Here is a 62562-nt window from a genome sequence, read left to right as displayed (position 1 = left end):
CCTTCCTTGATAACGAAATTCAAAGAATACATCTTTATTACATTAAAACATCAAAGTGTTTACTAGAATTAATTAAAAAAAATACGTTCATTAATGGAAACCTCGTATTTATTTAAGTAAATCAAAGTACATGTATGCTATTCACCGACTAATTTATTTCACAGTGCTTTCATATTGCTTACAATGTTCAACTATGGTTATTTACAATAAATCAGGCTTTTTAAATATCGGTTTCAATATAGAAGATAATATAAAATTAAGAAAAAAAAAATAAATTCATCACTCTGCCCTATGGAAGTGTTATGGTATTTTCAAAAGTTGATGATTACTATAAGTATGACATTTGAACTAAGAAAAACTCTGAAAAAAAAATTACTAATTAATATTTTTTCAAAGTTTTCAGGAACCTATCAGTTGGATTGAATGGAACAGTTTTACAAAGTTTAGGGTTATTAATATAATTTGTTTTCTGACATATATGAACTCTTACGCATAAAAAAAAACTTATGAAAAAGAAATATTTCTCATAGACTTATATCTTAATTGGCCATCTGAATGATAAATATCAGTCATTAGCATATTTGTATAAGATTTTTTCATATGATTAAAATGTATGCAATTTTTTTAAAAGAAATTTATAAAAAGCGAAACAAAATCCCATATTCCAAACAGAACTTACGATTCCTTCATATTTTAGAGATTCATTATTTCTATCTTTTCAAATCAAATTCATAAAAATATATCAATCCAATCATCATCATTTTATTGTCTGTGTTGAATACATGTACCCTTAAATCTGAAAAGAATTCTTAAAAGCCTCTAGATAGTTAACTATAGGTAACTCAACATCACCGTTACATATATAAAATTTAGTTTACTAATTCATTTAAAATATTTCTATAATAATAGTATGAGTCAAATTAAACAACAACGTTTTAACAAAGTTATTGTAATTTTGATCTTAGTCAATCGAAATTCATTAGTTTTCGCTCATGTAAATAAAGGTAAATTCTTATAGGACATTTATTAAAGTAATTGTCTTCAAATGACATTTAATGAACTATCTCTTAATTTATTTGTTTGATTGTGTATTATATTTCTGGTCGAGAAAGTGTGTATTGTTGAAAGTCCATTTCATGGACAAATGCTTACATTAAAAACAAGCCCGTGATATGTCTGATTAGAACTGTGTTTTTATAGAACATGTGCTTCAAACTTCCATTAACGATGTAATGATCGAAATTACTAAAGTCGGCACATCTATTTACTTTGCAATAATTAAAAAAAGATCCTTAACCTCATAATATCAGTAATCAATTAGGTAAATAGAGAGTCATTGATTAATTAAACTAATATTTTCATTTTACCTCTTTCAGTATTGGGTTTTTCTCGAGAGAAGGGTCATTAAAATAACCTGTTCCAATTTATATTCATTACACCACAGCTTTCTATATAATTTTCTGCGCTGAAGATGAATTGACCAAAGAAAGTAATTTAACTATAAAGACTCGTCAGCACTTTCAATCATTTCTGTTGAGAGGGTATGTTCAGGGACTTGCTGTGATACTAGATTGTACAGTTAAGTTCGAGACATATTTTTTTAAAGCCGGCTCTTTTTAGTAGGAAGTGCATGAGGCAAGATGTTCTTTGATATTGTGGAATCATATAATTAACTTTCATCGATGTACGTAGGAAATTCTCACTAGATTGTTGTGATGAAATTTTGATGGTTCGTGTAGATTTACTTTCAATTGCCGTGGAAGAATATACCAATATAACAAATAATCAATTTTAAAGAAAGATATGTTTCCTGGGAATCAAACTTGAAGTACATTTCGAAATATCGGCTACTTTTTTTAATATATCAAAGCTTTGTTTTTCTTGCGATAGTTATGACAGGAAACAATACAAGAGAAGTTCCGAGTGTCATGGAAATTTTTTTGCCACCAATCATTATGCTGGTTTCATGTTCATTCGGTAAGTAGCTTCGACACAATTTTTCGATTTTTTTTAAACATGTACTAAGTGGTAAAAAAAATAATCAAATTTACGATTTGATAGTAAAGCTCAATTACCGACCTATATTTTGTTTATTTAATTAAACCAGTACTATGTAATGAATAAAAGGTAATGCTATGATGTTTTCCCAAAACACCTAATCTTTTATACATAAAAGTTCTAGACTGTCCAATGAAAATGGAAAGTAAATATTTAATCAATCATTAAAAACACAACACCATTATTCATTTTTTTATGTCCGGAAAAGAATGTTTCTTTTTTTATTCTTTTAATTTATATTCATATTTGAATATAACATATCATTGGAAGATCTGTAGTAGTTTAGTGGCAGCTATGTTAAGGACTCCCAAATATACATCCGCGTATACAAAGCTTCGGAAAATCAGATTATTTATCGTTATTGATTAATTTTTTTCTCGTTATATTCTTTTCCTTCTAATATGAAGAAAGCAGTCGTGAACAATCAGCTGGGGATGCTTACTTCTTCATGGCACCCTAATCCCATCTTTCATGTTTGTTCTGCTAAAGAATCTGTATTTTTTTAATGGATTTCTGAGTTTGACTACTGATTTTTATCTCTATTAACTTCTTATCTATCTAAGCAAATTTGTTTGTACAGTATTTAGATTTTGTATAACACCTTAATATAGTCGTTAAGCCAATTTAACAAGGTCATACAAAATATGAAAAAAGCATCCTCCATGGCATGGCACTGGATCCAACATCTGATGTTTTGGAGGTCTGTGTTTGCTCTGCTCCTTTATCGTATGGTTGAATGGACTTTTGATCTTGAATGCTGTTCGTTATCTCCATATATTAAATTTATGAATTAGAATAAAAGTGATCGATTTAAAAAAGTCTTTTCATGTCATTTTTATAAGATTTATATTTTTTGCTGATAACTCGGTGAACACCCGTTATCTCAAAATATCTGAGACAGAGGTATTGTGAAATAAGTGTTAAAATACACTAGAGAACATCCCTTGTAATTTCTAATTTAATTTGTAATTTTTCGGCATTTGTTCCCGCCTCTGGTGTTTTAGAAGGTCAACAGGGGATGTTCGCTTCTCCATGGAACCTGATCCCGCCCACGATGTTTTCGGGATTCGTGTTTTTAGCTCTGAATTTGTTCTTGGTTCGGATTTGTATTACTTAACTGGGATTCGAGCGTTTTTGAGAACACTGATGAAGTCAGTTGACACAGGAATACAGATTCGATTTGAAATATATTGGACAACTTACATTAAATAATTTTTGAAAATAAATACATTATATAAATATAGCCCTTTGATGAGGTCAATCCATAGATATATCGACTTCACAGAAAAGCATATCGACCCAGCACGAAGTGCGAGGTGGATATGCTTTTCTGTGAAGTCGATATATCTATGGATTGACCAAATTAAAGGGCTACATTTGTTATAATTTATTATTTTTTACATAGATTAACAAAACAAATTATGAAAATAATTGGAAAAGTTTTCTCCCTTTAACAATTAGAGACTAGAGATCAAAATAAATTACACCGTTTAATGTAAATGCGTTTCCTTTATATTGATGGAGTGATTTAGACGATTTACTTATTCAGAATACTTCATTTATTTGATTAAGTTTTGTATCAATATTTGACACACATATCGAATATGTTTTAATTAATATGAAGTAATCCTAATCCAATGCCTTCTTTTGTCTCATCAAATACAGAACATTGAAAAAAGTTAGTAAAAGTTGAAATAAATATTTTTTTTCTAGAAACATCAAATCATACACTGTATTAGCTTTGATTGAATACAATACTATTTTGTTTCACGGAAATTATCTCCATTTAAAGAAACCTCAAGTCGATATGCATTTCAGATTCTATAAATAGTAACTCAAGTCTTTATGCCGTTATATACTAAATCATGTGATCAAGTTTGAGCCAATCAGAGAGCTGGGAATAAATGATAAAAATAATATTTTATAATATGAGAAAACTCTTTGTTCTTCAGTTGAAAATCTAATTGTTGAGTATCGTTTGACATGAGCCTTTTTTTATTTTATTAATATGCGGATTAACAGTGTAACAAATTCATTGGGAAAGGTTCTGGCCTTTCAGTAAAAATACACTTGTTTCCAGTATGTAAGATTCTAATAAACATTTTTCCTAGTCCAGTTTAACTTTAATATCTTATTTTGTAGGCGTTTGTATCTTGCTGCTTTGCCGGTTCGAAAGCTTTGTCAAACGATTGAGATCCAAACACCGTATTACCAATAAAGATTTCGAGGTTTACCACATCGAGGCATTCTCAAGTCAACAGACATTGGACCTATCACAATATAAACACATTTCAAATGTCTCATTCCTTTCGAACTTTGATTTGGAGGTGCTTAAAGCCCTTCAAAACATTTCAAACAGACCTTCCGAATTACTTAAAATAGGCCTTCCAGCTGTAGTAACCATCTGTCTAGGAACATTTGCTATGCTTTTCTATCACTCAACAACAGAGTTCTTTTGGCCAAAAGACAAGTATCCTCAGCTCCCCAACAATAACCAGTGTGTTTCCTGCTTTCTGACTCCAGCAGGCCTTGTCTATGCCATCTCTTTTGGTTTTGCCTTTTCCTCAGCTCTTGGGAAGCAAAGTGACATTCTAACCAAGGTCACGGAAGAAATCAGCTTCATTGACCAAGCAGCTACCTTAACGAGTAAGCTGAAGTTAACAAACAGTAAAATCAGAATGGCGATTTATTATGCAATCAAATGTGAAGCGATTTACATGATATTACAGATCGAGAATAGGAAGACGTCGTCGTTTGTCAACAAGCCAACTGATAACGTGAAGGGTAATTATATGTAACAAAAAATATTGGTAAATATCAATCATCATTCTTTTCCAAACGAAGAAATTTTTGCAATGCATTTCAGAGAGTTCTAAGTTAGAAAATGAAAAAAAATCTATGCACAACTCATACTTTTGTTACACTCGTTATGTTAAACAAGGATAAACTAAAATAAAAAAAAACTAGTCTACTGAACTTTTGTTCTATAATTTGATAACTTTGTATTTTTTATCAAGATAATTTTTTTTAACTTAAATTTACACTTGTTTATGTTATTTTTTTTTTAAATATAGCATTATTAACTATTACTTCGTTTATCGCTTAAAGTCATTATTTCGTCATTATTTCGTAAGTTCAATGGTCGATACCATGCCCTTGTCAGCAAATACAACTGATACAATACTGGCTGACGCTTTTTATACTAATTGTAATTCCATTATTTATACACTGAATTGACGACGGATTTTTCGTTATATCCCGATCATAAGAAAGAGCACACGGCGCGTTTGACCGGTCGGCAGGGGATGCTCACTCCTTCCTGGCACCTGATCCCACCTCTGATGTTTCGGAGGTCCGTGTTTGCTCTGCTCTTATTTTGTATCGTTTTATGGACTTTGATATTGAATGTTTGTTATCTCCATATCATCCATACATTCATAGTTTTCCATGTTGATACTTTTATATCTTTTTATTTATGACAGTTGCAATATGGGAGGTTCTCGGTCTACTTCAAAATCAAAAACATCCAAAAGAACATCATGTTGATGACGTCATGAAAAAATATCTTATAGATTATATATCCAGACTCAACAATATATGTTCGGATGACCTCAGTGTTTTACATTCAAGAACTCATTGGTTGATGTAAGTATGAAAAAAAAATTCTAAGTGTTGTAGTTCCTACTTGCTGCTTGAATTTAAGACTCTTTTTATCATGGGTATCAAAAGTATTGAAATAGCTTTAACTTATTTAGTTATTAACCACTTCTAACTTTTCAACTCTGCACTCTTTCTTGTCTGTAAATTGCCCGTAGAATTTATAATCTTTTTTTTATACATATACCGAAGCCAAATTCAATAGTTAATCAAGAGAACCCTCTGACACTGCGGCTATGAATTCAACATTCTTTAAAACGGACCTTTCCTTCGTAAAATCCATCAGTTTTTTGTCTGCAAAGTGTTAAGGGAGACAGATGAGGATTTTAAAACAAATTTATGCTATTACTCTTTATAATCAATTGAAACCACCAATGTCCTGGAATAATGATTTAACGATTTTAGAAGAGACACCTTTGCTTACCCTTGTCCAAAGTAGTCATACTTTTTTGTCTATCACTTACAAGGAAGAAAAGATATTTTTTTAATGTTTTATCAACGAATCCCGTTCTGAAGACATGGCCCTGAGGTCTTGAATTTCAGATTTTTAGAAGAAACCATTTTGATCACCATAACCGTAACAGCAATTAATTTTCTTTAAATACCTCTTCATAAAAGTGATAAATTTAAAAAGAATATATGCCTGTTCATTACATGGTCAATAAACCGTTCACGGTTGCTCAGTCGGTAGAGCCCTCGCTCCGTGATCGGGAGGTCGTGAGTTCTTATCTTGGCCGCGACTGACCCAAGTCGATAAAAAATGGGTAGCAACTGTTCCTTCGCCATGCGCTCGGCTCTTTGAAGTGAAAGTTGCAAGTCCTTCGGATGAGACCTTAAAAACCGAGGCCCCGTGTCAGCGGCAGGCGTTGGCACGATAAAGATCCCTCACTGCTCAATGGCCCTGAGTGCCGAGTAGAGATCAACAGTCAATCAATACATAGTCAATATAATCACACTCACAGTCGATTGCATGGTGTCCAGGAATTACGGAGAATATTTTTTAATATTTTGGTGGTTTTGACATACCTTCAGGCGAAAAGGGAGGAAGCTTGAAAATCACATTTTTATACCCTTATCCCTTAGCAAGATAATGCAAGATAAGTATGATGATATGTAACTTATTATCTTGCATCTTGACATAAATACATGTATCTTGTATTTAAAATAATGATCTGCATGTAGGCATTAAAAATTTGCATGTTGACATAAATAAGTAGCTTGTTAACATAACTAATCTTGCATGTTGACATAAATATCTTGCATGTCTACATAATTATCTATCTTTCCTAGTTAACATAGGTAAACTATATTTTGTTATAATTACGTTGCATCTTGCATGCATCTACCATGTCAGATCCGGGCGTCAGTATAGGATTTTATCCATATTAAAATCAGATTCTCTGGAAAAAACTTGTAATTTTCCAATATTGTCAGTAAAATTATCTTGCATGTTGACATAATTTTTTTTCCATTTTGACATAATTTTCTTGCATGTTAACATAATTTTCTTGCATGTAGGGGACAGAAAATGCCACCATAGACACGGTTAAATTAAATCCTTTCATTGACTAGGTTTCATATTAAATGTTGTTTGACACGTTTACAATTAAATTCTTTCATTGACTAGGTGGGTGTTCCTCATTACCCTGGGTTTCTTCTCTCTCTATGGCGTGTTACTGATACAGGCGTCATCTTATCGTATGGAGCTGATGATGTGCACTTTGACACTTTTCTCCATCAGCATGCTTTGTTACATTGTCTCCGATCTAGATTCTCCATTTTCTGGTTTCTTCCGTATCGACATTTCTATCATTGTTGACGTCATATACAGGTTAGAGGTCATGCACAAGATGGCGTCACTTGGATTTGAGGAGACTGTGTGTTATCCAGACAGCTCACGTTTTCAGCAGAAGAGATATAATAGTGAGGAGGAAAGGGACGATACAGTGTATATAAAGGCAGAAGAGATATAACAGTTAGGAGGACATAAACGATACCGTGTATATAAAGTGAGAAGATATAATATGTCTTTGTTTTCTTTTCTCTATAGTTTTTAATTTTTGTTCTGTTACCCTCGGCATTGTTATCGTATAACAGTGAGGAGGAAATAAAGGTACCGTGTTATTAAAGTCAGAAGAAACATAACAGTGACGAGGAATTGACCAATACCGTGTATATAAAATCAGTGTTTTATGACAAATTAGAAATTTCAAATGTATATATATATATAATATAATAATATATATAAAGTCAGTGTAAAAAGTTAAAAGAAATCAGAAATCTCATACTCATCATAGATATTACTGTTTATAAAGTCAGTATTAAATGTTAAAAGAAATCAGAAATTGCATATGCATTATTGATAATATTGTATATAAAGTAATTGTGTCAGGACAAATCAGAAATATCCTATACATTATAAATAATCACATAAACAAAAGTTTTATGCTATAGAATCTGATGAAATATTTTTGATATTGCCAAAATAAAGATATTTGTTAGAACGATGATTGACTCATGTAAAACATTGATATCGATATTAAAGTTGCAATATAAAGTACTGACAACCGATATGTTTTGTTGATTTCATCGGGATTTTATTATAACAGATCTGTAGGAAGTAGTTGTACGATAGATTTACAAATAAGTAAACTAAGCATTAACCGTTTATGTATTTACATTGTACATGTAAAATATTTTATCGCTGAAAATTATCCCTTACTAAAGCATTTGCTTGTGCTATGTATGTCTCTGATTTGTATTGAGAATGTTTAATTATGGTAATGGTGATGATTATACCATCAGTATATTAAATGATAATTTCCTGAAACAGACAATGTAATTAGTTGTGTTTAAGATTCGATGAAAGAAAATACTAAATTAAGATATTAATTTAAAACGTTTTGCTTATATAAGATAAATTACATATTTATTTATGCTCTGAAATGACGACGGATTTATCCGTTATTTCCCGATCATTACAAGGATAACACGGCAGGTGTGACCGGTCAGCGGAGGATGTTCACTCCTCCATGGCACCTTATCCCACCTCTGACATTTTTAGAGGTCAGTGTTTGCTCTACTAATATTTCATATTCTGTCCGTTATCTCTATTTGTTTTATAGGAAGATCCAGCATGATTTTGGGTAACATCGGATGCTGTGTACGTACAAACAAAAAATGATGGGGGGTAACGAAATTACTTTACTTAAAATCTAATCAGAGGCCATTTTCTTCTAGGATGTCGTTCTCCCGTCTTTTCTAAGTTGATATAAGAATTTTTCTTACTCTCATATAAGATTTCGGAGTCATCCACTCACCGCTGCTAGAGTCTCAAATGTTTTAGTGTAATACATGAATGTTACTTAGTTTAGAGATAGGATCAAAAAAGCGAAACTATTGATAATACTTTACTTTTCAAACTATTGCACATCAACTATTTGGTAAACAATTCGTCAGCTTGTACAGGGTTAACAGTGGTGTATTATTCCATATAGTGCAGTCAACTTAAACTGTATTCTAAATACATCAATTATATATCATTGATCAATGACATTAACTATACATAATAACTATACTGTTGAAGATTAGTGTCCATTGATAGAACATCCTTTGTACTCTTCCTTCTTAAGAACATTAATAAAGTCATCATTCATTACTACATTGTGTCGAACCTACAAAATACAAACTTTATCAAAAATTGATGTGTTACAACATAGGCAATATTTATGATGTACATATTACTTTACAAAGCATACATACATTTAGAATTAGATTTTCAATTGCCATGTTATAGCAATAAATGTGATCAATGTTCTGTCCAGAAACTCAGGACATTGTGTCGGCCTTACAAAATACAATTATAAACAAACTTTATTAAAAATTGGTTTTTTACAACATGGTTAATATTTATACATGTACATAGTACTGTACAAAATACACATAGTGTATTAAATTTTCAATTGTCCTGTCATAGCAATAAACCTGAAGTCAATGTTTTCTCCAGAAACTCATTCGGAAGACAAATTTAATACGATAGATTCAATTCTTTTGTCAGTACATATGTATATACCCCTACACTGTACATGCTACAAACAAAACAGTGAAAATTCTCAGAAAAAAATACCTCAATAATGGAGTTATTGAATCTTTTTTTCTAAAGAAACGATGGATAGTAAAGAGAAGCCATTGTAAGAACCAATCTTCACCGCAGAATCAAAATAATTATATATTTTTCTGAAGAAATAGGCTCTCTTTCAATCTGTGAATCGTTGATATTTATATGTATGCAAGATCCGAATGTATGAGATCAGTTGATTTGATAGGCACGAGCATGCTCTATGGAAGAACAGTATCTGTTGACAATCAAGTTGATGGAGCAAACATTTTTACCGTCTCGTTCGAAGTCATAATTTTGTAAATGGCTTTGTCAGCAATTACAATCTATCAAGTGGGATACTGACCTTTGATACAATTTACAAGGTCAATCTCTAAATTATGATAGCAGGGGATACGCACTCCTCCAAAGCATTTGATGTTTTCGAGGTCCATAGTTACCCAGTTCTTAATTTGTAGTGTTTGAATGGACAAGATGTTTGTTATCTTTAACATAAAGTTCTGGGGCCCGTTTCACTAAAAGGCGTAAGATACGACGAAACTTATGTTAGGCCTTAGGGCGTATGCCAAAATTTAGTCCGGCGTAAACTGCGTTTCACTAAGAGGCGTACGCCTGGCCGTATACACTAGTATCGGACTAAGTTAAGGCCAGACTTACGTCCTTGACAACGAGCTTATGCATATGCCCAGACAGATGATAAACAGTAGAAAGGAACATAGATAGATATATAGATAGAAAGATTTTCTTTAGATAGATAAAAAAATATATAGAAACTTTTCAATTGTGTTTGAGAGAGAGAGAGAGAGAGACGTAAAGTATTCAGGCATATTTATCCTGTTAAGTGACAAAATCACACAGCAAAACTTGCTAAAATGTTTTATTTGAAAGATATATTTGATGAAGCATATAGGATATGTTCATTCAAAATTATTAACTCAACCATGCTTCGAACACCCTTGGATATTCTCTTTTGATCATGCGTCACTTATGGTCCGAGTATAAATATTTTTTTTTTAAATTTTCTGGTTTCCTATTGCTATATTATTGAAAGAAAATCAGTGAATTTGTTTTAAAATAGAAAATATAGCGAATTTATGCAGTAATGAGCTTTTTAACCATGGATTGGACAATATTAAGCAAGCATCAAACAGCCATACAAGCAGATACTTAAAATAACGAAATTTTAATATTTCACGAAAAAAAAAAAACAAAAAAAAAAAAAAAAAAAAAAGACGAAAAAAACGAAGAGGCTCGAATAAATGTATCTATTACTTTCATATTAAAATTTGTTACAATGTAAAATGTGGAGCAAAATGACCTCGGAAATAATTGATGAATTCCATGTCTAATTTTTTTTAAACAATTTGTTTTTTTTTCAAATTATTTAAGTGACAGGGTACATAAGTGCATGCACGTTTATTTGTAAATGTTTCACAAAAATTATCAGATCCAAGGTACAAATGTATGTGTCAGACGTATGGTGGACTCAACATAAACTACCCAAGTACATTTACATGTGTATTTAGTATATTGAACGAGTCTTCATATAAATTTGAAGTTGATAAATAGTAGGTGAAATAAAATGTATTTAATCTGGAGTTATTGTTTGCTATCGATTGTATGATAAATACATTATCTTATATTTAAAAAAATTAGGGACTTTTGACGACTCTTAAACATAGTTAGAGCTTTCATCATATTTTGGTATTTACATTTTAACAATAATGATATTACTTTTGTGAATAACCTTAGTTTAACTACTTAAGCTAACACCCTTTACTCACCAAAAAATGAAATAAAAAAAGAGGAAAATATAAAGTCAATAATACACTTAGTGATATTTAAATTTCAAAATATCCCGCTCACACATATTTTGCGCGGAAGGTGGAGAATGGGGTGGATGAAATGCTAGACATTTCTTATGCAAATATACCTTTGTATTACATGTGCATCATGTATGTATATATTCTGCATTATTCATTGCCCAATTTATTAAAATATGAAACGTAAATTAAATTATTGGATAAAAATAATCGAATGAAAACTATATATCGAGTATCTAAATATGGCATTTTAACATGTAAACGGCAAGTGCAAATATTAAGAATGTGCATATAACATATATGCATGGTTAGAAAGTTTCTATTCGAGAATTGGTACTACATATCAAAATTCTCTGTTTTCTTAATTTCATATGAAATTAATGAAATTTACATGACAAATTGTACAATTTAACATTACGGTCAGCCACGATACCCTCGGCAAAAGAATTAGCAGTCGATTCCTGTTTACGCCATAAGTTACGACTACCCTTGGCTAGGCGTAGATTTTTGTCTGAACTTAAGGCGGGCGCAAAGTTACGCCCTTTAGTGAAACGGACCTTAGTCCAAATGTTAGACGTAAGTCCGGACTTACGCCGGGCGTAGAGTTAAGACAGGCGTACGCCTTTTAGTGAAACGGGCCCCAGGTTTGGCATCAAATCCTTAGGAATAGGGAGTGACTCTTTCTAAATACATCATCAATGACGTTCTCCAGTTTTTATTTAACGTACCTTCTGACAACTTTTTTTTTGGAGAACGATCAAATAACTGGTATTATTAATCAGTATTGTTAAGATGTGTACGTGGTAATACACTGTATATCTACTTCCGTATTGTCCATAAAAAGGTTCAGATATCGACGGAGATGAGAAATATATAAATGCATTATTGTTTTAACAACCTTGTTTAATCCTTTTCTCTCCAATAACCTTTGCGCACTGCTTTCTTTTTTCCGTTGTCCATTTAAAACCTCAATATTCTGTTTTTTCTTGTTATTTTAAAAGAGGTTTACATTCAGTTGTTAATTTTTATGAATCAAAAAAAAAAAGAAAAGAAAATGGAATTTTTTACGTTTCTTTCTCGGGTGTTCTTGCTAGTACTTTGTTTTTACTCCGTGGAATCTGTATTCAAACACAATGTTACGCCTGATTGTGCTGCCTCAGAGACGGAATGCTCTTTCGACTTTCACGTGGATTACATCACGAGTATGGTATCATACAACTTGTCCACTGGTGAAGGATGCCCGGTTTTTGTACGAAACGGAACCTTTTTCAAGAAATGTTCCAATGATGTCATGTCTATAGATTGCCCTTGTGTTGAGGTTCCATTGACAAACAAAGGTTAGCTTACTAGGATAGTTTTTTTGAAATAGTAAAGATTATTAGAAATACAGATAGTCTTGGTTATGTTGAATTCAATACAAGAACATTTCATTTATAGGTTTTTATCTTTGTAAAGAATTGGAAGACATTTGAGTTTTTCCTTGATTAGATTAATATTCCGGCTTCCTTTTAGATGTGCTTTACTGTTTTTAATTTTTGTGGATTTTAAGATTTATTTTGTAACTTAGTTTTTAATAGATAATATGAATATGTACACCTTTAAATCCTTTAGGATAACAATACTTCTATAACTTTCACACGACATAAACATCTTTAATATCTATATGCCTAACTCCTGTCTTGTACAAAAAAAACAAATTAAAATGTATGTTTGAAAAAGAATAGATTCGAATTTTTCTGTAACATTTCAAATCAAAATGACAGGGTTTTGCTTTTTCTGTCAAATTGTTTGTCATATATTCATATGGTTTTTTTTTATATTTGAATGATCAAATAATTATCTATGAATCACGTTATTGTTACGAATGGTTCACACTAGAAAATTAGAGAAATATAGAACAAGAGGTAAACACATTTCACGTATATACACAAAATACTGATAACGGAAAAACAAAATTATTTAAGAATTCCCACTACTTTCAAAAGAAAATCTTAACCTTACTTCTTTCATTTTATAGAAATGGAAGATGTGATCACAGCGGATGGGAACTATAAATTCATGTTTGCCATAAACAACCAATTCCCGGGGCCAACAATTGTTGTATATGAGAATCAAAAGGTAATGTATTTTTAAAAAATTGTCTATTTAAGCTAAGAACTAAAATAGAGAATAATGCACGTTGTTTTTCTATGTATTACCCCGTATCAGCCCACGACATCAATATAAGCCATTTATTTATTTAAAGTGTTTCTAGAACAATAATAACATGTACAGTCAAACAAACTATAAATTGTTTATAAAATCATATAACAGTAATATTATAGTATCGACAAGATTTTTTCATTTTAATATAAATGTAGCATGTTTATTACACACGTCTTTTTATAAGATAAATTTGTATTGAGTATGGTATACATATTAATTCTACATATCAGCTCTTTATACATATATAAACAAAAATTTAATGACTATTTATGAACAAAAAGATTTTGTAATATCTTTTATGGAATGCGACTTAGGTTAAAGTTCATATCCACAATGACCTTATGAATGAAGCAGTGACCTTTCACTGGCACGGAATGTTCCAGAAGGATACACCGTGGATGGATGGCGTCTCTATGTTAACTCAATGCCCTATATTGCCAGGACAGACCTTTACTTACGAGTGAGTAGGTTTGGTCAAAATTATTTTCAACAGCTGAACAAAATCAGTATTTTTTCCACAGTGTAAACGAAAATCATCAACGCTTCTTTTTTTCTTACTTTTTCATAACATATTTTCACAGGTCGAAGTTTTATATACTGAACTCAGCAATTAGTATGTTATCATTAAAATATATTTGCATACATTGATTCATCACATTAAAAACATAAACCTACTCGGAGAAGTCTATGAAGTCTTTCAATCTGTCAGGTTGTTCTATTTAGTGTGTTTATAAAGAAAAACGACAAAATGTCTTTTTAATCAATAAAAAAGTTTTAAGGATTTATTTTCTCTAATGAAAATATTAACCGAAAATGGAATGGTTATAGTGAAATATTTAGTATTGAAATTATGTTTTTTTTTTAATATTCTTTCATTGTCTTAATGTTTGTAAAAGTATATTTAAAAAACTACCCAGTCCTGTTCATTTAATACATCCAGTATCCAACACCAATGCAATAAACATCCTCTATATAAATGTAATCATTATTGTGTTACTGCATAATTGTAATTTGAATTAGAAATGATATAAAGGCATGACAAACTCTTATTTATTTTGTTTAGGTTCATAGCTAATCCACGAGGAACACATTGGTACCATTCACATCATGGAGCCATGAGAACTTCCGGTCTAGCTGGTGCCCTGATTGTACTTCCCCGCGAAAAAACAGATGTAAAAAGGGGATTTTTTTCCCTTTCTTGAAGTATTGCATGTTAAAAATTCTGAATATGTAGCTTAACATATAGCATATTAGTAAAACACCACAGTTATTTTTTCTATTTTTTTTATCTTTAGAAAGAAGCATTGATATTTACATACACACTTCTTCCGAAAAATCTAAGTTTGTCGTAATATATGCAAGTTATACCACTTTAACGCATGAGACCCCCTAATGGGTAAGATAAAAGAAAACTTGAATATGAATATTTTAATGGTAATGAAAAGGAAAGGAAAAAAGAACCATTTTGAAATACCTATCATTATTTAAAGTCTGCGTTCTATCAATTCATCTATACAAGAAATAGGATGTGCCCCAATGGTAGTGTATTATGTTTAAATCATGATCCTTTACCGTATGCTCTGACCACACTACTGGGGTATTATTTTAAAAAAAATAAATGAAAAATAGTTCATAAATTTTCTGATCATCCTTAGAACAAATGTGGCTCCTGTGACCATTGAGACTTATTGACTTTCATTGATAATTGTTTGCAAAAGTTGATAAATTTAATATATACACATGTTTATCAAAAATGATACTATTTCAGAGAGACGATATTCCAAAGGTAGATAACGATGTTGTTTTTATGGTGCAAGAATGGAATTCTAAGATGAGTGATGTTCAGCTTCCCAACATTCAGGAGTGGTATATGCTATCGTATGTTATTGGTAGCTTTTTTAAACTATAGAAAATTATCGTTAGCCATCGTAATTCCTCTCAAGATATCAAAAGTCAGCTAAAATTTTTTGTTAACTTACATGTAACAATGGTTATTTCAATTCTTATGCCGACTCAATATATCCTGGTGACATATTGATATTTTAGACGATGTTATCTAACAAAAAATATTAATCATGATAAATGTGATGAGTTTAACTTTTGAAATGTCAACTGTACTACTTATGCAACAATATACCTGTGGCAGCTTCATGTTGAGTTTATATCGCAATTGATTCAATACCTAAGAGCATATTCTTCTTACGTACAATTTCTAAAATGAAGTAAATTTTTGACAATTAAGTTGATGAATTAAAAATATCAGGAAATTCACTAATGCGTTCAACGGTCAATAAAATGACGTCAGCAAATTCAATCTTTTATTAAGTTTAGACTGACACATTGAACTACAAACCGTCTCCCGTTTTTCGAGATCATGACAAGGAGCACACGGCGGGTGTGACCGGTCTGTAGGGGATTCTCAATCCTCTTGTAGCATTTCATCCTACCTCTGATGTTGTGGAGGTACGTGATTACTCTGCTCCTATTTTGTAATTCTAAAGGCTTTTTGGGCTAGAATACTGTTTGATTATACAACAATTTCATTCAATTATTGCTGTTTGGTTAACCCTTTTTTTTATTAATTAATTAGAAATGTCACCGTTTATCAGCGAAGGCTTCAAATGTAGTACATGGCGCGCAGGCCATTGAATTGTGAGAGATCTTTCTCGGGCCATCACCTGTCGCAACAAAGGGCTTAGGTTTTTAAGGTTCCATAGGTGCATAGGGCATTTTTCAAAGGAACAGTTCATATCTTTTTTTGTCATTCGCTACATATGTTTGAAGCAAAATCCTCAGGAAAAAAAAAACCATGAATTTATTTAAGAATCTTGATTAGATTTATAGTACCATTTATAACAAGCATAATACGAGAAATAATGAATAATGCTACTAGGAACTGTTGTCATAAACGTTTTGGTCCCTTGTGATGTATAAAATGTAGACAGCTCTGAAAAGTTTGCTTCTTGTTTCTTTTATTTTACCATTTTTAATTTCGTTGAATATTTGATTAAAAAGGTATATGTAAGTTTGCACTAAAGTTACAAATACTCCTATCCGTTCTTGTTTTTTTTTCTCCATAGAAAGCCAACTTAATAGCAGGAACTAAGATTCCAACGGAAAATTAACACATCTATTTTCAAATACAAATATTTACATTCGCTGTGTTTTTCTACTAAGCCAACTGTGAAATTGATTTGAAAATCAATTTCGTGTACCAGTATACTCACGCGTAGAAATATACACGGAGAAACGTGCATTACCGTGACGTCACAATAGAGATATAGCGACGTTAGTAAAATTATAACAATATAGGGCAGCGAGAAATTCAAATATTGAGTATATTTTCGATGATTCCAAACATAGCGCGCTTCATGAAATATGCCTGCGTGACAAGTCTGTGTGATTCACACACCAATAACTCACACAAAACCTAAAAACATCCCTTACATAAACCGTTAATTGAGATTTTTTTTTTTCATTTTAGGTTCTCACAAAACCTTGATACAGATAATTGTGTGACAACTAAACGAAACTATGACGGAACAATATCTACTTTAGCAGGTCCCTACAATAATGCGCTTGTGAACGGTAAAACTAGATATTGTAAGTGTCTAATATTATCGTCATAAAGTAATATTGGTATACGGTAAAAGTAGATATTGTAGTGTTTAATATAATCATCATCTAGTTATACTGGTAAACGGTAAAACTAAGTATTGTAAGTGTCTAATATAATCGTCATATAGTAATATTGGTAAACGGTAAAACTAGATATTATAAGTGTCTAATATAATCGTCCTCTAGTAATATTGGCATACGGTAAAACTAGATCCTGTAAGTGTCATGGTCATTTAGGATAATGTGAGAACACTTCTGTTCTATTTTTTTTCCTTTTCTTCGCTTTGTGATCGTGAGGCCCGGGTTCAATTCTCGTTCGGAGCTCCACGTCAAACCTTAGACGTATTACTAGGTTGTGGCTCTTCCTTTGTCAAGTGCTCGTTACTACATTGAAAGTTATAGATCTTTTGGATATGAACTTTAAAATGTAGGTCGCCTTTCACGGTAAGCGTTGGCAGGAAAATGAATCCCCACTGCTCAATGGTCTTGAGTGCCGAGTATAGGTCCAAATTTGAAGCCCTTCACTAACATATTGTGATATTTCTATTGGAGTATATGATTCTTAAATGGGACATTAAACAATATACAATGATCATTCTTTATTTTGAATTATCTTTTATAGAAACACGAAAAATATAGCCTAAAATGATGCCTTCAGTATGCTAAGGTTCTCTATACATTGTAAATATTGACGCCTTGATTGAATGATAAATGATCTAATGTAATAACATCAGCAAAGCTGTAATATTGATACTAGATATTTTGTTTTTATTCTATTTATACTAGTTTCTGGACAACATACTGAGATGCAGCGTTCATTGCCACTGGAGGTTTTTAACATATCATCCGAGACTTATAATAGATTCCGTCTTATTAACTCTGGTATGACTGGTAGCTTCAAAATTTCAATCGACAGCGTAAGTATTGGGTCCACCCGTAGAATTACATTCACGCATAGCTCTCTGGATTAAATTTATAATATATGGTACAGCAACAAAAAAGTCCCGTAGTTGTACAAGGGGTTATCAAAAAGTTCGTGGACTGCGGCTATAAAATTAGTAGTATTTAGTCTGTGCTTTCAAAATTGATAAGGAACATAAAACAACAAAAAATAAAGAAATGTTGAAAATTTATGCTTGATACGTTCATTATTTGCCAAATTATTATAAAGTGAAAACGACATTATATGATCACCCGGCGCTGTCGTCGTTTATTTTCATGACATCCGATAAAGTCATTGTTTTTTCAATGTCCGTTTCTTCTACCTCATACACTTATTTTGATGAGATTCCCTGGAGGTGACTAAGGACCCAAACCCGCCTTGGGAGAGATCTTCGCTTGATTGTGCTGGCATATATTGCTTTTGGGAGTTCAATATCTACAACACATGATCAACGTCATTTTTTGACATGATTGATTTTTCACACCTAGATTGCAAATCGACATAAAACGTGTTTCCCTTTTCTCTCTGAATCTATTTTGACATTAAAAGACAAGTACTCTGGATGCATATTATTTGTTTATTTGTTTGAACATTCTGTGTAAAATTAATGATAAAATTTCGTAGAACTTCTAGAATGAAGTGAAATTTTCATATTTTGTGGAACAATTGTGTCCCGACACATACCTGAATTAACGGGATTTTTGGATGTCAAATGATCATATCAAAAGAGTTTGTCTCAGTTACACATAGGTCGCAAAAACATCGTGTTCGAGGTTGCGCCGCCTGGACAAACCATTGGTTACAAAAACATTACTAATTTATTAAAAAATAAAATTTATGATTTGTGGTTTATTCTGTAGATAGAGAAGATGATGCTTACTAGATATTCTAAAATTCATTGATATGCCTAAAGCGCTATTAATTTTACAACGCTAGTCCACGAACTTTTTGATAATCCCTCGTACTTATACAGAACTTCATAGTTTTACAGACTTAATAAATCCAATGCTCTAAGCCTTCGATTGCATGCTTTATAATGCAGCTAAACACACTAATTTAACAAAATTTTATTTATTAGTTTTGAGATTTAATTTTATCAATGAAGCACCAGATTTTACTGATTGCCTCGGACGGTGCAGATCTCGTTCCCGTTGATATCGACTTCCTCCTGATTAATCCCGGAGAAACTTATGACGTCATTCTGTATGCCAATCAAACAGCTGGAAACTACTGGATTCGAGTAGAAACAACGGCGGTCATGGATGTACATTTTGTGAGTTGTGTTGCAAAATGTGAATGTGGATCAATGCTTTTGTTTTATTTATACATGTAACTCGCAAATAATCCAAATATTGGTTTAAAAAAACATTACTTTTAAATTTAATTTTACTGTTCTTTTTTAAGATTCATATCTGTTAAAAATGTTGTTGGATCAATTTTATACACATCGTGTTGTAATGGTAGCAAATTTACTTATATTTTTAATGAATGTGATGTCCATTCTGGAATAGAGTATGGAATATCAGAATGAAAATGTAATAAAACTGAAGCATATGGTGGAGGTCTGTGTTCAACATTAGTTATAATACGAGTTGTCATGATGATGATGATTATGTCTTTCAACCTTTTGCAGAACCCATTAAAACAAAATGTAAGCTTTACTCACCTTCACTACGAAGAAGCAAAAAATGAACTTCCCGAATCAGAAGAGAGAAAATGTTCCGTGAAAGAACCGTGTATAATGGCCAATTGTCCCTGGAGGTATGAGTTATAAATATCACATAACGAGTCAATGTTTAAAGATGTACCGATTATTTTCTTCAAAACCTGCAGGGCCAAATATCGTATGTAAGATTATTTCCAGAATCAAATTCCGTGTTTCTTTTTTTTATTTATTTATTTGCTTTTGTCATCATTAACATTTTTGGCAAAAGTATACATTCAGTTTTTTGGAACAAGAAAAAATATTTCTTCATCTTTTTATAAGCATTTTCTCCGGGAATTAAATATCAATTTGTAAGTAAAGTCACATTTCTTAAGCTTGTTTATTTAAAATAATAACGCTTATCACACACCTAGAAAAAATAATTAGGTGTACATCGATCAACATCAACTTGTACATGAATAATCAATTGCTTGTATAAAGACACTATTTACTTGAACATGGAAACTCATTCACTTGTACATGGAAAACATTCACCAATATTAATATATTTACATAGATAAAAAAAAAAGACATATGACTTAACATTGACTTGTGCATGAACAGCGTTAACTTGTCCACTTACTGACAGTCCAGAGAGCTTGGCAAATATAGAACCATCTATCAAGTGTCTTTCGATATCAGACTTGAAGGCCTCGTCTTCAAGCAGCAACTCTAACCCTGTATCCATTCCAGAAAGTCCAGACGATTTCCAAGAGATTTTTCTCAATTTTCATTTTACAGGTAAATTAAAACTAAAATTATATGATTTTTTGATATATATTTAGTTGAATTAAGACACCAGGAGAATAAAATACGGATTAGGGAATTTTATTCATTGTTTTTTAAATCTTAAATGTTTAATGCGTGCTTGACTTTTTTACTAGTCAGAAGATTTCTGAGACAAACAAACATGAATTAAGGAGTTTTCTTCCAATATTTTTACAAATCTACATTAATGAATGCTTCTTTTTAAGGGAGTGATGTTAAGCGTCCCCGCCCAGCAGTTAATACAATCCATTATAAATCCCCACCAACTCCACTACTGGTATAATGCATTTCTTTTTTTATTACAAAGTATTTAGAGTTGCAGATCGATTATTCACTTAAAATTCTTATCCTTGCATTTTAAAAATAACTGTATAATAGAATTTAAAAAAATATATATTGTCAAAAAAATACATGCATTGAGTAAATAAAAATTTTCCATTTATAAAGTTTTAGATTTATTTTATGAAACCTTAAATTATTCCTGTGTTAATAATGTTAAGTAAAAAATATACACTGATATAATAATACATAATGCATAATATAGTAGTTTACGTTAACTACTTTGTAATTCGCAGATTAATCCAGATATTGCAAAAGACGAGAGCATTGTATGTAACAACGAACACATGGATCACTGTGGAGACTACTGTCAATGTACTCACGTCGTAAAACTGGAAACCAAGAAAACCACACAGCTCTTGTTCTTATTGCGGTAAGTGAGTGTACTCCAACTAAAAGAATCTCAATCTGATTAAAATCACATCCTTTAAACCACTGACATAGATCTGAAGAAACCTCATTCAAGGTCATTCAGGGTGACCTTTCTAATAAAAACATTTATCAAAATTTGATCAATCTGAGAGTTCGTAAATAAGCGACATTCGGGAAAATGAATATGGAAGTGAAAGTAGCTGTGTTGAAGGTTTTTATCATTTCGTACAAGACAAATAGCTAATAAACGCAGACATGTAATAGTTACATATTAAACTTCTATGCAGAAACTGCTGTGTTTCTTATCTTGGCAAGCTATTGAAACCATTACACAATTTTCGTTCGTGTATCATCCCAACATTCACTTCTGTAAATAAATTCCAATACATTGAACTTCGTAATTATTTGACGTGAAAGTGAAAGTTTGGTTGAAAGTCCTCCATGAAAGACTTTGTATGGGGTTTCTTCAAATCAATGTGTAGCGTTTTATGTGAGCATCTCAAAGGATATGATTTTAATCAGATTGAGAGAATATTGTACGATTCATATCCATTTCCGATCGTCCTCGGATTTCGAGCTGTCTTGACATCTGCACAAAAAATTGATTAAGATGCGTTTCATTGCTATTGGACTAATCATGATATAAGTTGCTGATATTCTTTCAGTTCAGCTTCCGATATGTCATGAAACTAGGAATTTTCCAGTTGCAAGGGGTAGTATGATTTTATTGAATGAAGAAAATCTCAAATAAATATTCTTTAAGAAACATAACATTTTACGTATCATGACGGATATTACTTTCAATCGTGAATTCAATCAAAAATATAAATTTTCCCCTCTCAACTACGTTATTTCAACAGTACCTTCTGCACATAGGTGTACTATGTATCGGTCAAAATTCCAGTAAACGTGTTATTATTGTTTGATATGTTTTATAGACGGCCTGCAGACAGGGACCTCGCATCCCGTTCACCTTCATGGAAATCGCTTCCATGTTCTGAAAATTGGTCATGCAGTTTTGAACAAAACTACAGGGTTTGTACAAGATGCAAACCAAGACATCAAATTTTCGAATAATTATAGCAAAGCAAAATGGCGGGATTCAGGCTGGAAGAATGGTAACGCACCAAATCTGAACACAGATAACCCACCACTAAAGGATACTGTGGTGGTACCAAACAGAGGTTACGTTGTGGGGCGGCTACAAACGGAGAACCCAGGTAATTCAGTTTAGAGGAAATTCATCTTGGTTCTGAAAAAAAAAATGAAAATTGTTTTCATCCATCACGACAATGATAAAAAGGTGAGCGTGACCGATCGATAGGGGATGCTTACTTCCACGAGTTTCCTGATCCCATCTCTGATGATGTTCAGAGTACATTGCTACATATTTATGTGGTTTAAATGTTATTTATTATCTTAAACAATATTTCATTGCAGTCTTTTTAAACGGAAACTTTAAAGATTAAATGCAATTACTTTTTACGAAACAAACATATATTTTAGGATTTTGGCTTCTCCATTGCCACCTTGAAACTCACATGAACATCGGAATGGTTGTAGTTCTACAAGTAGGCGAAGCAAAGGAAATACCAGAAGTTCCCGCACATTTTCCGAAATGTTCTAACTACCGTCCAGACTCGGCCTTTTCACCTCCATCTAAATCTGTTAAACCGGAATGGAATCTTTAAAATATACAATGATTTTAACGACTTCTAGGTATTTTAATCTGATATACGATAAACCTCTCTCTTTGTTCCCAAACCCTCTCTCTCGTTGCATAAATCAGTCGAATTGAACTGATCTTACTACACATGTGTGTTCTTTTTGCAGTGGTTATATAATTATGTTGTAACTTTCTTAATTTTAAATTTTTCAGCTCTTCGTGGTTCACGACAGTGAAAAATGGTAGAAAGCAGAAAGTAAATGATAACGTTTTGACAATAAAGTACAAACTTTATATGTAGTGGTTATCACTGTTTTCGTCTTTTTCTGCTTGTGGTTTTCATCTCCAATGAAAACTGTCTTATCTGAAATGCAGTTGGAGAAAACATTACTATCGGAATAATAGATAGAATATCGGATTACAAAGTGAAAAGAAAAAGAAACTAGTGCAAAGCTCGTTTCAAGGCAACGAGTAGGTGTTTCGTCCTATTTGACCGGAAGTAAATTTCATAGTTTAAAGAAGAATGAGTGATGACGTCCAAAAATGGTTTAAATCCTCCAAATGTATGTTAATTAATGCAAAATAAGCCATTTTTGCGACTTCCAGTTTGACCGGAAGTGATGACGACTGACTGAAAGTTAAGTTTTCTCCTCTCAGTGACAGATATTACCCAAAAACCTGTCAAGAACGGCAGAAATACGCATTTTCTGACTACTTCCAGTCTGATCGGAAGGGACATCAACATACGTTTTTTGACAACCCCAATAGATTAAGCTTGACGTTTTGAACAACTTTGCTTTTTTAATGTTTAACAAATTCTCAATACTTTTAAATATATCAGAAATCCTTCATGGCCCATCTATATCCTTTATTTTAGGGGCCAGCCCTCTTTTCGAGATATCATTTGAAAGATCTTAAAATTCTACACTTCTTTTGTTCTACATGTATTAACAAAATATTTCCAGGTGAAACGATATCGTGGAAAAGGTGTTAGAAATACTGAAACTCGCGATGTGACTTTTTTCGGGCCATAGCGAGCACCGACGTGCGGCACTTGGTAAAAATGAACTTCCTAGTACAAATTAACATTCCTTGCTCTATCATCACTGAAAATCTCATGTTCCTGTGCTAAGTGCTCTTCTAAGAAGTGCTGCGGACACAATTACCCTCTAAAATCACTAAATCTCGAACACCCATAAACCGGAATTGACGTCATCAAAAGTAAAAAAAATATATATATCTAGTATTTTTAATTCTCTACCTGACCTGAAAGTTTCATGAAAATCGATCGAGCCGTTTCCGAAAATTCGCGTGCACAAAATTGGTAGGAAAAAAACAAACAATAATAAAAATAGTGGAAAAGAAACCTAAGAATAACAGTAAGGTCTTCCGCTGAAGACGAAAGACGTTAATAACAGTAAGTTGGCTATTTAAATAATTTTCGGAATTCACAATGAAAAGGATTGCACAGGTGACGTATACAACACTTCTTAATGTATAAGTATTACAGGGCTCTTGGTACCGTGTTACATAAATTATTAAATTACTTATAATTAGAAAGCAAACTCATTATTGGTAATTAAAAAAATGAATCTAATTGTACGTTTTTTAAAATATTCCTGTTTGTTAAAACAAAGGTTAATTCATTTTACTTCCCCATCAGAAATATCAATCATTTAGAAAAAAAAAATTGAAATTCACTGGATGAATATCAGAACTGAATCACAAATGAAATATTAAATCACAACATTTTTGTTGTTCTTCAAAACTCAGTTACTTGAAAACTAAAATTGAATGTATAGATAATCTTTAAAATATGAACTACTGTACACGTATTTTATCGATGTTAATTGAAGTAATATAAAATGTTTAGCTATTGTTTTAAAAACTTTATTTGAAATATAACCCATGGCAAGTAACAATGTAAGGAATGTTTTGCATTTAGAGGTATATATTTTCATTACTGTTTGTAAATAGAGATATAAAAGGATGGAATATTACACGTTGATCAATTCCATTCATAGGCATTACAACATACTGAATGTGGGGCAAACAGTGAAGGATATCCCGTAAATACTTTTCTTTGATGCCTGACTGTCTATCTATCAAGTCTGGAAAAAGTAGATCTTTATTTAAAGATATACATTGTAGCTGAATACAAAAAAAAAATATTTTAGATTCAAAAGCTAGTTTCACCTCAGAATGGCGGCTTGGACTAAATTTATGAATATGCCTTTGTAAAGTTTATTATCATAAGTAAATTGCTGCAATAAAATGATATTGCCTGTACTTTTTAAAAATTTTACTGTCGATGCAATTGAAAGCTGAATACCACTTTTTAATTAGTCCCGTTAGAATATTTTAAGTGCTTTCTTATTTACCCTTTGTTGCAATCTAAGAATTTCATGTTTTGTTATCAAAATTATTACAAACTAACAACAAAATACATTTCACATTCAAAATAGAGGTCACGGTAGCCTAGTGTTAGAGCATTAACTTGGTGATCGGAAGGCCCAAGTTCGATTAGTTCCCGGCACGGCTTCAAACCTAAGTCGTAAACATAGGTAGTGACTGTTCCTTCCTCAAGTGCTCGGCATTAGAAGTGAGAGTAATGGATTTTTCGGATGTGACCTTAAAAACATATGTCCCGTGTCGCAGTAGGCGTCGGTACGATAAAGAACGCTCACTGCTCAATGGCCCTACGTGCAAAGTATAGATCTAAATTAAAAACCATTCATTGGCATAGGGGACGTCTCTATATGAATGAAAGATTCTCGAATGGAGCGTTAAACAATATACAATCAATCAATCAATCAAATTCGAATTATATTTTATCCATTCTAAAAAACGTTCTCAAAAGATCATCTTAAAGAGAACGCTTAAATTATTGATAGGTAAATTCAAATTCTTTTTTGGAATACTAAAGAATGTCCCGCGTGAAATACCTAAACAAAGGACTATATACTACATGTTCTCATATAATTTTTTTTTGCTTCATTGAATGCATGAATATATGTTTTATATTTGTGAAAGAAAAATTATTGTGAGATCATTATCAAGATAGGTGGGGGTGTTTAGAGGCAAACACTAAAATGTTTGTGGAGGCATCCCTGTCTCATGACAACATCTTGATGTTAAAATCAAGATGTACTTTAAACAAAATCATAATGATCAAGTTGACTTTAGTTGAATTTTTCGTTATTTCCCGATCATAACAAAAAACACACGGCAGGTGTGACCGGTCAGCAGGGGATGCTCACTCCTCCATGGAACCTGATCCCATCTCTGAGGTTTTGCTCTGCTCCTGTTTTGTATTGTTTTATGACTTTTTGATCTTGAATCCTGATCGTTATCTTCATATAGGTCATGACTTGATGACAAAAAATAACCACGTAAGTAGCCACAAGTTGGTCGGAATAGGGGGTTTTACTAACGTAAACGTCACTAATAATTGTGGTAGGTGCTTGAAACATATAAATGTTCATAATACAATAGTACGGCGTAATTGCGTATTGATGGGTTTTGATACTTTGTGCCAGAAAACTTAACTTAATGAAATATGAAGATAATAAACAGATATTAAGTAGGAATGCTCATTAGAACACATATGACAAAAAGCGAAAATATCACTGGTGGGATTAGGTTTCAAAGAGGATTGAGAATTTCCTGTCTATTAATTACATCCACCATATATTCCCAGTCATGAAAGGGTAAACGGATAATCTGAAGTTTATTAGTATTAAAAAAAAAATTGCATAATAACTTGTATATCAAAGTGGATTTTTCCTATGCTACAAAATCAATATATCGACACATAGAAATTGCGAAATAATTACTTCAAATGTGAAATTCGATACTCTTGAATCGTCAATTTATTTATCAAAAGCTTGTCCACTTTTCAAAATTCCTCGGACGTAGTTCGTGTACCGGCAAGTCATCTCGGAGATATCAACGACATATACAGGTGGTAGTTGCATTTTGCAATAAAAGTAATGAATAATTACAGGAAAACTTGAAGTCAGTAAGTTTATTAGAAAGTTTGTGTGTAAACCATGAAAATATGAAAATGTGGAAATAAGATTGATAAGCAGTCACTGTAAATTTTTTGCTATTGATAAGTCGCAGTATATTTATTGTGGACCACAATCTCAGTCCTAAGTTATTAAAGAACAGGGGGTTAAAGTAGTGAAGATTCAAAGACATTCATCCGCAAGGCACCAACGACGTGCACTACAAAATACAGAACGCCTGTTGAAAGAACAAATATGTTAAAGTATATACTAGTATGTGTATCAAATTTCATTTGATTTTCGTCACCAGGGCTTCTATCAACGATATGTATGTCTGAATGAAAATAGTATTTTTCTACTCATCAGAGGTTTTGAACTTACAAGTCACAAATAGACGTTAGAATTATGTAGTTTAGTTTGCATTTTCATATATATGAAATTTACAACTTTATAACTCCAATAACTTTATTTTTTCAAGAACTTCTCAAGATTTTTTCATATTCATAACAAATAAGTGCAAAAACAGGTGCAAAATGTATCACTCTAAACCAAATAATAAAACATTAATTGCTCATTTTTTCGGAACTCTACTTTTAAAGGTTTCCCTAGAGGTTAAAATATACTTAAGGTTTACCAGTCATCAAAAAATTTCAAACTTTCTTCTCTTCACTGTTTAAGGTCGGTTATTGGAGCGATGCCAAATACGGATCCAGTTTGCTGTAAATAAGAACAGTAGAAAACATTTCTCCTCCTTGTATTCTTTTCTGACAACGCTTTATTCCAAAAACAGAATAAACTGATTATTTAGAAACGACATTCAGTAAACAGGAAACAATACAGGACCGGATTAAAGATGGGGTTCATAAGCGCCATTAGGGAAAATATCGTTCTGAGTCTTGCTAATAACACACTCTCCGGCTCCTCTTGAATAGCGCTCACCATGTTGGTGACAAACATAGGAAAGGTTAAAAGCACGAAACACCCCGTGAACAGAGATATCCTTATGACGCATCTTCTGTTTCCCGAAGAAGTTTGAAATTTCTGTGTTGTTGTTTTATTCGTGACGCATTTGATGACATAGCAATATTCTACAAGATTTATAAAGATAAGTCCAAAAATGACAAAAAGTGACCATTGAAATGGATCCCTGTCCGTTAACGAAGTTTGTACATGACAGTTATTTTCTAGAATCGGCAAAGGCAGGGCTATAATCCAAGAAAGAAGACAGGCCGCTGTTATATTGAAATGTGTACAAATCTTGGTATAGTGAAAAGGAAATCGTAGAGAAATGAACCTATCTGTGTACATAATGGTAATGGTAAAAGCCCCTAAAGCGTAAAGAGATATGAGGAAAAATCTCTTGGTAATGCAAATGTCAGGATTTACCAATATTGTACTTGGAATACATAAAATGACACCCAAGCACATGTCAGAAATAGCCATTTGTAATGCAGGCATACGGATGGTTAATTTGAGCTTCTTGCTTTTTATAAGCACCAGAATTGAAATAAAATTCAAAACAGCTATGGGTAGGCCAAATACAAACTGGAATAGCCCCAAAGTGGAAGCTCCTTTTAAAATCGTTACGTTTCCCGAAATGTTGAATGTGTTTTCCATCATTGTATTTTTCTCTGAAGATATCATTGAGATAGCTAAGAGTTTCTTGACTTTATGAAGATTCCAGCTTTTGAAATTAACATTTATAATCCTTTTCTGAACTATTCGACAAAACATACAAGATACCGTATGCAGTTCCGTTTAATAACCGCTAATAGACGTTCCATGTATAGTTATGAACAAAATCATCTTAGGCATTTGGTTTCATAAACGTATTCAATCCTTTTCACAATCTAGACATAAACATTCCGGAACCAATACATCTAAAGTTCTAGTGATGTTTGGTTAACTTTACAGCCCTTACTGTTAGAAATAAATTCACTACTTGTTCTCCGAGGAAAGCACCACCACCTTAAGATCCCTAGAATTAGATTTCTCTTCTTACGATTAATAGTGTACAACATCTTCTCTCATGATGATTTTGACGTAAAGATAATCACTTTAGTTAGAAATTGTTAATATCCTTAACATATTAAGTCCAGAGAATCTATAATTAATCTCTCTCTCTCTCTCTCTCGTTAATTGTGTTTTCTACAGCAGTTGTAGATCGCCTCGGAAATGGTGTGTGTTTTTTTTTCTACTGTGTCCTACAAAATCATGAAGCTTTGGCTATCCCTGTAAATGACGTGTACTGTTTTCTATTCAGAAAGCCTTTACTTGATTAAAGCTGCCTAACATTTAATCAAACATTCGGAAGAAATGATATTCACGAGGTAATACATTTATTAAAATGAAGGATAATTACCTGCTTGCAGGAACTCATGATCAGAACAATTAGCAGACATGTATCAAAGATCTGTTGACAGATTGCACTCATTAAATGAATTTTCTAAAGGAATGGTGTACATGAACATTGCATTAGGAGGCTTCTAGCTTTAAGAACTTTTATTGAATTTATTGAAATAGTAAAAAAAAAATGGATACTTTTTTTTTTACTTTTAATATTCTCATATTCTAATCTGCTAATGCATTTCTAATTACCTGTTACTAATAATACAATGAACTTGTTAACATTTTTGTAAATGATACGATACGTTGTAGCTTCCTTGTTGCAGAAAATACATGTATATAATGGTATTCATTAGGAATTCTTTTCAATTTTCATAGTTTTAATTTGTCAATTGCGTGGTGTTAGCTTTATAAAAAGAAAACCCAAAGTCTGCATAATTTTATTGGGAAAAAAAAGACGTACATAAAATGCTGTCCATCCATAAAGATTGCAAATGGCCCCTTTGAAAAATATGGATGGGAACCATATTTAAATTCTACTTTTAGTATAAATTTATAAATAATATAATCTACAAAACAACGCTTGTCTATGGAATTTTGGGACAACCCTTGTATATAGATAGTTTAATTAATGACATGCAAATTTTGATCTTGTACTCTTTGACATAAAATATTATGAAATAGTGAAGTTTTACTTAATTAAATACTCACAGTCAATAGAAATGCAACACCCAATTTTTAGGGTTAAAATTATATACGGGTTATAACTATGTACCAAAAAAAGTTAGGACATCTTTTACTTTGCCAAATAAAATATTTAACGGTTGATTGAATTTCTTTCCATTACCGGAAGTTGCTTTTTAGCCCTCTTAACAGAAATAAAAATTTTGCATTTTTAATAAAAATTTTAACAATATATTGGGTTTTCAAGGTTTTGTAGCTGTTATTATTATTATTATTATAATTGTACTTAAATCCCGGGGAAATATCCTTCTTTCTTTACCGGATGTGATGCCTATATTTCCTCAAAATGACTGATTTTCATTGCTAATACTGGAAATTCTCAAAATAAAGAAAAAAAGAGATGCAGTTGCAAATGTACACTATATAACGACTCATCAGGCTTATGTGTTTCAATAGCATAAATGACAGTTTCTTGACCTGAAGTTCAAGAGTTGCTACACTACGCCAAGTTAAAGAAAATTCGACCGCAGTATCTGAAAAACAAGCATTTAAAAATGCCCAAGAATATTAATTTCGCTCAGATTAGGACATTAATAAACCTAATGCATGGTAGAAATCAGACTGCATTTGTTGTATATGGCGGACTAGCACATTTTAATTAAATGGTTGGAAGGGGGGATGTTTTAAAAGTTACCGGGTATTTGTTTCTTTCTAAGGTCTACAAATAACATTTAATGTTTAAATGAAGCATTATTTTTTTGTAAATTTACTTTTATCTAAATATATTCATTTTTAATGTTATCATTCAACTTTAGAAGGTAACACATAACTCTTAAAACATCCCTCTTCTTGCTATCAGTCATTTTGAGGAAATATAGGCATCTATAAAAAACAACTTACGGTAATGGAAAGAAATTCATTCAATCGTTAAATAACTAATTTGGCAAAGTAAAAGATGTCCTAACTTTTTTGGTACATAGTTATAACCCGTATATAGTTTTAGCCCTAAAATTAGGGTGTTGCGTTTCTATTGACTGTGAGTATATAAGGAATGAAGCTTATTTCAACTTATGTTATACGATATAACATGACTTCGGGGCAGTTTGCGCTTTATAAACTGCGCATAACATAAGTTGAATTAAGCTTCATTCCTTGTAATTTAATTTCAGTGTTGACAATGAAACAATTTTTCCTCCGAAAAAAGGATTCAAAAATAGCATATTTAAAAAATAACGTCAGGCGGAGTAATACGTTTTTGACGTAATTCATAGTGACATAGTTTTGTTATGGATATATCGATAAAATCTTTAACCCAATAAAATGACGTGTTATAACCAGAATTAAATTATTTAAATAGATAATAACTTACTCATCCATGGCGCCCTATCCAGTCTCAAATGTTTTAGAGGCCTAGCTGTGTTTGCTCTGCTCGAAATAAGAGCTTGAAAATTCTTCCATTTTCAATGAATTTCATCAGGAACTTTCTAATGAGCAAAAAAAAAAAAAAAAAAAAAAAAATGCAATCTTCATATCATATCCTCAAGTTTGATAAGATACATGTATCGTAAAATGTTCTTGGCCAGCAAATGAAAAATCAAGGCTTCTCAATACTGTTAGGATCGCATATTTATACATGTGATTACTTCCCCCTTTTAATAACATTGTTCAATGCAATTCTATTTTTTATTAATACGCGTAGTCTATGAGATATTAATCTAATTCAAAGCTATCAGTAAAAAATATTTCAGTTACTCCAAACAGAACTGTAGGATCTTACTGGTCGTTCTGATGATTATAGTGTACATGCATTATACCAACGGATATATAAACATCTTAATATCCGCAAAATGTCTCTTAATATTGCCTGTAATTAGATGAATGAAAACAATTACTTCCAGATACTTGAGAGGATCTTCAGTTGTTAACTTATACCAGGCACCTGATCCAACCTTGTGGTTTCAGACATTCGTGACTTTGCTTCATTTTACATGCGTTTTCTTTAGTTTTGAGATGGTTTTCAGTGGACTTTTGCGAGAAGCACTTACATATACAGTTGTTGGATTACTTCGACATTTTGACCTTTATCATGTTCGGAGACAGAAAATTGATAAAAGATAAGACAATCTTTTTAATGGTCATATGTTCATGGCTATAGTATTAGGGGAACTAACTTGCAAAGGCAATGAGTTGAGGGTAGGGTGCTTGTCACTTTCTTCAAGAGCAACTTATTTATACTTTGAATTAACCTATTATTTTCGTTTAATCAAATGTCGCCCGCGTTACACAGTGGTTAGCGCTACTGATCTAGAGTCGCAAAGTAAGGAATTGATCCTTACATCGCGGGTTTAAATCCCAAAGTTGGACGCAGAGAACGGTCCTTCGGATAAGACCGTGTAAACCGAGGTCCCGTTTCGCAGTAGGAACTGGCATGAAGAAGATGTCTACCTGCTCAATGGCCCTGTAAAAGTAAAAACCGCACCTGTAAAGGTCAGCAATTTCCGCAAAAGTCCAGTGTCTTCTTTTTTTACCTTTAAACCTTGGACTGAACTTTTGTACATATATATTTTATGTTTATAAATCAATAGAACAAGGAGATAAAGTAGGCCCATATCTTTTTTTGTATCTGATAATGAGTGTTTACCATAGAGATAAAAACATCACTGTAATCAGGGTCTCTCTAATTAAATGACTGAAAGAACATCTTGAACAGTGCATTATTATCATCTCTATAGCTTGAGGAATGTCTCAATAATCGACGTCACGTGTCGTATCATACGTATTTGATGTCTCATAATTGTACACATACAGTAAAACACGAATAAAGTTCCAGAGACGTCTTTAAGTTTAAGCATGTTGAACATTTGACTACTTCTTGATTTGCACGTTACATTTATCACTTAATGTTTCTTTAAAAATTATAACAAAGTAGTAGGTGAGATTGATAGTGCGATTTTCATGTCTAGTCGGTTTTGCTTCTACGACACAAATATGCGTATAAAGATTTTTAACGGAACATATATCATTAATGTGAGCTGTGATATCTTTTTAATGGAAAAACTTGTTCAAATAAAATCTAAATTTTAAAATTTGCAAATAAATAAAATTTTGTATTTAAAGAAACACTTATGACTTTGGCAAATTAAAGAAAACACGAGTATAAATTGGATGTCTAGTCTAATTTGTTACGCCTTAATGTTTTGACGTTTTTAAGCTTAAAGGACGTATGCAGTAGCGTCAGAAATGGATATTTTGAAGTTACAATATCAGCCCTTATTCTGTGCGCGACGTTTTAATGTTCATTACATTTACGATCGTGGGATTTAGTTTTAGGCCTTTACGATTGGTTTATAGAACAATTTTTACGTTGCTTTAATTCAGAAAGGTTCTAACAATTTTTTCACGCCTATTTTGAAAGGTTTTACTTTTTTGGTATTTTAAAAACATCTGCCATGATAACATTTTGTCTATGCTGCTAGAAGAAAATCATTATATTTTCAAGCATTAAATTCCAAATTAAAGGAACATCCATATATAAATAAAAAATAATTACTTTATCCATCAAGCAATGTTCTTCCTTCATCGAAAAAAATTTTAGAATGGAAAAACGAAAATGAGTTCAAAATGACAGGATTTCACAGACGTACATAAAAAATTATATGTATTATCGTTGTAAATAGTCTATTAACCCTTTGTGTGCGGGAACCCAATATATTGGGTCTGACGTCACAAACGCTTGCGTGCGGGAACCCAATATGTTGGGTCCGAGTCTGAAATTAATGCTTCGTCACATAAAACGTCGTATAAAACGTATAAATGAGCTGTGAATTATTCAGAATCTATCAAAATGTATTATACAACTACAACACATTGAAAAATAGGTAATTAAGATGTGAAAATATGCAAATTATTTGTGAAATTGTGATTTAAAGTGAAGGTATTTGGCGTTTGTTACGATGAAAGTCGGTCCGCTATTTTTGGAAAGAGGGAAAAAACGCGCATGTAATTGAAACGTAAGAGAAACGTATATAACACCCCTATAGAATGGAATGACCTGACACCCCTTGGAAATAGATTATTCCAAGGGTATATAAGTCGGTGCAATTGGCAGATTCAAATAATCGCAGTCAGACGGCGAAGAAGACACATTGAAGACGACAGGAAAACGTAAGGCTAGGGTAGGAATAGATAAGTTCATCAGCGGTAGGTATTAGGGGAATTAATTTGAGAGTCAGGAGGTAGTAGGTCTAATAAGATCGAGGCGCCTGATTCTCTATATTAATAGGAACCCTTTTACCAAGAAAGCGCGGTGAATTAAGTTACCCAGTCACTTGCATATAAATAGATAGCCCTCGGTAAAGCCTCTGATAGGATAATATTGAATTATATACAGAATCATTATACTCAGGAAGAGTAAAGGAAAATTATTGTATCTCCTAATCATTTTTACTCGGACAGAGTACAAGGAAAATCATATATCCCTTATAAAGAACCCTATTGTTCAGATAAACACGTTACATTTTGGTGGCAGCTGGTTAAGGGATAGAAACTTGATTAAATTTGATATTGTAGGGAAATTAGTATTGTTCTTTTGTTGATTTTATTTTACCAGGTGTATTTTGATTTTACCAAGTTTAGAAATTGTGTATATTTTACCGGGTATATAGGTTAGGTTCATTATAATTTTGGTATTGTGTATGACTTGCTAAAGTTTACCAAGTACGTTGTCTGTGAAATTATAGAATAGAGAAAACCAGGAACATAAGACAAATTATACCAGAATGAGTGATAGAAAGGACGAATTGATAGCTGACCTCAGTGCTATAGATGCCAGAAGGGAAAAGCTCAGAGAAGAAATAGAAAAATTACGTTCAACACCTCAGATTACCAAGTCTTCAGTGCTACCAGATTCCGGAGTAGATGTTAGGGACAGAAACCCAGACAACACTTTAGATGAATTAGATTACAGAACACCAAGCAACACAGGACATGCACTTGGACAGATGCTATATCCGGAGCCTGGTTATACATTGTACCAAGACAGAGAAAGGACAGATCGAACCTTACATAGGGATACAGAAAATAAGCTGCGGCGCTTTGGTACAATAAGTCAACCAGTTTTCACCGATACACATTTTACACCAACCCCTCCCTTGTATAATAGGTGTGCGGTGTCGTCATCAACTTCCTCCACGGTTACTTGGTCAAACAACCAGAATCCATTGCAGGAACCAGTATATAGACATCTACCTACTCTTGATTTGAGGAAGAACGTTTCAGATGCACGGCCCAAGGAATATTCATACGGTAAAACAATTATGAAACCTGCAACATATGATGGGTCGGGATCATGGATCGATTATAAAGCCCATTTTGAAGCATGTAGTGATATCAACTCATGGAACTCACAACAGAAAAGTTTGTACCTTGCAGCCTCTTTAAGAGGACAGGCTCAAACGGTCCTTGGTAATATGCGACCAGGTGCAAATAGAACCTATATGGAGCTGTGTGACGCATTGGAATCAAGATTCGCACCTGCAAATCAAACTGAACTCTATCGAGCTATGCTTAGAGAAAAACGTCAAAAACCAAGTGAATCTTTGCCAGAACTTGGTGAAAGCATTCGACGATTGGCACATCTCGCTTATCCAACGGCACCCAGAGAAGTTACCGAGATGATAGCCAAAGATCAATTTGTAGACGCACTGGCTGATTTTGATATGCGACTTCGCATTCAGCAATCACGACCAAAGTCATTAAATGATGCTGTTCGCTTCGCCGTGGAAATAGAGGCTTTCTGTAGGGCAGAGCGCCAAAGAAGAGGAGACGGTGGATATGTCAGGAACACAAGCAATAATCAAGTAACACCTGATGCTCAACAAGACTCAGTGGTCAGGGACGAACTAAGGCAATTGAGGGATGAAATACAGGCTTCCTTAAAAGATTTAGAAAAGAAAATTGCCAAGGTCTCAACAAAAGAAACAATCACCACTTCAAGTTCTTTAAGCAAGCAAGGCAAGTTTCCTTTTAAATGCCACAATTGCGGAAGAAAAGGTCACATGATGAAAGATTGTTTTGTGAAAAGCAGTCAGGGTGAATCTAAGATGCCAAAAGCAGACTTGAAGAATTCGACTAACCTGAAGGAAAATACAGATTCACAGAAGAAGAGTGGTTCAATAGTTTCCAGCACAACCTCATTGAAAGTTGACCAAAACATACAAGAATCTGGTTTGTTTATTAAGGCGATGGTAAATGGAACTCGGTGTAATTTATTGTTAGACACTGGCGCAACTCTTACTATTTTATCAGATCAGTTGTATGATAAAATAAATAAGACCGGGAAAATTGGACTTTCACCAGTTACACAGAGAATCGTTGGTGCTGATGGTGCTCCTCTTAATGTACAAGGGAAAGGATTATTCCACATAAAACTTGGTTCTCAAGAATTTGAAACCCAGGCAGTAATAGCTAACATCAAAGCAGATGGTATTCTAGGATTAGATTTCTTACAAACAAACCAATGTCTTGTCGACGTTTGTAAGACCAAGATGCATGTTCATGGAGTAGAACATGAATTAGAACTCCAAGGAAATATCGGTTGCTTTCGCGTCAGTCTATGTGAAACCATATCTATTCCTCCCAAAAGCGAAATGGTGTGTTCGGGTCAAGTGTTGGACATACCAAAACTTCCACAGATACCTTTGTTGATTGAACCCTTGGCTAAGTTTCAGGATAGTGGAAGAGCTTTGGTGGCCAGATCGCTTGTCCATTCATCTGAGAAAGTGGCAGTGAGACTTATGAACATATCTAGTCAGCCTCAGACAATCTATAAGAACACAGTAGTAGGATTGACATCCCCAATAAGAGAAGTATTTGTGCCTGAAAAAGAAGGCATTGTTAATAATGTTACCTCTGAAGAGGATAAAGGGAATGTTCCTGAGCATTTGAAAGATTTATTTGATAAAACGAAAACTGATTTGTCAAAAGAACAGGCGACTAAAGTTAAAGATGTTCTAATCAAGTTCAGTAAAATCTTTTCGAAGAGCAAAGATGACTTTGGAAGAACATCATTGATAAAGCATCATATCAAGACAGAAGGAGAAAAACCAACCAAGCAACCTCCCAGAAGGTTACCGCATCATGCTGCCGAGTTCGTTGATCAAGAAGTGAAAAATATGGTTGAAAAAGGCATCGTAGAACCCTCCTCCAGTCCATGGGCTGCCGGGGTCGTTCTTGTTGAGAAAAAGGACGGCACAAAAAGGTTCTGCGTGGATTATCGGTCATTAAACAGTAAAACGGTAAAGGACGCCTACCCTTTACCGCGCATTGATGATTCCCTTGATAGACTTGAAGGAGCTTCGTGGTTTTGCACGCTAGATCTTCACTCAGGCTACTGGCAAGTCGAAATGAATGAGCCTGACAAACCGAAGACTGCGTTTGTAACTAGAAATGGTCTTTTCCAGTTTACCGTGATGCCTTTTGGACTATGTAACAGCCCAGCAACGTTTGAATGGCTCATGGAAGTAGTTTTGGCTGGACTAAATTTCAATATATGTTTGGTATATATTGATGATATTATTATCTTTGGGAAAACATTCGATGAAACGCTTCAAAACTTAGAACAGGTATTTACAAAGTTACAGTCGGCGGGTCTAAAACTCAAAGCTGCAAAATGCACTTTGTTTAAAAAGGAAGTTCTGTTTCTAGGCTATAAGGTGTCTGGTGACGGAGTTCAAACAGATCCCCAGAAAGTAGCTGTCGTGGAACAGTGGCCGTTACCAATTGATGTCAGTGAAGTACGATCTTTTATAGGCCTATGCAGCTATTACCGAAGATTTATAGATGGATTTTCTAGCATTGCAAAACCTTTATTTCGGTTAACAGAAAAAGGAAGAGAGTTCAAGTGGACGTCTGATTGTCAAAATGCCTTTGATAGACTGAAAAAGTGTTTGATAACTGCTCCGATATTGGCACATCCAAACTTTGCATTGCCTTTTATACTTGATACGGATGCCAGTCAAGTTGGACTTGGCGCCGTATTGTCGCAGAATATAGACGGCAAAACTAGAGTAATATCATATGCAAGTAGAACAATGTCAAAGAGTGAACGAAAATACTGTGTCACCCGAAAGGAATTGCTGGCTCTTGTTTTTGCATGCAAACATTTTCGACATTATCTTTATGGTCATAAAGTCATCGTTCGCACCGATCATAGTGCCCTAAAATGGTTAATGAGTTTTAAAGATCCCCAGGGACAAGTGGCCAGATGGATCGAACTACTTAGTACCTATGACCTAGAAATCATTCACAGACCCGGAGCCAAACACAGTAATGCTGACAGTTTAAGTAGATACCCATGTCGTCAGTGTGGACATGAAGAAAATGTTGACAAGGGGGCAAATGTACAGATAGTAACCTCGGACTCTGTTCCTGATGAAAAGTCTTCAATGCTAAGTCTTCAAGAAAATGATCCCGATTTGAAGAAAGTAAGGGGATGGGTGGAACAGAAAGAACGCCCAGAATATGTCCAGATTAAAAATGAAAGCTACGTTATTAAGTCTCTTTGGTCAAAGTATAAATTCTTGGAATTGAAGGATAATTTACTTTCTAGAAAATGGGTAGCCGATAGGAAAAGTTATAATCAGGTGTTGATCCCATTATCAGAAAGAAGAGAAATCCTTAAGCAGTGTCACGATGTACGTACAGCCGGACACCTTGGTGTCGCAAAAACATTGGCAAGAATTCGAGAAAAATTCTATTGGCCTGGATTACAGAGTGACGTTAGGAACTATGTCACAGGATGTTCTCAGTGTCGGAAAAGAAAGATTCGTTCTGCTGGGAAGACATTTATGCAGATGGATCAAACTGGAAACCCTATGGAGCGAGTAGCTACAGATATCATGGGACCACTTCCTGAAACTGAAAACGGTAATAGGTATGTCGTAGTGATCTCTGACTACTTCACTAAGTGGACAGAAGCTTACCCTCTCAAGAACATGGAAGCACAGACAGTGGCTGAAGTTTTAGTGGAACAATTCATAACCAGGTTCGGTGTGCCACAGATTATACACAGTGACCAAGGCAGACAATATGAAAGCAAGCTTTTCAATGAGGTTTGCAATCTACTTGGTATACGAAAGACCCGAACCACAGCGTACCATCCCAAGTCCGATGGAATGGTGGAAAGATTCAATAAAACTTTGGCTACCATGCTTAGTGCCTACGTGTCTGACCACCAAACTGACTGGGACAAAAACTTACCTTATGTCCTCATGGCATATCGGTCCTCTTTGCATGAAAGTACAGGCTATAGTCCAAACATGCTCATGTTAGGGAGGGAGGTAGCAACACCTCTAGATATAATGTACGAGTTACCCAGTGATATGAAACCGACTTATGTACATGATTATGTTTGGAAACTTCGTGAGAGCTTGGAAGAGGCATATAGATACACACGCCAAATAAGTAAACAATCAATGTTGAGGCAAAAGAAGTACCATGATCAGAATGTTGTCGGGAAAGGTTTCAGTGTTGGTGATAGGGTTTTAGTTTTCTTTCCACAGAGAAGCGTAGGGAGGTCTGCAAAGCTTATGAGTTTCTGGTACGGTCCATATACAATAATAGAGAAACACACTGATGTCACATACAAAATCAGCAAAGATGACACTGAAAATACCCTCATTGTACATGTAGATAGAATAAGACCTTATGGGACTCAGGTCCTTAGAGATGAAAATGAGAGTGTCATTTCAAAAGATCAGGATCAGGGTGCTGATGTTGAAATTGACAATGATGAAACTCGTATGGAAATGTTAGGAAATTCAGAATTGAATGAAATAGAATTAGCTTATTCAGGTCGTAGACAACGAAAAAGGCCTGCATGGCATTCTGAATATGAGTTTGATTACAATGTTTAATATGATTGTATTTATTTCAGATTGTAAGACAGAATGCCGAAGACCAAAGTTACACCAAGAAAACCTGGATTTTTGTGCTGTATTTGCCTTAGTCGTTTACCAACCAAGGACGAGTGGGGTAAACATATCCTGAATTGTGGTATGGAAGATATCAACAAGAGAAAATTTGAATGTGATCATTGCGATAAAGCTTTTAGCAAAAAGATTGTGTTAGTTCGACATGTAAAAAGAGTACACCCAAATCAAGAAACGACTGACCAGAATAAAACACCAAAACAAGTTGAAGATGAGGAAGACTGGCGGAAGGATCCTGGTCAACTTCTGTTTGAGGATGTGGACTTAGAAGCTGGCAGAACGTACCGAAAGAAGACATCTCCAGTTTTACCAGGGATTAAGCGAAGAAATGCTAGCGTCCAAGAAACCGTGACAAAAGATCTGCCCACAACAACTGAAGAGGTAGTGGAACCTAGCGACAGTGGTTCCGATGTCCAAAATGAGCCTTTTGATGAACAACACTGTGTTTGCTGTCAGAAGAAAGTACAGAAAGTTGATGTTGAAACGCAAACTGATGCAATCAAGGCAGAAAAGAGTCACCAGAAAATTATCAGGGTCACGAGGAAATTTCAAAAAGATGGTGAAGTAGTCGAGCGATTAGAAGAGGACATCTGGAATGATTAACTGCTTTATTTTGTACAGTTCACAAGAATATGTGGACATATGTTTGGTCTAGTCGGGATTCACATGTTTGTTTTATAGCTATGCATGTTGTAACAAGTAGTTACTCTAGATATGTCTTTAAAAAAAATATATAGTAATACCAAAAAAAAAATATATAAGTAAATAAATACATCCAAAAAAAATATATCTATATGATTCTCATTGATTTGGCGTGCGGGACGCACGATATCAGAGGCGTGGGTAGTGAAACGTAAGAGAAACCTATATAACACCCCTATAGAATGGAATGACCTGACACCCCTTGGAAATAGATTATTCCAAGGGTATATAAGTCGGTGCAATTGGCAGATTCAAATAATCGCAGTCAGACGGCGAAGAAGACACATTGAAGACGACAGGAAAACGTAAGGCTAGGGTAGGAATAGATAAGTTCATCAGCGGTAGGGTATTAGGGGAATTAATTTGAGAGTCAGGAGGTAGTAGGTCTAATAAGATCGAGGCGCCTGATTCTCTATATTAATAGGAACCCTTTTACCAAGAAAGCGCGGTGAATTAAGTTACCCAGTCACTTGCATATAAATAGATAGCCCTCGGTAAAGCCTCTGATAGGATAATATTGAATTATATACAGAATCATTATACTCAGGAAGAGTAAAGGAAAATTATTGTATCTCCTAATCATTTTTACTCAGACAGAGTACAAGGAAAATCATATATCCCTTATAAAGAACCCTATTGTTCAGATAAACACGTTACATAATAAATATCTACTAACTTGCTCTAATATAAAGGAAAATAAAGAAATAATTCCAAAAAATAGTTAAATATCAATAATTCTAATAAATTTGTGTTAGTAGACTTATAATTACTTAGAAATTTTCGATATTTTTGCAGAAAAAAACTGGTTAACTTGACTTGACCTTAACCTTGCGAAGTTCATCCTGTTAAAACGAAAGTAGGATGCTCATGCTACTGAACTTCAGTCTGAAGCATATCGAGAGCTTATATGGTCAGCAAAGTTTTATATTTTGGACATACGGTGGTTATTATTTGTTTATTTGGTGTTTTATAAGTAGACATACATTACATCGTCTAAATGAAAACAATAATGCGCGAGATTGAACCTGGCAAGTAACAGACGTTTTTCTTTTCCTCAGTGGCTGTGCACGTTGTTAATTTACATACGTAAATCAAGCTTTGCTTTGAAATAAAGGTTTGCAAAAAATAATTTGAAGCATCTTGTTAATTAAAAGCATTTGTTTTTTTTTTAACAATAAATAAACAAATAAATAAGTAAACTTTTTTTTTTAATCTAAAGACCCATTTCAAAAATGTTGATAGATAAAAAAGGTTCCACCTAATAAAAGTAATAAATGTGGAGGACCTTGAACATTGTAGAAAATTTTCCAATGAGTTATTGCATTAATAAGTGAGTGCAAAAGAGATATATAGAGAATATATATCCATCAGCATATTTTTGTGATCAAGCAAAATTAATTCATGATACAGGTATTCGAAATATACACAATATGAATTTTATAATTGACAATCATTGAGTCAATTAAGTGGCCCTAATTACACCTAAAAATTCTGGTTTAAAGCTCCTTGATGTTCCATCTATTTGGCAAATATTTTTTTATAACAGCATATGATAAATTGTAAAATTTTTAGCACAATTAGAAAGTAAAAACTTGATTTTTTCTATATAGTGTCTTCAAATGTAAGCTAGTTATCAGAAAAGATGAATTGATACATTTGATCATGTGCATATACATGAAAATGGTAAAAAGTGATAAAAAAAAATTTGATTCAGTGCTGATTTTCCCTGAAATGACTGTCATTTGTGTAAACTGTGGTATTTGCATGTTTTATTTCAGTTATTAAGTAATAAAATACCATTTTTATTTCCTTGATGAGGATTATATAGACTCTCAATAATTTCAAAACTAAAATATTTTCCGGGATCTTTGGTATCTTAGAGTTAGATTTCTTCAAGGCATTTACATACTCTAGTTTGCAAATATGGGACCTAATTAGTAATTGAAAATAGTTGGTGCTACAGGTATCAGAATATTTTTTTAAACCAAGTTTAAGAACATGTATCAGGGAGAAATTTTCTTTAAAGTAGACTTTTGCCAGAATAAAGCATGTGGATTAAATTGCACATTTCCTCCAATTTTTTATTTTTATTTTATTAAAACCAAAAACAGTGAGACTGCCCCAACCTATACATGCACACACAAAATTATAAAATTCACTGGTTAAATAAATGGCAACTCTACAGTTTAAAATTAAGATGAATTGTCATTTTTGTAGGCATAAGAAGGAGATTAGAGTCTTTAGAATGAGTAATTTGTAAATAAATGTATGGACTTGCATGTACATCTGTTCAATAAATAACAATAAAGACTGGGTAGTACAGCAAAACTCATTTAGTACGAACACGAATATTGCGAATTCACGGATATAGCGAAGTCAATTTGGATACCCAGCTAAATAAGTAATTTCATATGTCCCAGTGACTTCGTTATAACCGAGTTTTACTGTAGGAATTGTACTTCTCAAACTCAAAACTACACACTGTACATGTTTTTACCTATTAATATGTAATATGTCCTCTAGTTTACAAATTTATAAGGCCCAAGAAGCTTCTATATTCCATCCCTTCAAAATATGTAACAGTAACTAAGATAGGTACATTTGATGTAAGAGATGTTTTAACCTATTAATATGTAATATGTCCTCTAGTTTACAAATTTATAAGGCCCAAGAAGCTTCTATATTATTTCCATCCCTTCTAGGTATGTAACAGTAACTAAGATAGGTACATTTGATGTAAGAGATAATCACATATGCCTGAATGAATACAGAAAAAAAGGCTAAGATTTAATGTGAGAATTTTTTTTTAATGATGGTCAAAATTTTTTTTTTCAAAAATGCAAATTCCTGTACAATTACTTATCAACAAAGATAACATTTTGGTCTCCAAAGATATGTTTATTTTTAAATATAAAAATATGAATAGTTACTAAGAATACAAAGAAATCCCATAGTGAAAATAAAATATAAATTTCATTACTGTATACAGGGTTATTTTCGCCCGGTGTTATTTTCGCCCTTTTTAACAACAATTTTGCCCTGTTTTAAATTCACCCAGTCATAGTTCTGTTTAAGAAATGATGAGGTGTAATTTGAATTCGCCCAATCAAGGAGAGAGTGAAAGGGGCAAAAATAAAACGGGGTGAAAATTTCCCTGTATACAGTATTAGGAATAATATTTTATGCTGAAGTAAAAATTCAGGCACAATTAAAACTTGTGTAATAGGAAAGGAGAAAATGTATGGTAACTATGGTTGGACCAGGAATTGAACTCAGGAACCCTGCTTCACTAGTCAGGTGCTCTACCGAATGAGCTACCCAGGTTGATACCCATAGCACAACCATTACATATCCCTCTTTAAAGTTATCTTCATACTTGCAGACACAACCCAAATTCTTATTAGCCCCTGACAGGACTTTCACTTGAAAATCCAGAGGGGTCAATAGCATCAAATATGTAACAAGGAAGGAGAAAATGCACGGCAGGACCGTGAATATAAAAAGGGGCCCCTGCATCACCGGTCAGATGCTCTACTAACTGAGCTTACTCGGCCTATATCCATGACCCATACAATTAGACTTGCATAAACTTAAAAGTATTTCATAATATATTGATTGATATTATGGTAAATATCTGTCAACCATCATTAACTAAAATCAATTGAAAAAAATCAAAACTGTTTTTCACCAGTGACCACATCGAACGAAGTCATTTTTGAAAACATTATAAATGACTGTTAAAGGTGATTAAATTTCTAAAATTTAAAATTCTAGTTTTCCTGCTGGCAATTATTGTTGCCAGCCAGGAATAAAACTTCTTAAATATAAAATGCCACATTTCTTACAGAGTGAGAAGTACTGTGGGAGGAAACTTGATGAATATGTAAACTTTACAAATAACACGGAGAAATGCATTTTCTTCAATAAAAGCAAAATAAAAAAAAAAGATTTGAGAATTACTAGAGTATATTTAGGGCTGTTAGATACCAGTCATTAGAAAATAAGACCTCTATAACTTGTGTAAATGTTATTATTATTATTTTTTTAATTTATTTAACATATTGACTGCTTTAATTTGAAAATGAATACTCTGTACTAGTAAGAGCAATTAGTTCATTGTGGTGCCAATTTGCTCCAAGATTTCCTGACCTCGAAAACTGCATATTCTTTGAGGATCATACTTTCTTGTATGATTGCCAATTTTTCTTAAAATAATCACTGGTTTTATATTTACAGGCTAATTGAATCTTCAATTTATACTCTTTTTAGTTAAAATCTGAAAAAAAATCCATTAACTTAAATCAGAATTCACTTAAACCTACATGAATATATCCCTTACTCAGATAAGTATACAATGACTTTTCACAACATAACGGTATATATAACATTGACTTTATCACTGAGTTATTGTTTAAATTAAATTTTTTTTTCATAATATTAAACTAAAATTGAATTTTTAAAGCGATTGATTTATTTTTTTTCATCAAAGTGCAATATTTTCTTTGAAAAATATAGTTAAAAAGCTGAAAAAATCATTTTGAAATATATTTTTTGAAAGTTTGGTTTCCATGGCAACAAAAAATATTAGATTTAAAAAAAAATATGAATTGATAAAACACAACATTTGCTATACATTTGCCAAATTTTAAGCAAATTGGTTGTCAACAATTTTAGATATTTGCATTTTAGTGCACCATTGTGATAATTTTGTTGATATTACAAAACAACTCAGTACTGAGGTTACAGCGCACGTAAAACAAGTCAGCACACAAAGAGTTAATATCAACAAAATTTGACTTTGGAATCAGTAAAAGGACGAAGGGAGGAAAAATACATGGATTCTCTGATCAGTTTAAGTTTTTGTTGTATCCGTTGTGAATCGCAGTTCAGCTAAGGTTCCATATGGAAATATCGGCAATTTTTGTATGGAGCGTAATCGTGTTCAAGAAACCAGACATGTAAGTTTGTAAATGCAATCTTGTAAGTTTGTAAATGCAAACTTGCAATCGTATCAGTTTCATAGTATACATATGTAAGTAGGTAATTCAGACATCCAAGCATGTAGTTCTTAAAATACAACTCTGTTGACTTTAAGTTCAAATTATGAATGTGTGTATGTTTTATGCTCTAAACTTTGTTTTCCGGAATTTATATTTCCGCGCTCTGAATAAAACACAAAGACAATTCACATCTCTACAAATGTAAAGTCTACATGTTTGTCGAATTTGATTGCAAGAATTTATTGAGGAGTGTCGGTGCCATAATTTCTTTTTAAAATACTTGTTTATTTTTTTATATATATTATTATTATTACTTTTTTCCAAATTAAATGAATTCCAACGACTTCATTTTTTTATTTCTTATTTTAGTTTTAACTTCTTGTTTATATTTTCCAGCATCCGGGGAGGGGGGATTTGTCATGCCCTCAACAATTTTGCCGATATATAGAATACTATAGAAAACAGAGCTAATTTATCTTTGTGTACCCTCAATAAAAAAGTCTGACGACTTCTATTTAATAGGAAGGGGCGTAGTTGATAGTGTCCCCGAACTGAAAATTTATGGCTTTGGCACCTCCCCCCAACTGAAGTTGCTTCTTACGTACCTATTCTTTATTATTATTTTTTTTTTGTTTCCTTACGTATTTTCATCTTATCTGATATTTTAAATCATGTTTCACTATTCCTAACTTATTACTTTTTGTTGGGTAATTCTATGAAAAGAATTGAAAGTTTTAACAAGAGAGTAGAACTACAGTGCACAACAGAATTAAACTAAGGAATCCGAATTAATTATAAATTTAAACGAAAAGGGGCGCGTCGGCATTTTTTACATGTTCACAGAGGTCTTGAGCGAACACTCTACGACACGTACTATGTAGATATATTGCCTTGGAACGTGAATTTGTTTTATTATTTTAAAAACCATATGATTTCATTCTTGTGTGTTTTCTCTCCTTTTCAGACCCCTTGGAAGCAATTTCATGGGGGTTGGGGATGGGCACAAAACAAAAATTTCTTGACCTGACAAAGGCCCTGTTCAGGAGATATACATTTAACAATGAATTAGTCTTGATTTCTTTTCTTATGAATGTACCGACAATTGGGCACAATTGGAAATAACTTTCATTTACATGTAATTAGAATAGAATACATTGGCTCCCCAACCCCTGTCAGGCCCTGGACCATGAAACTTATATAAGCTCACTTTTATTTCAGTCTCTCTATTACTGATTCCTGTAGTAAAATCCAAGTTTGAGACGCGGCACGAAAAAGATCCCTCGCTGCTCAATAGCCCTGAGTGCCGATAAAAGGACATAATTTGCAGCTCTCCACCTGCAAGTGGTGGCGTCTCCAAATGAGTAAAAAAATCTAGTGAGGGACGTTAAACAACAATCAATCCTTTGGTGAAAATGAGACTGTGATCAACAGTGAGCTCGTCCAAGTTTAATGGCCCTGGTGCATGGTGTTTCAAATATGATAAATATGGCCCCCATTCCTGATTGCATGCTTATATTGTATACAAATATCAGGTGTATTTCTGTAAATATTTATATAACATGATTTTAAATTAGGACTGAGAATTTTTTTCCCTTCAACAAGTCTTAGGACCGAAGTAGAAGAGGGGGCAAAATGTTGGGTTCTCCACTTTTTGTGTGGAAAATAATCATGAGCAGATGTTTTGAATTGAAAATGCATCTATAAGCTGCATCCCCCCTCCCAAACACAGTTTTTCTTTCATATTCACCTAACTCTGGCTAATTCTTGCGTTGAAATAAAAAAGTTTCTGAAAAATTATAATGAAAGATCCCACACATCGCTTTTACAAAGGAAGTTTTACATACACCAGTTTATATATTTAATATTTGTTTGTCATTTCTTTTTTTGGGACCCCCCTTCCCCGAGGAATACTGATACGTAACTGCATCTACTGAATGTTTTTTAAATATATTTATTGCAATTATAAATAAGATCTTAATAAACTGGGGCACTGATCATATTAGCCTAGTGGTTTGGCGTTAACCTCGTAAGCCATGGGGAGTTCAGAGTTGGGTTGTTTTAAATATCAACTAAACCCTCTCCTCTACACCTCCCCAATAAAAAAAAATCATCAGACTTTTTAAATTGAGGGGGCATAAGCATATAATAGCTATATTTTCTATAGTATTCTATATATATGTATATCGGCAAAATTGCCCCCACACCCGGCCCATACGGCCTTGAAGGGAAAAAATTAAATTGGAAAATATAAACAAGAAGTTAGAACTAAAATAAGAAATTAAAAAAGAAGTCTTTAGAATTTACATGTTTTTATAAATTTGGAATGCAAGAAGTTATAATAAAAATAAAAAAAAATATTAAAAAGGAATTGTGGCACTGATGGCCCTCCATAGTTTCTCGTCGACAAACATGTAGACTTTACATTTGTAGAGTTGTGAATTGTCATTGTGTTTTATTCAGGGCGCGGAACTATAAATTCAGGAAAACAATGGTTACAACATCAAACATACACACATTCATAATTTGAACTTAAAGTCAACACAGTTGTATTTTCAGAACGTAAAACACTCAGGCTAGACTGCTAAGCTAATGAACAGTTGCACACAAACACGTGGGACAGTTCAGGATAGGTAACAACTGGACACGGTAATCACTGATCACTACTCACGGTGTTCTCACAAGTTAAAGATCCAAACAAATAGTTAAATAAGTTACATGAATTCTTCAAATTCACGAAAATCAAAAAGAAAAACATATACACTGAAGCATAGAAAGCATAGGAATGGTGTAGGAATACAAATTCACTACAAAAGCACCTAAACATCCATAAATAAGCCAAAATACACGAAGCTTCGATAAAACACGTCCTCTCGGCTCAGTATCACGTGGCACAACAACCGGGTGAGATAGTGTTAATATTCCAAAATATTTACATATTAAAATTTCTGTGACCTAGGTAAAACTTAAAATAGTAAAAATACTTTATTTCTATATAAATCTACTGGTTATCGATAGGCGTGGTTAAAAAATCAGGTGCAGGCGGGTCAAATAAAAACAAAGTTAAGCAGGGCTTGTAGCACGTGAATTTGCGGAAACAAGAGCAGGTAAATAAAAGGAATGACTGTCATATTTTTTGGTTTCCGTTTATGCAAATTATCACGCAACCCAATCGATTGATCACATCATGAAAACGTAAAATCAGAAAGCAATTCTTAACATAAATATTTTCTTCCCATTTATTTACGTTAATTCACGTTCTTACAAGAAATAACATGGCTTGTCTTTTGTTCACAAATTAAATATTATTTCCAGTTAAATAAAAGGCCGTTAACTTGGATGCGATGTCTATTTTACTTTATTAACAATAAACTGTCTGTATATTCTCCAGACAATTGATACTGTCGTGTGTTTGTATGCAGATTCATAGAAAAGTAATAGAAGGGTCCTAATAAATCAATTTATTGCAAGGGTATACCCTCAATGTATCTTGCCAAGATTTTACACAGAAACTCAAGAAGCATTAAGATATTTGAAAAGTGCTGCGAACCCCATGAAATCTCGAAAAAAATTATTATAGTTATATCTAACGTAGTTGACCAGCAAAATATTCAACCTGCCGTACAACAAATTAGATTTTAGCAATTAAATTTTAACAAACTACATACAGTGTCGAAAAGGATTATAAATTAAACGAAGATTTTTAACTTGGTTCTGCCCTTGCAATATTGTAATTTATAGATGACCTCTAAACTGCAAGTATAATTGCTAAAATCATGTGACTTCGAAATCACGTGACAAATCTAAATAAAAAATTCTAATTGTCTTCAACATGTAGATTTGAACCACATAACATTTTTTAAAATCATATACCTAATAGTGTATCATCCCTGATACAGGCGTTTTGGACTTGGCGAGACAGCGCCTGGGAAGTAGGGCTGTCTCGCCTTCAGGGCTCAGAGATATCTCTGTCTCGGCCTGTTGTCAAGGGGCTGTCTCGCCCTCAAATTTCAATTCATTATTTCTATTTAATTTGTGTGAATTAAGAGAAAAACTCATATATAAGTATTAAAGAGAAACATTATATATCGAAAAATTTAACCAGAAACTTTAAAAATTATTTATTTATTCTAGAATTTTGAGAAAATTGTTTTCAAAAAGTACGCCAAATGATAGCACTTGTGACGTAGGAGAGGTAACTCTTGTTTACTTCTAGGACAGCAATAAACCATGTTTTGAAAAAAGTTGACGTTTATTTGCTTTCATTTAATGTGTCATTTTTAATTTAATATACCGGTATATCGTAAACAAAACAAACAGTTTTCTGAGACTTACAAGTTGTAAAGATTCGTAGAAGAAGTTGTAACCCCGGTTTGATGCAAAGTGAAAGTAGAATATTTTTAAGTTTGGGACCTTTTTTTAAAAATGTTAACCATATTTCTGATTATGAGTTATCTGTTGAAGCTGGTAAAATTGTGCTAGGTGTTCTTTGTGTTCAAAAAGACAGGGATTTGTGGAGAGTCTATGTAAAAACATTGGAGAGCAGATCGAAACTTCTACAGGAGGGTTTTGATGTTAGAAACAAACACATCAATGTATATGACAACAACCCCTTCTCTGCGGGAATCAAGGACCCATCTGAATAGGTACTGAAGATAACTGTCAAAGGGATTTCGCTGTCTGTGGATGATGAGGAAATCATGGAAATGCTAAAATAATTCGATCTTAATTTCACAAGTGATCTGACGTTTGAGAAAAGTAGACATCCAGTAACACGGAAAATGACTGAGATTTTGAATGGAAAATATTTATGTAAGTGCGCTTCCAGAAGGAAAATTTCTCCCTCCCACATGCAGACGTGCTGGCTTGCAATGCTTTATCTACCATTAAAGACAACCTTCTAACAAACGTTCTCCACAATGTACAAATTACTGGAAGTTTTCCACTTGAGACTGCCCGAACCAGCCAAGATGCAAAGTGTGCAAAAAAAAGGGGGGGGGCATTCCCCGGGAGATGAGTCATGTGACTAATACACAGAAACCTCCCCTAAAGTTGTGTCGTTTGCAGGCGCTGATGCATTGTCCAACTTCTTTCCATGCGAAATAAAAGCTTTCGGTGTCCAACACAAATCATCTGAACACGCCTTCCAGTATGTGAAAACCATTTGGAGCAGGGAGATACCCAGGCCCAACGCCACCCAGTCTGCGTCTTCTGCTCTTGATGCAAAACGGATTGGTAAGATGATTTCGCCCTCTGACAGCTTCGAATCAAACAAAGAGGCTCCCAAGATCAAAATAATGGAGGTTAAATTCGAACAAGTGTCAGATTTTCGAGAGGCTCTACGTAAAGAAAAAAAGTGGACAATATTGGTTGAAGTTACATATGACAACTATTGGGCATCCGGGTTGGACAAAGACGGTACCATCCACACAGTTCCCTCAGCATGGCTAGGCCGGGATATGTTAGGGGGAATCCTCGGAAACGTCCTTGTCTCTCATTCAAGCGACAAAGTTCCTAATTCCCAGCGTTCAAGCTCCAGTCCGCACATTACAAAGAACACATCTCAGCCCGACATATCCAGCATGTTACATGTATCTGAGATTTGAGCCCCAGGAAGACAAAACAATTTTGGATCTCGTAAAATCACCAAAAAAAGTCTCAAACCCAGAATCACAACGACGATTAACATGACAGTGTGAGAGAAGCATCTCTCTACTGCTTTCAAGATTTGAGTGTGATCACTTCTTTGGATTAACTTATATAGGTTTTCTTATACTTATTTATAAACAAAAATTATATCAGATTATTTAAAATGGCTTTGCTAACATTTATTTCGGTTTGAATTCTAAAGAAAAAAAGAGACAAATTTTACAGTAGGATTTATGATACAAAAATCGATGTTATTTTAATTCAGGAAACGCATTTGGTTGAAAAATTGTTTTTATTATGATTGTGCTTGGAATGGAAAGTCTATACATTGTTTCTCCGATTCATCTTTTAGCAGAGGGATGTCTATTCTATTTAGAAAAGGGTTAGAAATATATGTGTTAAGTATACATAAGAGCAATGATGGCAGAAAATTAATGGTCAATATAAAAAAATAGGCGATAATACTTATAGTTTGATTAACATAGATCTATGCGCCAAATAAGGAAACATCTAGGATCGATTTTTTTAAAGGAATGAAAAGATTTATTATAAATAATTCAGCCAATTTAAGATAATATAATTTCATGTGGAGACTTCAATTGTCAGAAAGACGGAATTAATAATGATAAAAGTTCAAAGCTTTTAATAGAAATTCTACGAAATATAGAATTGACAGATCTATGGAAAGAAAAATTTGTTAACCTTAATGGATATACATGGTGTGATGCAAATAACATCCCAAAGAGTTGCATTGATTTCATTTTTATTTGTTCAACTCTGTTAACGAAGATAAGACAACTTTGTCTCCGTAGAATCCCCGGTACACATAATAACGACATCAGAATGTCAGACCATAGAATATTAAAATTTGATTTTTTAATACATAATAATGAGCGGGGAAGAGGATACTGGAAAATTAATACCTCACTTTTAGAGTGTAATGAATATAAATCCCAAGTTAATAATTTGATAAAAGATATAAATAAAAGAGAAGGCATATCAATTGAAAAATGGGAGTTCTTAAATGGGTCGATCAAGGATTTTTCAATAGCTTTTTCTACAAAACGACAAAAAAAAAACCTATAAACAATTACTATCTCGAATTGAAAAAGATATTAATGAAATTGAAAGTTTGCCTCATAATCTAAGAGACATGAATAAAAACGCATTCTTGAAAATCAATTAAGTAATTTATACGATAAAAAAGCTCGAGGGGCACAAATCCGATCAAAGGTAAAATGGGTTAGTGATGGTGAAAAAATACAAAATATTTTCTAAGTTTAGAAAAAAAACATCAAACAAAAAATATCATACATGAAATTTTAAACGACAAAGATGTTCTTAGCGATGATAATGATATACTAGGTGCTATGTGCGATTTCTATGAAAATCTTTATACTTCAAAGTTAGTGACTAGTGATGATATAGATCTATATTTAGACGGATGTAATGTAAATCAACTTTCAAATAAGGACAGAGATAGTTGTGATAACTTCCCCTCAATATCTGAATGTAAGGAAACTGTTATGAATATGAAATTAAATAAAGCCCCTGGTCTGGATGGAATACCAAGCGAATTTTACCAATGCTTTTGGGTTCATTTATCCCCTTTATTCTATGAAATGTTAAAAGAAATCTTTTTGAATGAAGAAATGATCTTTTCTCAAAGACTCGCTGTTATTTCTCTTATACATAAAAAATTCAAAACTTCTAATTTTTTACTCTGCAATTGTACGAGATTTCTGGAATATAGTCAGTAATTTTTAGGTTTTGATGTAAAATGGAAACACATAATTTTTGGTTTTCATATTGATAGTATTGAAACCACCGTCATGTATTATTTACTGTTGTCATTTGTGGCTTTTAAGATATATATAAATATAAAATGTATTGTCGATTAGAAAATATTGATGAAACAGCTGCAGAGATGATAATTTATTTAAAATCTTGTATTTTAAATTATTTTGAAATATTACATACTATGGATACAAAATACTCTGAGATGATGAAAAACTTACCTCCCTTCAAGATATTACAATTAAAACTATTACAGTGTAAAGATATATTGCAAATAAATATAATATTGTAAAATAAAAATAACAAAACATTAAAAAAAAACATTATCTAACCCCTCTCTCAATTTTGATTCAGAGAGAGAGAGAGAGAGAGAGAGAGAGAGAGAGAATCCGTTTCAATGTTAATATGCATTTGTATACTTATGTAACTGGGCATATGATGGACTACTAAATCATTAATGTTACGGTTTTCTATTAGTATAAACGACTATTGTGGCAGTAGCAGATGAATTTATTGATTGATCTCACATACAAGCACACACAGGCTCTGAAATACACACAAACATAAAATAAACATACATGCACATTATAACACAAAACGAACATCAAAGGGAAATAACTCAATTTCAAAATTTAACACAGATAACAGTCAATTAGCTTGAAATAAAATAAAGATGAATTTAGATAGAATAGAAAAACTGAATTATTTTAGCTTTTCCCAATTATAATCTAAAAGCAATATTGTATCAAATCAAACAAATAAATCAACATTTCTCAAATTCATCGGTGCAAAACAATTTGTTCACACAGAAAACACAATCAAACACCACAAACAAATTCAACACATAAAACATTGATCTTACCAGATATATGGTATCAGAACCTTTTCTGTATATATATATATATATATATATATATATATATATATATATATATATATATATATATATATATATATATATATATATATATATATATCTGCTTTCTACATAAGGGGTACCAGACATAATATTCTGCCTTAAGGGGACATTTTGTATATTTTTTAATCTTTTACTTTGTGATGTTTTAAGCGCAAATTTATAAATAACAAAGTACAATTTTGAGTTTTTCACAATGAAAATTAAGAAAACATTAGTTTTTAAAGATATATATAATTTGGTGTCCCCCTAATATTTAAAAACCATATTGTATACCTTAAGGGGACATATGCAATATATATACATTAGGGAGACATTTGCAATATATATACCTTAGGGAGACATATGCAATATATATACATTAGGGAGACATTTGCAATATATATACATTAGGTAGACATATGCAATATATACCTTAAGGAGACATATGCAATATATATACATTAGGGAGACATTTGCAATATATATACATTAGGTAGACATATGCAATATATACTTTAAGGAGACATATGCAATATATATACATTAGGTAGACATATGCAATATATGTACATTAGGGAGACATTTGCAATATATATACATGTACCTTAGTTAGACATATGCAATGCTGGTTTATACGTGTATCACCTTAAGTAGACCGTATATATTTACAAGTATGGATACATTCAACCTTAGGGGACCCAAGTTATTTTCTTATCAAAATATACTGATTTCGCCCAAAAATATCTTGCATTTTTAAATATCAAGATTTGTAGACGTTATGTATAGAAACAAATAATTCTTATACTATAATATTTTATATATACCAACGCCTCTCCACCCTCCCCCTTTCTCTTTTTCTGGTAACATTCTTTTAACAGCATAACATGTAATATTTTGTTGGCTTTGATCTGTTGAAGTAGCAACCTATAGTAAACTTTAATTTTAGATAAAAACTTTAAACCTTTAATTAAAGGTATAATCTATTAATGACTATACTATTTATGATAAAATATGTAAGTCAATAATCACCTGTTTTTTATTCCATGCACTGAATATTAGCATTTAATTTTAGACCACTTTCCATGTCTGCGCCAAGTAGGCAATTCTTCATTTCATTTGTCTAATGCATAGGCGTCGGAACCGGGGGGGCTAGGGGGGGCTTAGCCCCCCCACTTTTTTTCCAAATATATACTTAGTATAGACATTGAACATATCTTCGTAGGTTTAGCCCCCCCACTTTCCACAGATACGTCTTAGTATAGGTTAAAATTGGGAAAAGGTGTTGGTGTTTGGAAAAAATTTTTTGGTATTGGAGTTCAAACCAAGCCCCCCCCCCCCCCCCCCCCCCCCCCCCCCACGAAATAGGATTTTCGTGTTTGGTAAATAGACATTTGGTTTTTTTTTTTTTTTTTTTTTTTTTTTGCTTGTCAGGTTTTTTGAGAAGAAGGTTTAGAATTTTTTTTTTACACTTAGCCCCCCCACTTTCAATTTGCTTCCGACGCCAATGTAATGTTAGATAACCTCAATTGCGTTAACATGGTCGATATAAATGCACTTTGAAAAGAAAATTTATTTTTCAAAGTGAGTTACCTTGGTCCCAAATTTAACGCACTTTGAATTTTTTTTCAAAGTGCGTAAATTTTCATAGTGCGTGATAACAGTGTGTCCACGGATTACGCCAATATTTAGTCGGGCTTAATTTGCGTTTTCGTACAAACAATATCCTCAGTCTCAGGACTAAGTACTTGACACCGCTGCATTGCACATGAGCAAAAAACATACGGTCACATATAATTGAACTTAAATGAAAAATCATATGAATTTTTGGGACATTGTAGAAAACATGCGTCTTAAATCTGCTTATTATAAAATATTAACGACTTGTAACATGCCATCTGATTAAACTCTAAAAGTAAAAATCTAAGAAAAGAAATGTTTTTGTAAATGTATTTTTCACACACACACACTCTCTCCCTCCCCCACCCCCAGTGTCACCCCTTGGATTTGATACTGGAATAGAGAGAGAGAACTCTTTACAATATTGTATATATAAGTAACTCGGCATACATACATGTAAAGGACTAGTCAACTAAATTATTAAGAATCATTAAAATAATACAAAATATGCATCATCATGAAAAATCACAGATTTTTCCATTACATGTACAGTGTACCTTGTATGCCATACTATTTGCTCCATAGGCGTAGTCACAGGGGGGCAGCGGGGGCACTAGCCCCCCCCCCCCCCACTTTCAGATCGGGGGGGGGGGGGGGGGCAAGAGTATGTCTGTGCCCCCCTCCACTTTTTAATGTAGAACAAAATCACAGCTATTTTTCCCCCAACACTACCTCTACTAAAGGAAATGTTCATTGAAGGGATAGTTGCCCCCTCCCTACTTGTTGACCCTAGTATAGTTATATCAAGGAATTGTGAAAAACAAAAATTGGAATTGAACGTACCCTGTCTTTAAAAAAAATTGGCCATTACCCCCCCCCCCCCCCCCCCCACCACCACCACCACCACCACCACGAAATAGGATTTTCGAGTTTGGGGAACTTTCATTTTATCTTTTTTACTCTTTTTTTTTTTTTTTTTTTTTTTTGCTTGTCAAAGAATTTCTGGAGTTGAGCCCCCCCCCCCCCCACTTTTAAGTTTGTGTCTACGCCTCTGATTTGTTCCTGATAAATTGTAGTATTTATTTTTCTAAAAATATGGAATCTTTTTAATTTTCCCGATAAAAAAAGGCAAGTACCATCGGCATTCATTTTGAACCTTTCAGAAATCTATCATTCATTGTTTAAACATTAGTATAAAAGTCAAGTTTCTCCAACGCTGATACTCAGAATCTTTCGAGTGACTAAATTTGCTGCCTCTGGTCCATAAGGTAAAATCATCTCTAATTTGTAAAATCAAAAACAAAAAAATTACAAGCATATTTATTTTATTATCAACTGGAATCTTTTCTCCTCTTTTGAACGCTGACAACCTTTTCTGCACGTAAGAGTGGTTCCTTGAGTTTTCTTTCTTTCAAAAGTGAGGGGGGCATAGTCATCAGTAAACAAAACTTCCATCTGAGAAACTTGTTGAAAAATCAAAATTTGTAATTTTCTTTCCCAAATCTAAAAATCTTATTGGGGTGTCCTTCCCTTCAATTCCTAAACTTTATAACTATGGTTCTTCCTACCAACGTACTAAACTCTTTCACAGGGTCCAAGGTAATTTTCAGTTCTCGCCTACTTTACTCCTAATTAAACCTCCCCGAACATGAAAATGTAAGGTAGTTTAAAAGGGTTTATTTTGAAGAGGAACATTTGTGTAATACAGTAAAAGTCAATTAGTACGACTTCAATGATATTGCAAATTTACAGATATATATAGAAGTTATCCTGTATCCCCAGTTATTTAAATGTACTGGAATTAAAGGAAAAAATTTATGCACCAAATAAAGATTTTAAATAGAGAGGCTAATTCTGACCATGACCTAGAAACTTCGACCAAGTTAACTGCACATTGACCAGTGGAACTCTGTGAGTGAAGTAATAGCCAGATTGGGCCAAGCAGAAAGAAGATTTGCTCTTGACAAGGATTTTTCATAAAATTCTGCTATGACCTTGACCTTTGACCTAGAAACATGGTTCAAGGTCACTGCACATAGGTTACTAAAACGCACTCTGTGGGTGAAGTTTGAGCCAGATTTGGCCAAGGAGAGAGAATATATGCTCCGGACAAGGATTTTCATAAAATTCTGCTATGAACTTGACCTTTGACCTAGAAACATGATTCAAGGTCACTAAACACTGGTTACCTAAAGGCACTCTGTGGGTAAAGTATGAGCCAGATTGGGCCAAGGAGAGAGAAGATATGCTCCGGACAAGATATCTCAGACGGATGGATGTACAGCTAGATGGATGGATGGACGGACAGCTAGAAGGACGGACGGACAGATAGACTGATCACTATAGGGTGCCCGCCAAGTGGGGCCCTAATAATTATTACTAATCATGGCTTTGAAGTACTTGAAAAGAAAATTTTAAAGGGTTTCCCTATTTAATCCTATGTAAAACTTTGATCGGCCATTTTGGCCCAACCCTACCCCCCCGGGGGTTTGACCAAATTTTAATCTACACTTTCTGAGATTGATTCCACATGAGTTTCATCTTTCCTGACACAATAATTCGCGATGAATTGTCTTACCAGAATTTAATATTAATGAGGTCCACTATTCAGTCAAAATAATCAAATCTGACCTTTGTTACCAATAATGATTTCTATTTTCTATTGCCAATACTTTTATTTATTATTTATAATAGTGAACCTATAACAGTACTCATGCAGTTCTATTAACTGTTTAAATCGAGATACACATAATTCTATTTTTACAGGAATTATAAATGCAGACAGTTTAAAATAAATTAATAATTTTTCTTGTAGATTACTTTGATTGTATTTTACGAGCACAGAAAAAAATGTGATATTCTGCTTTAAAAAGCATCCCATCATTATCATGATTTATATACATGTACAAGTTAAATAGGTATTACAGAAAATATTATTTTCATACATGTATATCTCATATTTTTATGATCCCCCAGTGTGCCCCCATCATAACCCTCAGGGATCATGATTTGAACAAACATACATTTACATTAACAGAGGTTGCTTCCATATAATTATGACCAATCATGGGTTTGTTGTTCTTGAGAAAATGATTTTTCTCATGTATTCCTATGCTAAACTTTTACCCACCATTGTGGCCCCATCCTGCTCCCCGGGATTATGATTTGAACAAACTTGAAACATTAAATGAGTTTCAACTTTCCGGTCCAGTGGTTCTTGAGAGGAAGATTTTTAAAAATTTTCCTCTAGCTGTATTCGATTCCTATGTTAAACTTTGATCAGCCATTGTGGCCACACTCTACCCCCAGAGGTCATATACACTACATGAGGATGCTTACACATGAGTTTCAGTTTTCCTGGTCCAGTGATTCTAGAAAAGAAGATTTTCAAAAGATGCCATTAATTTTTCTTTAATTCACATTATCTCCCCTTGGAGGAAGGCCTGGCTATTGATTTGAAATAATTGAATCTTCTTTGCCCAAGAAAACTTTGTGCTAAGTTTGTTCAAAATTGGCCCAATGGTTCTTAAGAAGAAGATGAAATGTGAAAAATTTACAACAATGACAACAATGATGAGAATGACAACAACAAAAACAGATGATGGACAAATATTGATTAGAAAAGCTCAATTGAGCCTTCTGCTCAGGTGAGCTAAAAAGTGTTGAAATTTAGAGCAGTGGGATATTTAGATCACCTTAAAGAATTTCTTTTTTTTTAACTTATAAAAAAACTCTTTGGTGGAGGCTCAGGGCAGCATATTCCTCCTTTAGCACCAGCATCAGCAAACTAAATTATCATAAGATTTGGATACATGTATAATGTATATTGCAGAACAAGTAAATTTGAAGAATTTTGTACATTAAATGCAAAATATGAAATAACAAAAATAAAGTTATTTCTTAAAAAAAATCAATAAATCATGCAAATTCATGAGAAATTTTTAGAAGAATTTCCAATATTTTTATAAATATGTACATGTAGCAAATTATTTAGATAATATACTTTGCCATTTGAAGCCCTGGGTGGGAATCGAACCCACATACCAAAGAACATTTTTATATTGCAGTGATTATCACAAGCATTTAAGATCACCTTTTCAGTCCATCTAATGTAGATGTAAACAATTTTTCCTCAATGGTAGGACAACAATCTCAACTTTTGTGAAAAAGAAAATTAATGAAATATAATAAAAAGAATATTAGACTTAAAGAGAGAGAAGATATGCTCCGGACAAGAGATTTAGGATGGACGGAACAACAGACGGAATGATCACTATAGGGTGCCCACAGAGCGGGGCCCTAATTATTATACATATCCTTTGGTCATTAATAATCTTTCAGTGAAATGTGGATACCTGCAATGTCTCTCTATTACAAAATTACAGACCTGTTTTAAATTCACTATTATCAATGACCTTGAACTTGCCCAAATGACCTCTGCCAAGGTCATGACTTACCTTGAGGTCATAAACAACTTTTAAAAATATGAGCTTCCAAATTTGAACTTGTCAGAAATACCTTGGATTACGTTCATGACATACCCTCTGATCATAAACAATCTCTATATCAAGTAAGAGATTTTTCTATGCCAGTTGGCTTGAAATAGCCAGAATAGCCTTATTTATATAATATAAATTTCACAAAATAAAAAAAATTACTAAGAAGCTTATCTTTTTTTCAGGAAATTGTTTTGGACACTGCAAAATCAAAATATAGATAAATGATACCATATTTGGTTTGAATGTAGTAAACTGAACATCTTAATCAAGATAATCTCAATCTTAAACCTCACCATCTATGTATGGTATATTATAAGGAATTCTTTTCAAGTCTAAACAAATAATATTCCTGGAAAATGAAACCCATATACTGTATTAACCATTAAGTTTGAAGTGTTATCTTGTAAAAAAAAAATCACCATTTGTTATCTAAATCCAGTTAACAAACTTTATTATAAAAGGGTCTAAATTTAAGTCAGAGAAGTGTTTCACATTTCAGAGATATTTCTTGAAAAAAAGTGAAAATAATCATGATAATAATTTAAAATGAATTTGGTATACACATGTACGTAGTTATTACTGTAGTGTCTGCATTACAACTGCTTTACTTACTGTGTAGAAGTTAGAACTTCAATGACTTTAATTAACATCTTGATATCTTCTTTAGTTTCCACTTATTCAGTTTACTTTAAACACATATTACATATTGACTTACAATACATGTATTTAAAATAAGACTGGAAATAAGTCTTAAGTTATATTTCAGTAAGCTTTAATTGTAACTTTAAATGTTTGAATTGAATATTTAGATAACTATAGTGATGATCAGTTGTAGTCATGACTCATGTTACATTTCTTTGAAAATCTATGAATTAATAAAGCTGTTGTAGACTCGACAGGGTTGTGGACGCTACAAAACACAATATACTGTAAACCAACTTTTATTCGCAGGGATACTTTTTTTTTGCAATTTATCGGGCGTAAACTTGTTTGCGATGATTAACTTTCATGATCAAGCCTTTTGAAAATAAAACACCTTTTCCATAAATAAATAAAGATCCTCGCTCGTGTTGTTATCTATACTTGTACAATGGTAAGCTGTTCTTTATAGGCATTATTTTGAAAACATGATTGTGACGTAAACCTTTTGTTTGTGTTGGACCATTCTCTAGCGTAATGTTGAGCTACATGTAACTCCCCTAACAATCCATTAAGTCACCTGTAGGTGTCCATTCTTTCTGGAAAACTGTCCATTCTTTGGACATTTTTTTTCAAAAAGAATGGACAGTTAAAAACAAACAGAATGGACAGTTACAGGTAAACACAAAAGGGAAATAAAACAAATACATTATTTTGATTTGAATCAATGTACATGCAAATAACAAAATGAACTTGGAGATTTAAGTAACTAAGTAATTAAAAAAAATGAACTCAAACAAATTAATTATTAATTAAGGAATGAAGCTGATTTCAACTTATGTTATACGATATAACATAACTTGGGGTGGTTTACGCCTTATAAACCGCGAAGCGGTTTATATATATAAAAAAAAAACGTAAACTGCCCCAAGTTATGTTATATCATATAACATAAGTTGAAATTAGCTTCATTACTTATAATTTAATTTCAAATGTAGACAATGAGACAATTTTCCTCCGGAAAAAGGCTTCAAATATAGCATAATTTAAAAGTAACGTAAAGCGGAGTAATACGTTTTTGACGTGACTGATTGTGATGTACGCAACTTATATTATCCAAAATATTACCGTATATGTTCCTCTGAATGATTCAGCCAATGAAATTGCTTGATACAAGTGAAATTAATTATGTATTTTTAAAATCATATTTTTTTCTTTCAATATTGTTGCAGTTCTTTATGTGTGTTATTCAAACAGCTTGCTTGATACATATATTCAATGACATGTACTTGCTGGATTTATGTACATGGACTGCGTGATACATGTACGTTCTTAAAACTACTGGTTCTTGGTTTCTGATATCCTCATATTCTTGTCTCACAGTAGAACAAATAATTTCGCAATAATGAAAAAAATACAAAAATTCATTCTGTAATTATATTTATTTCGCTCTGCATATTTTCA

At 33.0% G+C, this 62562-nt stretch overlaps 3 protein-coding genes across 3 annotated transcripts; all 3 read left to right on the top strand.

Annotated features, from left to right (window-relative positions):
* Positions 1-1892: 1892 nt before the first annotated feature.
* On the top strand, positions 1893-7688 carry LOC134229690 (uncharacterized). Its single transcript, XM_062711458.1, has 4 exons — positions 1893-1977; positions 4201-4842; positions 5541-5703; positions 7343-7688. Exons 1-4 carry the CDS (start codon positions 1893-1895, stop codon positions 7686-7688), a joined length of 1236 nt encoding a protein of 411 aa, XP_062567442.1.
* A 5012-nt stretch (positions 7689-12700) lies between these two features.
* On the top strand, positions 12701-23565 carry LOC134229689 (uncharacterized). Its single transcript, XM_062711457.1, has 15 exons — positions 12701-12992; positions 13673-13773; positions 14175-14320; positions 14924-15032; positions 15629-15738; positions 17345-17463; positions 18265-18395; positions 19527-19694; positions 20055-20182; positions 20716-20867; positions 21101-21171; positions 21470-21608; positions 22544-22825; positions 23112-23324; positions 23485-23565. Exons 1-14 carry the CDS (start codon positions 12710-12712, stop codon positions 23294-23296), a joined length of 2124 nt encoding a protein of 707 aa, XP_062567441.1. The 5' UTR covers positions 12701-12709; the 3' UTR covers positions 23297-23324; positions 23485-23565.
* A 16693-nt stretch (positions 23566-40258) lies between these two features.
* Positions 40259-40903, top strand: LOC134229688 (uncharacterized). Its single transcript, XM_062711455.1, has one exon. It carries the CDS (start codon positions 40259-40261, stop codon positions 40901-40903), a length of 645 nt encoding a protein of 214 aa, XP_062567439.1.
* The last annotated feature ends 21659 nt before the right edge of the window (positions 40904-62562 follow it).

The sequence above is a fragment of the Saccostrea cucullata genome, unplaced genomic scaffold, assembly GCF_032062105.1.
Source record: "Saccostrea cucullata isolate Sc308-1 unplaced genomic scaffold, CSIRO_AGI_Scuc_v1 ctg208, whole genome shotgun sequence".
NCBI classification, from domain to species: domain Eukaryota; kingdom Metazoa; phylum Mollusca; class Bivalvia; order Ostreida; family Ostreidae; genus Saccostrea; species Saccostrea cuccullata.
The sequence above is the reverse complement of the archived record's forward strand: the minus strand, read 5'-3'. Positions and strand labels throughout refer to the sequence as shown.

What these genes read in the sequence shown, in the direction of transcription:
- LOC134229690 (XM_062711458.1), top strand. Translation starts at nt 1,893, where the DNA reads ATGACAGGAAACAATACAAGAGAAGTTCCGAGTGTCATGGAAATTTTT. An exon ending in GCCAACTGATAACGTGAAGG is followed by an intron (nt 4,843 to 5,540) that starts GTAATTATATGT and finishes TATTTATGACAG; the next exon opens with TTGCAATATGGGAGGTTCTC. An exon ending in TCAAGAACTCATTGGTTGAT is followed by an intron (nt 5,704 to 7,342) that starts GTAAGTATGAAA and finishes TTCATTGACTAG; the next exon opens with GTGGGTGTTCCTCATTACCC.
- LOC134229689 (XM_062711457.1), top strand. Translation starts at nt 12,710, where the DNA reads ATGGAATTTTTTACGTTTCTTTCTCGGGTGTTCTTGCTAGTACTTTGT. An exon ending in CAGGAGTGGTATATGCTATC is followed by an intron (nt 15,739 to 17,344) that starts GTATGTTATTGG and finishes TTTTCATTTTAG; the next exon opens with GTTCTCACAAAACCTTGATA. An exon ending in TCTCAATTTTCATTTTACAG is followed by an intron (nt 20,868 to 21,100) that starts GTAAATTAAAAC and finishes CTTCTTTTTAAG; the next exon opens with GGAGTGATGTTAAGCGTCCC.
- LOC134229688 (XM_062711455.1), top strand. Translation starts at nt 40,259, where the DNA reads ATGCCGAAGACCAAAGTTACACCAAGAAAACCTGGATTTTTGTGCTGT.